Raw genomic sequence first — 72,089 nt, 5'->3', positions numbered from 1 at the left:
ATGCTAATGCCATGTAACACTGCCTTTAGCCTTGATAATCACCTGTTTGGTGAGGAACCAAGTCTGCAGGTTTGTTCAAGTGTGCCATATCCACTGAAGTGACTCATTGATTATTGGATCCTGTATGAAACTGCAGGTGTCTTGTCTGCTACATTTCATCTACTTTTCCAGACTTTTACAGTGTGGTAGAATCAGGTGGTTTAGTGTGCTGCTTGAGGTGCAATAGGATACTTCAGAGTTTGACAAATCAACCACATATAATCCTTTTTCTTTTTTCTGTCATTCCTTAGTTGCTTCAGAATTCATGGAGGTACATTCCCTCTTTGCAGCTAGATGGAAAGGCAGTTTGCTTTTCACTATACGTGTTTTGCTTCTTTTATTTATGAAGCATCTTCAGTGGCCTGTAATACATGTTGTTATACAGGGTATTTGGAAATTCCCATTACATACTTCTAGGACTTGTAGAGGGAAGTGAGTACAGAATATTTTGAATTGCATCCCTTGTCCTGAAAAGTACCATTTCTGTTCTACAATGTGTAATGCAGCCACGTCTGCCGAGGGAAAGATAAAAGTCACATTGTTTCTTTTCCTGGTATGCAATAGGATAATTTTTTAATTTAATCAGATGGCTAAGAGCCCCCCCCCCCCCCCCCCACACTGTCGGGCAGGCATTTGCCGGGTGCCGGTCTTTCAATTTGACACCACTTCAGCGACCTACAGTCGATGAAAATGATAGGATGAGGATGAAGACAGTACAACACCCAGTCCCTGGGTGGAGAAAATTCCCCGACCCAGCCGGGAATCGAACCTGGACCTAGAGGATTGACAATCCGTCACGCTGACCATTCAGCTACCGGGGGCGGACAGCAAGAGGATAGACAGGATGACATGCACTACTTCAGACCATCACCTAACGCCACTTAATGTCTACCTTGCTGCAAGACCTATTCAATACCTGTATGTCTCCGATACAGTAAACATGGTTCGGTACTTTGTTTTCAGAATACACAGACATGCTGCTTGTGTATGGTGAAGCTCGAGGTAATGAAAGAGCTGATAGTCGGCTGCATCATGAATGTTTTCCGCAACGTATCATGCCATCCCACAAACTTTTTACCTAAGCTGAGCAGTGACTCGGAGAAACAGCTACCTTCAACATGAGGAGGCAGTACTGTGATGTTCCACAGCAATGCCGCATGCCCAAATTTGAAAATGATGTACTGCATTGCATTCAAGAGAACCCATCAAGCTACCATCAATCATAACATTATGATACAGAATGGCTAGTCAGTACTTAGATCTGTTGATAGATACATATAAATGCACAAGAAGCTACCACAACTTTCACAACTGTTAGTTACATCCTCAGGGAGGAAGAGGGCTAGGTAGGTCTAGGTTTGGAAAGGCAGGTCATCTGCCTCCCAATCTCAAAATGAGGGGGGCCCATCTGTTGAGAAGACTGGGAGAATTTAAGTTATGGCAAGTCATTCTGACTCACAATTTTATAGTTTTCTCAAGTGACTCAGAGCCATTTGAGTTTTCTCAAGTGAATGTTCCCTTAAATACAGTTGATTTATAGTCATTCAGCATTTGAAGTCACATTTCCTTTCCTTCAAAAACTGTGCCAATATCATTTATTTTTCTTGTTCTCCATCCTTATCCTGAAGCAGAAAAGCTAGAAACTACTGAAACTCAAAAGTATTTTTAAATTTTTGTATCTATCTGCCGTGTTCCAGTTGCTCCTATTTTTATGGCTGGTAGAAAGACTGAAATCTTTTATTATAGTCTGTATTAACAAAAATATCTGGTGAGCCATAAAAATTATAGCTACCTGCTTAATAGCTTGTTGATCCATATGTGGAACAGAAAACATAAGTGAGTCTGCATGGCATGGATTCAACAAGTCCTTGGTAGGTTTCTGGAAGTATGTGCCACCAGATGTCTATGCACAGGTCACACAATTCCTGTAAATTGCAGACCTATGTATACAGGAGCTGGTATTTAGTATTATCCCAGATGTGTTTCTTGAGTTCAGGTCAGGTGGATATGGTGGCCAAGGCATCAACATGAGTTCACTTTTATGCTCCTGAAAATACAGCAGCACAGTTCTGGATGTGTGAGATGGATAGTTATCCTGCTGGAAGATGTTGGAAAGCACCAAGTAATAAGGCATGATGGTCGCCTGCAATGTTGCTTACGTAGTTCACAGCTGTCGTGGTGCCTTCAGTTACTACCATAGATCCTACGGAGGCTCAGGTGAATGGCTGTCATACCATAATATTGCCCCCATTGGTTCACATCTATGGCACAATGCATGTTTTGAGCAGCCATTTGCCTTGATGACAGTGTATCCAGGCATTACCATTAACCAGGTGAAGTAAGTAACCATGATTCATTCAATCAGGTGACATATTTCAATTGATCAGTGGATCAATCTTGATAAACCCATGTCCTCTGCAATCATAATTGATGTCATTGTGTCAAAATAGGATTGAGTAGATATCATATGCTGTAGAATTACATGTTAAACAATGTGCACTGAACAGTGTGCTCTGAAACACTTTTGCCAGCACCAGAATTATACAGTGTCATCAGATATATCACAGATTGCCACTAATCCTGCTTTGCAGAACGAACACACCTCTGTCCTGCATCTTGCAACACCTGGTTGCCTACTGGTGGTCCTTCAGCCAATTTCCATAGATGGTTACAATAGTAGCATGTGAACAGTTAATGAGCTTCATAGTTCCTGAGATGCTCATTCCCAGGCACCAGGCCATAACAATCTGCCATTTGTCAAAGTCTCTTATGTAAGCGGATTTCCTCATTTTCAGTCCATACTAGAAAAAAAAAATCCCTATTCATCTCTGCTCCACTTATATTCTTTTTTTTACTGTGTCACATGCCTGCATTGCTGCCATGTGCTATTCAATTTCATGGTGGGCAGTAGTCTTAATGTCTGGCTCATCACAGTATGTCTATACTTAACATACCAGCTTCAAAACCTCTAACCTGCAAAATTTATTTAACAGTGTCACTTCTTGTCACTATGTTTAACAGTTTGTAGTGCAGTGTATAGGCATGGCAGAGGTCTGTGGAAAATATGTGGACATGGTTTTGGAAGCCTTGTTAATATTTATGACTCAGGGAAAGTTAAGAGGACTAAAAAGCTAGCTACACTACTAAAAAACTAAACTTCTTCTGAACAGTCCTTGGAAGGCCCAACAGTACTGACTGGCCGCTGTGTCATCCTCAGCCCACAGGCATCACTGGATGCAGATATGGAGGGGCATGTGGTCAGCACACCGCTCTCCTGGCCGTATGTCAGTTTACGAGACCGGAGCCACCACTTCTCAATCAAGTAGCTGCTCAGTTTGCCTCATAAGGGCTGAGTGCACCCCACTTGCCATCAGCACTCAGCAGACTGGATGGTCACCCATCCAAGTGCTAGCCCAGCTCGACAGCACTTAACTTCGGTGATCTGATGGGAACTGGTGTTACCACCACATCAAGGCCATTGGCAGCTACACTACTGTTTATGAAAATTACAAAATGCAGCACTGTTATCCAAAATGAAACTTTCTCCACATATTGTATGTAACACATAAAGAAATTGTTAAAAGTACACATCACTAGATCTAGAACAGTATTATATGCCAAAAATCAGTACTAGATGAAGATCACATGCAGTGTGATAACAACATCATATACATAAAATATTATGTAAGAGTGTGCCATACTATGTATATTATTTATGTTTGGAAGACATGCTTAAAAAACATTAAAAACCTTTAATTGTATTACTGAAACATTTATCAGGAGTGTGTTTAATATATATCTTTTCTTGGTTTGTAGACTCGCCAGAAGCAGCCCTCAAGGAAATCAGTTTCTTTTTCATGGATATTGATATAGGAAAATGGTTTGCAGAAGATGAACCACTGTACAAAGCCGGATCTGTTGCATTTAACACAGAGGAATTTATACATACAGTAAAAAATGAAAAACCATCCTGTAATAATAACTACTGCCTCACATCTTACTTACCACCAATGCGGGAATAGGACTAATGATAATATGTATGTAACTTCTGTACAAATCAGTCTCTTATTTACAGTATGTAAAATTTTATGAAAGGATATAGGGATTCTTTGTGATTCTATAGAGATTTTACATACAGCATTTTTAATGCTATGTAAAAAAGTGCATTTGCAGATACATGTAGTTGTTAATATATTTAGACAGAGTTTATACTAGTGTGTGTGTGTGTGTGTGTGTGTGTGTGTGTGTGTGTGATGATAAATAATTTTTTAGAGTGCCAAAGAAAAATACTGATAATATATAGGAAATAAATATATTAAATGAAGAGAAGTACCAATGGAAATCTCCCTTAATATAAAAACAATACATAGTATTGTTTTGGAAGCTTCTAACTGCTTTAACTGTGATAGTTTAAAAAGTGCATTTCACTTTGGAGCGATATATCAGTGCATGAATAGACGTGACCAGTAACTGATAAAATTACAACATCTGGGGCAACAAAAGCCAGAAAACTGGTTTTATGGAATCAGAGGTTCTAGGTGCTACTTCAGACTTGGTGTTTGTCTTACAACTCAAGGTTCCAAATGAATTATTTTCTGCATTGCGTATTTTCTTTCTTGTGTACATTTTTCTTGTCTGATTCTCAATAGGAGAATTCTTCTTTATGCTATCCTCAGATGTTATAATTTCAGAAGATGGTAACTAAATACTTTTTATGCCTATGAACTTAGTCTGTAGCTATATATGATTTTAGCCTTCATGTAATGTAATCAAGAAATATTTGTTATTTCATTGATAAAATATTATATTTGTTACATTTTTATGTTTAAAAATTATAATGACACATGTGAAATGCTGTCTTTTCTTATTTTGTACTTGAGACCTAAAAATGATGATTTGGCTTCCATATACAAGGGTTATTCAGAAAGTAAGGAACGATCAGTCGCGAAGTGGAAAATACAGTGAAAATCAGATGAAGCTTTGTACATATGCATTGGGCACTGTGTCTAGTATGCCCGGCGACAGCATCATGTCCCTCTTTTGAGTTCTGAGCTCACAGTGAGAAAGTAAAGATGGCTAGAATTTAGCGTCTCCTGCCAAGTATGAGGGCCTGGTGAAAGATTTCGCCTGAAGCTATGCAATCCACATAACATAACTGTCATGTGGTTCGTTCTTCACAATAATTCTTGACCACACTCTGCAGGGGCGATGAAGATGCTCCTGCAGCATTTTCCATGGGAAGTATTTGATCACCCACAATACAACCTGTAATGGGCTACCCCTGAGGTTCATCTCTGCTCAAATGAACTGCTGGTTATGAAGACAATATTTTGACACAGACAACGAGCTGCAGTCCAGAATAGAAAATTGTCGAAAGCCAATGGCAGCTGTCTTCTATAACGATGGAATTGAAAAGTTGGTACAATGCTACAACAGATGTCTAAGTCTGAGCAGTGACTGTGTAGAGAAGTAGCTAACCATTGCAAATAAAACAATTTTGATTTCCACTGTGGTTTCCATTTTGTGACCTATTGTTCCTTACTTTCTGAATAGCCCTCATACGAAGGAAAATACATTCTTGATAAATGCTGAGCAAATGATTAAAATGTACATAGTTGAGAGATATTCTCAATGAATAACTTGTAAGTAGTTGTGTTGTACTTTAATACCCGAACACTTGTGTGGGATTAACATTACATTTAAAAATTTGCAGTATTTCAGTGCTCCGTGAGATAATGAATTTAAATGCATATTTTTATCCTTTATATATTTTATCATTAGGTCTAACACTCTTATCCTTCCGTAAGATACTTTCCCAGAAGTTAACCAGCACTTACTTATCCTTACTTCTGCTCGATTTTAGTTGACACCAAGACATCATGTACTGTAGAAAGAATAAAATCTTCCACCTGTATTGTCCTTATTAATCCATTTCCAATGTTCTTCCCGTAATTTCTCTCAGAGTGCTGTGAACTAGTCATTGTTTATGATTATGTTGTTGTTGTTGTTGTCTCTAAAAACAAATTGTCAGTTGGAGTCACAGTATGTCCTGCAATCAGTCTAGGGAAATTTATTGTGGCAAATAATCTAAAGTTGTGCAACAACAGCTATATGTATCATCTGTCAGTGCTGTTTGACAGGAAAACAATAGTAAAGTATCCACAAACAGTGATTCTCGTTACATTTGCATAACTTTATTAAAACTGTCCCTAACTCTTTTAAATGAAATTTAAGATATATTCTGCTGGTGGTCTGAAAACTGCCAGTGGTACTTGCTTGTGTATTTCCTGATCCACTATTGTGGCACACTTTCAAACTGTTGTTCAACACAATATTTATTAACCTGAAGAGCTTGGCACTTTACTTCATTTTCTGCACATACAACCACTCCATTCCTCTTACTGGTCCTCAAGTTGTATTATATTGGCTTATGTCCATCAAGATGAGTCTGTTCAATTCCAGTGATTTCCATGTGATGTTCTGGTATGCACAACACACATCTACTGACTTCAGGCTTTTTCTTAAAGCCTGTTCATTCATAAGCATTTCCCTCTTTAAACATCTTGGGTATGAGAAATGACACACTGAGTTTTGACCAAAAGATTTGACACCATTGTTATAGCTTTTGTAGAATCAAACTCGGTTGAAGTTACAGCTCTTCGCTGACTGAGTAAAAGTAGTGGGAAATAGTTGGTTGGTCTTTTCTAATGTTCAAACCAATGTCAACCTTTTTGTCAATAAAATGTCAGCAAATGAAATACTGTTGTAAAATGTGTTAGTACCTGCTACATGGTTAACAAAAATTTTTTCCCTTCCTTGATATAAAAGAAAGATTTACTGCATAAATTTCAAAGTTTCTAATATAAAATGTTGGATAGCCTACCAAATCAAAGACCTTAATGTCACATTTATTTGTTTTTTTCTACATTTCATTGGGTAGGACAGTCATCTCAAAATTAAATTCTTGTCAATTGCCACATGCATTCCAGGGATGTATGAACAAATACTTACATGTCAACTGTGTGGAAAGTTCCTGTGTATGAATGGACACCAAAATAAAACATTAACCCCCATGTGGTCTATATCTCATATATTATACAAACTGTACATGGGCTTCTGCTATGTTCATAATAATGCCAGCCATTAATTTATTGCTAAAATAAAATAATAGTAGTAGTAGTATTAGTAGTAGTGGTGGTGGTAAGTAACTAAAGCTGTTCTTAGCCTGGTGGTTGATATGAATGCTGCAGTGGCAGATTTACTTACAACTGATACAGATAAAACAATTCGAATGTGGTTGTATGTATATGTTCACAATAGGCTATTTCACTAAAATACGGAGCAAGATCAGGGAGAGCATTTGGTCACTTCCTTGAATGTAGAGCAACACTAGTACTTGTGTTGGGTCAAAACATGGAAGATAGGGAAACAATGATAGCAACAAGAATGAAAGAAAAAAGTGCATTTGGCCTTTATTGACCCAACAATAACAGTTAAGGATCAGCACAGTAATCCAGCATCTGCAAGGTAGCCAAAAAAATAAGTACTTGAACAGGTTTTGCTGAATTTCTCACAATGGAGTATTTTCCAGTAGATATTAAGGGGCTGTGTGATCTTCCCATGTTATGCCTCTAGAAATTTTTACCTCTTGGTATTTGTAGGAAATAACTGATTTTGTTTGTGACTCATTGATATTTTAGTCATAGGATGCTACTTTTACATATTTGGGAAAGTGCAAAATTTTACATTTCTTAACATTTAAGGTGCCACTTTAATACTTTGTTGAGGTCTGACTGAATATTTGTGCAGCTTTTCTTTTGGACAGTACCTCCAGACTGTTGCTTGCATCCTGTGTGATAGTTGCATTTTGGTCCCAGATACTGGAGTTGGCAGTCATGTGTGCATGAGGTGTGCTTGCACGTATGTGTGGTGTGTGTCTCTTTTCTACCGATTCCCGGTGGGGTCAGGGATTTTCACCTGCCTCGAGATGACAGGGTGTTTGTGTTGTCCTCATCATTTCATCATCATTCATGAAAGTGGCAAGACTGGAGTGAGCAAAGGTTGGGAATTTGTAAGGGCGCTGATAACTGCACAGTTGAGTGCCCCACAAACCAAACATCATCATCATCATCATCATCGTCATCTTCTACTGATGAAGGTTGTGGCTGAAAGCTTTATATAAGTGTCTTTTAATTGTGCCTGTCTGCCACTTAACATGTCTTCTGTATGGTAAGGAGCAATCTGTGTTGTTCAAAAACAATAATTCCCTAATTTCTTTGTGTATTTATGGGAAAAAAGGTATATTTTTGAGAATATTTGGATACTTATGAGTGCATGCTGTATACAGTATTAGCAGTAATATACTCGCAAAAAAAAAGTTCACGTCAAATTTCAGTGTATATCTACATGAATTAATGTATATTTTTGAGAATTTCAGAAATTACAAATTTTGTGTGTAACATATTTCATAGTAAATTGGCATTTGTGATTTACAGTACTGTAGTATCCACTCAAACAAATTTATTGTGTTAGAGTTAGTTTTCTCTTTGAAAAGGAGTGTATATTTTCTGCATTTATTGTAAATTAATAGCACTTTCAGATTAGTTGGTGACAATAAGCTCAAAAATGTTTCAGGGGATCAGTAACTTTAATCCCGATTTTTTTCTGTTCTCATAACACAAATCTCTTTTTCAGTGTTAATCACATCTGTTCTCTAAGGTAACAGGAACTACTAGTAACATAACACACCCAGAGATCAAAAGGGAATCAGTAAGCTTTTTTGTAAGCAGCTGGAAATTGCACTGACAACTGTCAAGCAAATTGGAAGCTGCTTTGAATGGGTGTGTTAGGATGGTTGCCAATACTCATGTACCAGAGATACTACATACTTCAGGTACTGTCCTGCCTGTGGATACTGTCTCCTCTGCAAGAAGCACAGGATCTATTGTTACAGGGAGGGACAAGACAAAGGAGGGCTAATAATGTTACATCCATCCTCCTAACCAAGTATGAAGTGCAGTTTTCTGCCAAAACTGAGTCACTGAGACTCACTTCACCTACTGGGAAACATGAAGTGTCTACTGTCAAGGAGAGCAAACACAAAGGTTAGGGGATATTAATCATCGTCAGTTCAAACATGTGATAAATAATGTTACCTCTTAGGAAAATGGCAGCAAAGGATGGGAAGGAACACCTTGTGTACTCACTATGTATGCTTGGAGGATCATTCAACACACTGAAGAGTCTGTTCTGCCAGCCACTGAAGGAACAATGTGTATGCAAATGCAGATTGTGATGCATGTTGCAACAACAATGCCTGTTGTCTGGGCTCTTCAGTCGTACTTGGATCATTCCAGTGACTGGCAGAACAGGTTGCTCACAGAATTTCAGTGAAGGTCATAACCTGCAGCATTTCCCCAGATCTGATTGTGAGCCAATTGAATGTCAGGAACCAGAGACTTTAAGAGGTTTTGTAACAAGTTAGGCTGTGACTTCCTAGACCTGGTCATTGGGTTGGGAACTGTAGGGTCCCCTTAAATGTTTCATGTGTGCACTACACAACAGAGGCTGCTACCCAAGTTGCTGACTTTATATAGATGATTCTGCATCACGTTCACATGACAGCTGTAGGAGACACACAAGTTTTAATATAAGATCCAAAGAAATGACCCTAGCAGGCAAGAGTATTAAAATCCCCACTGAGGCATTCACAACAAACTGCCAGAGTTTGAAGTGCTGAGTAAAGTAGTGCAGCTCACATAGTAGTTACAGAAAGCTGTTTAAAATTTGGCATTGATAACAGTGAGATTTTTGGAGAAAATGTAAGCATATATTGAAAGGATAGGCTAAAGGATAATAGAGGTGGTATATTTGTCACTAGACAAGAAACTCAAAACCATAAATATTGCATGGGCAAGATTCAGGATCAACTGTGGGCATAAATTTATAATTGGATCTTTCTATCAACCACCAAATGGAATGGAAAACAATAGAGAAAACCCTAATCATTCTATCATCATCAGAAGAGACTTTAATCATCCAACAAACAACTGGGATAATTACAGTTTTGTAAGCTTTGGATTTGATAAGGCATCCCATGAAACATTACTAAATAGCTTCTCTTAAAACTACCTAGATAGCTCAGAATATACTGGATCTGATGCTACCCATATGGAGATCTGAGCATGTAAGCACACTGCTTCCGGGATTCAGGTGGGCATGTTGGCCCCCTGCCAAATCCTTCCTGTGGGTTAATGATGAGGGCTGGTATGCTGATCAGCCTGGGTGTGGTTCCTAGACAGTTTCACACATCTGACTAGGTGAATGCTGGACTGGTACCTATGTCACACCCCACTTACTCAATTTGCAAACATTTTGAAAATGTTCACGCACTCTTGCCTGGTTAACACTAGACACAATCAGTGGTACATAAATTCCATCACAAGGGTAAAGGGGTGGCAAGAGGAAGGCCATCCAGCCACCCTCTAATGTTAACAATGCCAAATCTGATAAAACCACTCTATGAAGATATGGGATATAGGAAAAAGAAAAAGAAGATATTGGACCTAATAGCAACAAATATACCTTACCTCTTTGAAGACGATTTATTAGTTTCTCTGCTGCTCTGCAGTTGTATACTGAATTAATAAACATTCACTCCACTTGCTAAAAGGTTCCTTATTTTACTCCATGGCTAATTTCACTTCTTATAATTAAGACATTTTCTGCTGGAATCCAAAAATGGCTTTAATCTAAAATCTGAATCCAGTTGTGGAGTAAAATAAAGAACTGTCCAGCAACTGGATTAGATATTCATTAATTAATAAATTTTTGAGGATTTACACATTGAGATCAGTATCACTGATGATGATACAGTTGTAATAACAATGATTATTGATTAAAAAGGGCAGTTAAAACAAACAGCAAACTACAGAAAGAGGCAGTAGTGTTATATCTCAATAATGAGCATGAATGTTTTAGCTCTGTAGAGCAGCATGTATAAGAATTGTGGTTAAAGTTTAAAAGCATAGCTGAGTGTCTTGATAGAGTCACGAGTAAAACACTTTATGATGGTAAGGACTCACCAAAATACAAACTGCTCTGTAAAGAAACAGTGACTACTGTGTAATAGGTGTAAAACAAAGTATATGGCTGTAGATAAAGAGATAAATACATTTGGCAGTCAAGAGGGGGATGCATGAAGCCTTCAATGACTACCATAGCAGAATATTGCCCAAGATCTTTCACAAAACCTAAAGTTCTGTTAGTGGCACCAAAGTTAAGTGTCCAGTCACTCATGGATGAGACAAAAATGGAAATTGAGGGTAGCAAAGGGAAAGCAGAAATGTTGAACTCTATTTTCAAATGTTCCTTTACAATGTAAAATCCATGGGTACTGCCTCAGTCTAATTCACGCACCACTGCAAAGATAAGTGAAATAGATATTAGTGCCAGTGGCATTGAGAAACAGCTGAAATTAAGATTGAATAAAGCTCCATTATACAGTGGAATATGTATCAGATTATGTACTGAATTTTCTGCTGCACTAGCCCCTAGTTTGACCATAATATACTGCGAATCTCTCTAAAGAAAACCATACTTAGTAGTTAGAAGAAAGTAATGGTCACACCTGTCTACAAAAAGGGTAGCAGAAGTGATTACAAAACTAACTTCCAGTGTCCATGACATTCATTTGTTGCAGAATCTTAGAACATATTCTGAGCTCAAATGGAATGAGGTATCGTGAGCAGAATGACCCCTTCCATGTCAGTCAGCATAGATCCTGAAAACATCGATCATCTGAAATCCAACTCACACTCTTCTCATTACATCCTGGAAGCCAGGAATGCAGCATTTTTTTATTTCCAAAAGCATTTGATTCCATATTACACTTACGCTTATTATCAAAAATATGGTTGTACGGTGTATCAAATGGAATTTGTGACTGGATTAAGGTTTTCTTGGTAGAGAGGACAGAGCGTGTTTTCTAATATCAACAGATGTAGAGGTAACTTCAGATATGCCCCTTGCTGTTTATGCTGTATATTACTCAGACTTTTCACAGATGATGCTGTGATCTGTAATTTTTTTGAGTTATCAGTCTCCTGACTTGTTTGACGCGGCCTGCCATGAATGCACCTGCAGGGCTAACCTCTTCATCCCAGAGTAGAACTTGCACCCTAAATCCTCAGTTCTTTGTTGGATGTATTCAGATGTCCGTTTTCTCCTACATTCCCTCTAGTACTATGCAGGTTATCCCCTGATGCCTTAACATACGAGGGGGGACCCAAAAGAAATTGGACTCCGAGGGTGCTGCCTTTCGTAGACGTACTGCAGGGTTCTCACGCTAGATGGTTTTAGTAGAGACCTTCATGAAACAGCTGTTCAGACGGCGTCAGTATAGAGCTGAACGTGCAAGTGTGGTATTGTGTTTCTCTGACTGTTGGCGGGTTACCTCTGCGAAGTCGTTATGGCAACTTTAAAAGAACAAAGAGTGTGTGTGAAATTATGTTTCCTACTTTAAAAAACTGCAACGGAGACACACCAAATGCTTCAGGAAGCTTTCCAGGAGGACGCTATGAGCCGCACACAGGTTTTCGAGTGGTTTGGGTGCTTCAAACGTGGTGAGATGTGTGTTGAAGACCAAGCTCGTTCCGGACGCCCTTCAACATCGCGAAATGAGGAGAACATTGAAAAGGTCCGCCAAAAGATCAACGAGGATCATCGCCAAACGATCGACCAAATTTCAGCAGGAGTCAGTTGGAGCTCGTGCCAGCGGATTTTGAGTGAGGATTTGCACTTGAGACGTGTTGCTGCTAAATTTGTTCTGCACCTTCTCACACAGGAGCAAAAAACCATCCGCATGAATGTGTGTCAGGACTTGAAAACAGATATTGCACATGATCCAAACTTCTTGAACAAAGTCATTACAGGGGATGAGAGTTAGTGTTATGGATATGACCAAGAAACCAAGCAAGCGTCAAGCCAGTGGAGGACTCCCAACCCTCCCAGACCAAAAAAAAGCAAGGCAAGTGAGGTCAAATGTGAAGACAATGATCATTGTCTTTTTTGATGTTTGTGGAATTGTGATTGGGAATTCATACCCCCTGGCCACACTGCTAACCAGTACTTTTACTTGGATGTTTTAAAGCGTCTGCGAGAGGATGTGAGGAGGAAACGCCTGGAACTTTGGCGATCAGGTGACTGGTTTCTGCATCACGACAACGCTCCAGCACACACGGCCTTACGAGTGATCCACTATTTGGCATCTCAGAGGTGGTCTGTCATTCCCCAAGCTCCGTATTCGCCGGACCTAGCCCCATGCGACTTTTTCCTATTTCCTCGAATGAAAAAAAAAAGCTAAAAGGGGAGCCTTATGACAATGTGGAGGCGGTAAAAACAGCTTCGAAGAGGGCACTGGACAATATCAAACTTCAAGAGATCCAAATATGCCAAATATGCTTCTAGCAGTGGGAAAAGAGACTTGACAAGTGCATCGCATGTAATGGAGAGTATTTTGAAGGTGACTTAAGTAATTTTGTAAAAAGGTTCATCAATAAATTTTTTATGACAACAATTCGGTTTCTTTTGGGTCCCCCCTCGTATGTCCTATCACTCTACCCTTCTTCTTGTCAGTGCTTTCCATGTATTCCTTCCTTCACCGATAATGTGGAGAACCTCCTCATTTCTTATTTTATCAGTCCATCTGATTTTAACATTCTTCTGTAGCACCACATGTCAAACACTAATGAACTACTGCCTGAAAAAAACTGCACAAATATTCAGCCAGGTCTTGATGATAAGATTTTCAAATGGCACAAAAATTCAAAACTTTCTTTAAATGTTCAGAAATGTAAAATTTCGCACATTACAAAAAGAGTTCAAACCTATCCACCCACTATTGCCATCAGTTTTGAAAAATTTCTCAAAATATCTTATGTTTGTATATTCTGGAATAACAATGTTTGTAATAATAGCTGCACTCTCTGTCCAGGAATTCAGTCCTGTCCTGGCTGTATGCTGGTGTTCATAATAAAAATGCTTTCAGTGTTAAGTGTCATACTTCATGACAACCATGCTTTTGGATTTGGACTCAGTTCTGTTTACGACTTGACAGTGAGTCGCAATTGGAATCAGTCAACTCATACAAATACTTTGGGGTAACAATTTGTAGCAATATGAAATGAAACAATCACTGAGACCCAGTTGCAAGTAAAGCAGGTGGCAGACTTCAGTTCATTGGTGGAATACTAGGGAAATGCAATCAGTCTACAAAGGAGACTGCTTACAAAACACTTGTGCCACCCGTTCTAGAATACTGTTTAAGTGTGTGGGATCTGTACCAAATAGGACTACAGGAGACATTGAATGTATACACTTTCTGATCAAAAATATCTGGACACCCCTTTGTAATGCAGAATTGACAATTAGATGTCATGAGAGGTGGATCCACCAGTATAAAAGGAGACAAGAGTACTTTGTTGTCCATACAGGAGCAGTGATAGAAGAAAGGAATGGTCTGAAGAGCTCATTGACTTCAAAACATAGATTAGTCACAGGATGTCACCAGTTCAACCTTTCTACATCTACATCTACATTTATACTCCGCAAGCCACCCAACGGTGTGTGGCGGAGGGCACTTTACGTGCCACTGTCATTACCTCCCTTTCCTGTTCCAGTCGCGTATGGTTCGCGGGAAGAACGACTGTCTGAAAGCCTCTGTGCGCGCTCTAATCTCTCTAATTTTACATTCGTGATCTCCTTGGGAGTTATAAGTAGGGGGAAGCAATATATTCGATACCTCATCCAGAAACGCACCCTCTCGAAACCTGGCGAGCAAGCTACACCGCGATGCAGAGCGCCTCTCTTGCAGAGTCTCTGCCACTTGAGTTTATTAAACATCTCCGTAACGCTATCACGGTTACCAAATAACCCTGTAACAAAACGCGCCGCTCTTCTTTGGATCTTCTCTACCTCCTCCGTCAACCCAATCTGGTACGGATCCCACACTGATGAGCAATACTCAAGTATAGGTCGAACGAGTGTTTTGTAAGCCACCTCCTTTGTTGATGGACTACATTTTCTAAGCACTCTCCCAATGAATCTCAACCTGGTACCCGCCTTACCAAGTCAATTGTTGGTGATTGTGAAGTGGAAATACGGAGGAACATAAACAGCTAAATGAAGACCAGGCAGACCTCATTTACTGACCAATAGAGTCTGTCGAGCATTGTGGAGGGTGGTTGTAAAACATCACATGGAATCATTGGAAGGAACCGTTTGTGAGCTCTAAAATGCTACCAGCAGTCAAGCTAGCTTAGTCGTTGTAAGTAGGAGTGTCTTGACAATGAATGACTGGAAACATCTCATTTGGAGTGATGAAACACACTATATCTTGTGGCAATATGATTGAGGAGTTTGGGTTTGGTGAATGCCTGGTGAACTTTGCTTGAAATGATATGTAGTGCCAACAGTGAATTATGGAGGGGATGGTGTTATGGTATGGAAGTGTTTTTGTGGTTAACGTGGTCCCCTATTTGTGCTTAAGAAAATGCTAAATGCAGAATGATATGAACAAATTGTGCGTGTGTTCTGCATGCAGTACAGGAACATTGTGAAGACTATGATTGTCTGTATCAGCATGACAATGCACTCTGTCATAAAGCAGCATCTGTGAGGTATGGTTTGTGGAGAATAACATTCCTGAAATGAATTGGCCTGCCCAGAGTCCCAACCTGAACCCAGTGGGACACTATTGGGATGAGTTAGAACATCAACTTTGCTTCAGACCCATGTCCAACCTCATGTGGCTTCGACTCTTGAGGAAGAATGGGCTGCCAGTCATTCATTGACGTTGAGGTACCTCATTGGAAGTGTCTCCAGCAAGTTCAAGCCATCATAAAGGTGAAGGATGGACACACTCCACATTAAAGTCCACTAATAGGTGTCCAGAGACTTTGGTCAGATAATGTACCTGTGTGAGCAATAGTTGATTTATGTAGCATGTATGATGTATGCTCAAAGTATTTTCATTAGGGGGAATGCAGTGGGGGAGCCAGTGGGCATTCTAGTGAGATCCTCTCCTGCGAATGCAGAAACTGTAGTAGAAATAAGTTGACAGAGGAACAGGAGCGCAAGATCTGTGCCCTTCAGGTGCAGTTACAATACACAAAGAAGGGACTAGATAGCTTGAGGAGGGTGAAGGGTGCTGGGGAATGGGAAATGGCAGTTGGCAAGAAGGCAGCTAGGAGGAGGAAGTATTCAGACAGTTGTACTGTTGCATATATGCAATAGATTTGACCAACTGTCATTGTTGAGTGGAGAGGAGCCTCTTGTAGCTGTAGACATAGGAAACATGCAGCAGTTAGGAAGCCTAAGTTAGTTGAAAAGTCTAACAGAAAGAAGAAGGCTCTGCTGCTAGGTAGTTTGCATGGTAGAGGTGTGGGCCAGCAGTTGCAGGAAGTGTTGGGGAGTGAGTACCAAGTCACCAGCATTGTGAAGTCTAGTGCAGGGTTGGCTCAGGTAACTGATAGCATAGGGGAGTTATGTAGGAATTTTACAAAAAGAGGATCAGGTAGTGATTGTGGGTGGAGCAGCAAATAGTCTAGATAGGGACGGGGAATGTGATGTAGGTGGTGACCTGGTTAAGATAGCTACTCAAACTGGTGCCACTAATGTGCACTTTATGCAACTGTTTCAGCATTATGATTGGCCTCATCTTAATGCTGCTGTAGGTGTGTTGACATGGGACAGGAGAAGGCACTGACGGCAGAGGGCATGGGCCACATTGCAGTGGTGCCAGTTGAGTCTGTCAAGAGATTGGGTTTCACTAGGCATTGCTGCATCTCAATAGGTATGGGAAGGGGAAGCTGGTAAAGCTTGTAGGTGACAGTTTAGTGGATGATGTCGGGATTACTCATGGAAAAATTCCTATAGTAGTTGGTGTTAGAGCTGCACCTTTTTTAGATTGAAGTTAGCTGCCCTAAAGGAAGTCCCTGTAACAAAGGAATCACCTTCAGAGGAGGTCAGGTATCCAGGCAGAGAAGGAATTAGCATATTTCATCAGAATATAAGAGGTATCAGAGATAAAGTTAGTGAACTGCTTCTAGATATTGACTCTGGCATTATTGCTATATCGGTGCACCACTTAAATAATTTGACAATTCAGCGGCTTACTTTACCAGGATACAGATTAGCTGGCTGTTGTTGTTTACAGGTCCCTTAACTCTGGCTTCAGACCATTTCTGCTCAAGCTAGAGAGGGTTCATGGTTCACTTTATAGGAAAGACCAAAAATTAGTTATATGTGGTTGGTGACTTCAATATTAATTTTGTATATGACTGTGCAAGAAAAAGGATGTTGGTAGATTTCTTAAACTCATATGATCTGATGCAGACTGGTTTTTCCAACCAGGGTGCAGGGGAATAGTAGCACAGCCATAGATAATATTTTTATTCATTCTTCATTACAAAATGGCATTCAGGAACTAAAAAATTATGAGGCATGTGGCGAAGACCACATATTTGCAGAAATCTGGAAGAATGCTGGAAAACCTGCAGTCATAAATCTCCACCAACATCTAATTGAAATATGAATCAGAGAAAATTCCAGAGCACTAGACCTCCATTATTTAAAAAAGGAGATAGAATCCACCCAGATAATTACAGAGGAATAACCCTTCTGGACAGCACATACAAAATTTTCTCTCGCATAATTTACAATAGGATCAAAAACATTCCGGAACCACAACTTGGAGAACATCAAGGAGGATTTCGACCATACAGAAGCTGCTCAGACTAAATTCTTAGCCCAAAACTAATAATGGGGTATTACAAGTATAGAAACAAACAGTTATTCATCTCAGTCACAGATTTTAAAAAAGCATATAGACCCACATTTCTAAAAATCCTTAGAGCATATAGCCTCCATCCCAAACTGGTAAGACTCATTCAGCTAATTTTAACTAACACAAATTCAAAGGTGAAGTTTAAAGGAGAAATGTCAAAAGCTTTCACAATAGAAACAGGAGTCAGACAAGGTGATGGATTGTTCCCTTTGCTTTTAAATGTGGCCTTTGATTACCTCATGACAATCTGGCAAAAAGAAAATCCGCGTAAAATCAAAATTGGAGGAAAACCAGCAATAAGAGCAAACTGCCTTGAGTTTGCTGACGATTTAGCTCTCTTAGCCCTTGATGTGGAAGAAGTTCGTGCTCAGATCACAAGTCTCCAGAAAATTGCTTCAAAAATATGATTACAAATATCCTTTGAGAAAACTGAAATCATGCCTGTGAAACCTCTTTGCATAGATAAAATCTTCATAAACGATCAAGCAATTAACATAGTTCTACAATTTAAATATCTTGGAGAAATTATGTTGCACAACTTGGGTGAGAAAACAACACAGATAAATAGAACAACAAAATGAAAAAAGCACAATTTCTAACCTGGTCAACATATAATAAGAAATGCCTGTCAATAGACAATAAGATCCAACATAACAAAACTGTAACACTCTCAGAAGCAACTTAGGCTTGTGAAACTCTGTTCCAAATTAAAAATGAAAGAAGAACCGATCAACTCCTCAAGACTGAACGAAGAATTATAAGAACACGCATCAATAAAAAATACCAGATTGATGGAGTCCGGAGAATCCTCCATAATGAAAGTGTCTATTGTGAGATTGACCCAATCACCAGCACAATGAAGAAAAAAAGAATCTCATATTTCTTTTATGTCTTATGACTGCCTGACAACAGCATTTTAAAACTAGTTATGAGAAGTCTCGGACAGAAGACAAGAGGACGGTGAGTCAAAGAAATTCAGCAAGATCTTGAAGCAGTTGGACTTACACAGAGAACAAAAACAAAATTAACACTCTCCTTAATAATCATAAATTTTCAGCATAAATGACGCACCGAAGACTGGTAGAGATTTCAGACGAGTTAAGAAAATTGCGTTAGGAACAATTGAAAAGGTACTGGACTGAGTGCAAGAAGTAAGTAGTCCAATTTTCAAAGAGAAAGTGAACATGGAGTGTCTCAAGTGGTCCAGTGTGGCCAATCCAGTTAATAAAAAATGGGATTCTGTTAGTAAAAGGGTGAATGGCCTTTCAGACCATAATGCACAAATTTTAACACTAAAAGACTTTTGCACTCAAACAGATGTCACATATAATTACAAACTATGTAGGAAAGCTAATCGAATGGCAATAGAGTTTTTTTAAACCTCATTAAGGAACATGAGCGGCAGGACATTTACAGTGCCGATAACACATATGACAAATACAATGCTTTCCTTAACACATTTCTCATGCTCTTTGAGAGTTGCTTTCCATCAGAACATTCTAAACGAGGTACTAGCAGTAAAAGGCAGTCTGGGTGGCTGACTAGTGGAATAAGAATATCATGTAGAGCAAAGTGGGAATTATATCAAAATGTTAGAAGTAGTCACAATCAAGCTGCAGTAGCCCACTACAAACAGTACTGTAAGGTGCTTAAAATGTTATTAGGAAGGCAAAGAGTATGTGGTATACAAATAGAACAGCTAATTCACAGGATAAAATTAAAACCATATGATCAGTTGTGGAGGAAGTGTCTGGTCAGCAGCACAAGGTCAATGATATAAAGTCACTTCATAGTAAAAATATTTCTGTAACTAATAAGTCAGATGTATGTACAGTATTTAACAGTCATTTTCTGAGTATTGCTGGTGAATTAAATAAAAACTTAGTTTCTACAGTGAATCATATAACTTCCATGGTAAATGCTTTTCCGAGACTGATGTCTGAAATACTACTCTGTGTTGCTGGCAAGGGGGAGACTGAGACAACAATTAAATCACTGAAGACTCTTTTGGATGTTATGGAGTTCCTAGCAGAATATTAAAGTACCGTGCTGCACATCTTAGCCTTGTACTTAGCCATATTTGTAAGTTTTCCTTTAAGAATGGTCAGTTTCCTGAACGATTAAACTACTCAGTAGTAAAGCTGCTTTATAAAAAGAGAGAAAGGGATTGTTGACAATTTCAGACCTATTTCTATGCCATCAGTGTTTGTTAAAGTTATTGAAAAGGCTGTGTATGTAAGAATAATTGATCATTTTATATCACATAATTTGCTATCAAATGTACAGTTGGGCTTTAGAATTCGTTTAACAACTGAAAATACTATATTCTCTTTTCTCTGTGAGGTACTGGATGGATTAAACAAAAGGTTTTGAATGCTAGGCATGTTTTTTATTTAACTAAGGCATTTGATTGTGTTGAACACAAAATATTGCTCCAGAACTTGGACCATTATAAAATACAGGGAGCATCTCACAATTGGTTCACCTGTTACTTTAACAGCAGATAGCAAAAGGTCATAAATTCACAGTGTTGAGAATGGCTGTGATGTGGGGTCTGAGTGGGGTACGGTCAAATGGGGGTGCTCCTGTTCCTTATTTATATGAATGATCTGCCCTCTAGTGTTACAGGTAATTCTAAAATATTCGTGTTTGCTGATGACACTAACTTGGTATGGTAGCTAGAGTCTCACAGTTTACTAACGACTGCACAGTGTGGATTTTGAGCGCACACACACACACACACACACACACACACACACACACACACACACACACATATCCATCCCAAGTGCGAATGTATACCTATCCTTTTTTCCCCCAAGGTAAGTCTTTCCGCTCCCGGGATTGGAATGACTCCTTACCCCTACCCTTAAAACCCACATCCTTTCGTCTTTCCCTCTCCTTCCCTCTTTCCTAATGAGGCAACAGTTTGTTGCGAAAGCTTGAATTTTGTTTGTATGTTTGTGTTTGTTTGTGTGTCTATCGACCTGCCAGCACTTTCGTTTGGTAAGTCACATCATCTTTGTTTTTAGATATATTTTTCCCACGTGGAATGTTTCCCTATAGAGGGAAACATTCCACGTAGGAAAAATATATCTAAAAACAAAGATGATGTGACTTACCAAATGAAAGTGCTGGCAGGTCGACAGACACGAAAAACAAACACAAACATACACACAGAATTCAAGCTTTCGCAACAAACTGTTGCCTCATCAGGAAAGAGGGAAGGAGAGGGAAAGACGAAAGGATGTGGGTTTTAAGGGAGAGGGTAAGGAGTCATTCCAATCCCGGGAGCGGAAAGACTTACCTTAGGGGGAAAAAAGGACAGGTATACACTCGCACACACACACACATATCCATCCACACATATACAGACACAAGCAGACATATTTAAAGACAGAGAGTTTGGGCAGAGATGTCAGTCGAGGCAGAAGTGCAGAGGCAAAGATGTTGAATGACATGTGAGGTATGAGTGGCGGCAACTTGAAATTAGTGGAGATTGAGGCCTGGTGGGTAACGGGAAGAGAGGATATAGTGAAGAGCAAGTTCCCATCTCCGGAGTTCGGCTCTGAGCACTATGGGACTTAACATCTATGGTCATCAGTACCCAGAACTTAGAACTACTTAAACCTAAGGACAGCACACAACACCCAGTCATCACGAGGCAGAGAAAATCCCTGACCCCGCCGGGAATCGAACCCGGGAACCCGGGCGTGGGAAGCGAGAACGCTACCGCACGACCACGAGCTGCCGACCGGAGTTCGGATAGGTTGGTGTTAGTGGGAAGTATCCAGATAACCCGGACGGTGTAACACTGTGCCAAGATGTGCTGGCCGTGCACCAAGGCATGTTTAGCCACAGGGTGATCCTCATTACCAACAAACACTGTCTGCCTGTGTCCATTCATGCGAATGGACAGTTTGTTGCTGGTCATTCCCACATAGAATGCGTCACAGTGTAGGCAGGTCAGTTGGTAGATCACGTGGGTGCTTTCACACGTGGCTCTGCCTTTGATCGTGTACACCCTCCGGGTTACAGGACTGGAGTAGGTGGCGGTGGGAGGGTGCATGGAACAGGTTTTACACCGGGGGTGGTTACAAGGGTAGGAGCCAGAGGGTAGGGAAGGTGGTTTGGGGATTTCATAGGGATGAACTAAGAGGTTATGAAGGTTAGGTGGACGGCGGAAAGACACTCTTGGTGGAGTGGGGAGGATTTCATGAAGGATGGATCTCATTTCAGGGCAGGATTTGAGGAAGTCGTATCCCTGCTGGAGAGCCACATTCAGAATCTGATCCAGTCCCAGAAAGTATCCTGTCACAAGTGGGGCACTTTTGTGGTTCTTCTGTGGGAGGTTCTGGGTTTGAGAGGATGAGGAAGTGGCTCTGGTTATTTGCTTCTGTACCAGGTCGGGAGGGTAGTTGCGGGATGCGAAAGCTGTTGTCAGGTTGTTGGTGTAATGCTTCAGGGATTCCGGACTGGAGCAGATTCGTTTGCCACGAAGACCTAGGCTGTAGGGAAGGGACCGTTTGATGTGGAATGGGTGGCAGCTGTCGTAATGGAGGTACTGTTGCTTGTTGGTGGGTTTGATGTGGACGGACGTGTGAAGCTGGCCATTGGACAGGTGGAGGTCAACATCAAGGAAAGTGGCATGGGATTTGGAGTAGGACCAGGTGAATCTGATGGAACCAAAGGAGTTGAGGTTGGAGAGGAAATTCTGGAGTTCTTCTTCACTGTGAGTCCAGATCATGAAGATGTCATCAATAAATCTGTACCAAACTTTGGGTTGGCAGGCCGGGGTAACCAAGAAGGCTTCCTCTAAGCGACCCATGAATAGGTTGGCGTACGAAGGGGCCATCCTGGTACCCATGGCTGTTCCCTTTAATTGTTGGTATGTCTGGTCTTCAAAAGTGAAGAAGTTGTGGGTTTGCCCAATATGGGGCAAATCCCTATTCTCTGTTACCTCTTGGAGTCCACTTTCACACTTGCTCCAGTGGCTTAACTTCACTCTATGTGCAATCTTCCTGGTAGGTGTGAACCCTTCACCACCTTGGCTTCGTAAAGCGGCCCTTGTTAACCTTGGCCTTCATTCACTTCCTAAGGACATTACCCCAGCCTCTCTCTATGGCCTTCAGTTTCATGGCCTTTGCATGGAACTTGGCGATACTACCTTTCTGTACACTGATGACTCTCAGACTGACTGTGATTATCATTACGACAGCTGCCACCCATTCCACATCAAACGGTCCCTTCCCTACAGCCTAGGTCTTCGTGGCAAACGAATCTGCTCCAGTCCGGAATCCCTGAAGCATTACACCAACAACCTGACAACAGCTTTCGCATCCCGAAAGAGGTTTTAGGTAGGGTGGCAGGTGATCGGCGTGAAAGGAAGTGCTCCCTCGCAACGAGGCCCTGGACGTGCGGGATATTTGTGTATAAGGAAGTGGCATCAATGGTTACAAGGATGGTTTCTGGGGGTAACAGATTGGGTAAGGACTCCAGGCGTTCGAGAAAGTGGTTGGTGTCTTTGATGAAGGATGGGAGACTGCATGTAATGGGTTGAAGGTGTTGATCTACGTAGGCAGAGATACGTTCTGTGGGGGCTTGGTAACCAGCTACAATGGGGTGGCCGGGATGATTGGGTTTGTGAATTTTAGGAAGAAGGTAGGGGTGCGGGGTGTCGGTGGGGTCAGGAGGTTGATGGAGTCAGGTGAAAGGTTTTGTAGGGGTCCTAAGGTTCTGAGGGTTCCTTGAAGCTCCGCCTGGACATCAGGAATGGGATTACCTTGGAAAACTTTGTATGTGGTGGTGTCTGAAAGCTGACGCAGTCCCTCAGCCACATACTCCTGACGATCAAGTACCACGGTCATGGAACCCTTGTCCGCCGGAAGAATGACGATGGACCGGTCAGCCTTCAGATCACGGATAGCGTGGGCTTCAGCAGTGGTGATGTTGGGAGTAGGATTAAGGTTTTAGGGTTTTTTAAGAAGGATTGAGAGGCAAGGCTGGAAACGTGTCCCTCAGTGTCCTACGTGTCCTCAGTGGGTGCAGATCAAACCACCCTCCTCCGTTTGTACTGGTCCCTTGTCCATTCGAAACTAGACTAGCTTTGTTTGTGTGTCTGCACGTCCGTCCCTCTTATGCCATCTCAACGCTATCCACCATCATGGCATCCATTTTTTTTTTTTTTTTTTTACACTAGCCTGGTTGAGAGTGTATGCTGAAGCTGCTGAAATACCACTGGGACTTTCTCCTCAGCTGGTATGCATGCTGTTTATCTGCCATGCGTGGCAACCTGCCCAATATGGGGCAAATCCCTATTCTCTGTTACCTCTTGGAGTCCACTTTCACACTTGCTCCAGTGGCTTAACTTCACTCTATGTGCAATCTTCCTGGTAGGTGTGAACCCTTCACCACCTTGGCTTCGTAAAGCGGCCCTTGTTAACCTTGGCCTTCATTCACTTCCTAAGGACATTACCCCAGCCTCTCTCTATGGCCTTCAGTTTCATGGCCTTTGCATGGAACTTGGCGATACTACCTTTCTGTACACTGATGACTCTCAGACTGACTGTGATTATCATTGGCGCCAATGTTTTTGATATCAGCTTCTGGCACACTGTTCAGTATTTACAGCCGAGCTCTTCGCCCTTTATCAGGCCATGTAGCACATCCACCAACACAGACTTTTCAATTGTGCCCTCTGCTCAGACAGTCCCAGCATCCTTGAAAGTCTGTGAGCACTGTACACTGCCAGTGCAACGGGCCCAGGAAAACTGTCACTTGCTTACTTCTGGTACAGCCAGAGTGATGTTTATGTTGGTTCCTGGTCCTGTCAGTCTGTCAGGAAATGAGGCTGCTGCCAAGGCTGCAGTCCTCTTACCTCAGCCCACAAGTTCCTATATTCCCTCCAATGATCTCTGCTTTGCCGTCTGTCAGAAGGTGGTGTCACTTTGGCATCACCATTGGTTCTTTCTTCATGGGAATAAGCTCTGGGTTATTAAGCATCTCCCAGTGGTGTGGACAACCTCCTCTCGCCCTCCCACAGGGAGGTCATTTTTACTAGGTTTCGTATTGGGCACTGCCTTTTTAGCCATCGTCATCTGTTAAGTGGTGCTCCCCCACCACTTTGTACACATTGTACCCAAGTTTTAACTGTCTGCCACTTCTGACAGAATGTACATTTTTTAACCACTTACGTTCCCACTTGGGTTTGCCATCTGAGTTATCGGCTGCTTTAGCAAATGATGCGTGGGCTGTCGACTGTGTTTTACTTTTTATCCTCATAGAAATATGGTGAAGGCCATTTAATTTTTAGTTCTAGACCTCAGTTTCTGTATAGTGTCTTTTTTAGACCTTTCTTCATGTCTCTATTGTTAGCTGTATTCTCTTAAGTCAATTGGGATTGATGTATAGCCATTTTTTAATTTTTCTCTGTTGTTGTGTTCTATAGTTTTGACTTGGGCAAGTATGACCCCAGGGTTTGAAAAGTTCCAGATGGCTGGTATCAGCGAAAATGCACTCTTCTGTTTTGACATACAGATTATGGAATCACACTAAGGCTTATGCCTACGTAAGTGTTACAACCACAGAACAAATGGCTTACAACAAATGCAGCACAAAGGAATGTTATTGAATGCTGTTTTGGACATGTGAAACAGTGTTATCCATTTCTCCAAAAACAATTTGATTAACAACAGAGAAAATTATTGTATCACATCTGAGTCTGCATAAAGAATTAGATGGTGGTCCATGAAAATGAACACTGGACAAAAGGACCCATGTCCATACTGGAATAGAACTGGTGACATCTGTAGCAATTAGCAGAGGCCAGCATTAGGAAGTCTGCTCATCACTTCGGGGCAGGTTTTTTTTTTTTTGGTTTGTAATAATTTAGTGTGATATACTTCTTTATAATAAAAATGTAAAAAAAATGTTGACAATTACAAATATTACAATATACATGCATTAATCTTCAGTCTGCTTAAATTTGTCCATTCCCGTGAACTTTGTTGTTCTCATCTCACACAACAACACTTGCAGCTGTTTGGGCGTGACCAGTGTTTGTACTGCAGGCAATGAGCCTGGTCATTGTTTCAGTCTTATACTCACTGAGATTTTTCTTTCCACCACTTCTGCTAGCTCCCTCAGCAGTCACCTTAGGCATCAAGCATGGCTCCACCTTATGGAGAAACATGTCAGGATTATGGTTTTTGTAAATATCAATTTTGCTGGCCCCCTGAAGAATCTACAAATTTACATATTTCTGATTATGTCAGTGAACTGTTCATTCCATACTCTCTTGTTTGATACTCTTGCCACACATGAACTATTTGTGGTTACAACAAACCCAAGAATGCTTTCTCCCACTCTTTTATGTCGCAGATACAATATGGTGGCCTGCTCTTATTTTGACCACATCAGTAGCTTTCTTCCCTTTCAATTTTGCCAGCTGCATTTTGATTAAAATCTTGTTGTGACATTTGAAAGTTTGCTGCTTTTTCAGTCAGATTTTTAAGACGAAAAATTTGCAGCACAGTGCAAATCCATCCTGGAGTGAAACATTGGACTGCAAGCTTTGCCACCTGAACACACAGGTCACAGTAGTGAGCAGAGTCACATTTCTGATTTCAGTTGAACTGCAAGTTGTGATATATATATATATATATATATATATATATATATATATATATATATATATATATATATATATATATATATATATATATATATATATACCTTCTTCCTAAAATCCACAAACCCAATCATCTCGGCCGCCCCATTGTAGCTGGTTATCAAGCCCCCACAGAACGTATCTCTGCCTACGTAGATCAACACCTTCAACCCATTACATGCAGTCTCCCATCCTTCATCAAAGACACCAACCACTTTCTCGAACGCCTGGAATCCTTACCCAATCTGTTACCCCCGGAAACCATCCTTGTAACCATTGATGCCACTTCCTTATACACAAATATTCCGCACGTCCAGGGCCTCGCTGCGATGGAGCACTTCCTTTCACGCCGATCACCTGCCACCCTACCTAAAACCTCTTTCCTCATCACCTTAGCCAGCTTCATCCTGACCCACAACTTCTTCACTTTTGAAGGCCAGACATACCAACAATTAAAGGGAACAGCCATGGGTACCAGGGTGGCCCCCTTGTACACCAACCTATTCATGGGTTTGGTACAGATTTATTGATGACATCTTCACGATCTGGACTCACAGTGAAGAAGAACTCCAGAATTTCCTCTCCAACCTCAACTCCTTTGGTTCCATCAGATTCACCTGGTCCTACTCCAAATCCCATGCCACTTTCCTTGACGTTGACCTCCACCTGTCCAATGGCCACCTTCACACGTCCATCCACATCAAACCCACCAACAAGCAACAGTACCTCCATTATGACAGATGCCACCCATTCCACATCAAACGGTCCCTTCCCTACTGCCTAGGTCTTCGTGGCAAACGAATCTGCTCCAGTCCGGAATCCCTGAACCATTACACCCACAACCTGACAACAGCTTTCGCATCTCGCAACTACCCTCCCGACCTGGTACAGAAGCAAATAACCAGAGCCACTTCCTCATCCCCTTGAACCCAGAATCCCCCACAGAAGAACCACAAAAGTGCCCCACTTGTGACAGGATACTTTCCGGGACTGGACCAGACTCTGAATGTGGCTCTCCAGCAGGGATACGACTTCCTCAAATCCTGCCCTGAAATGAGATCCATCCTTCATGAAATCCTCCCCACTCCACCAAGAGTGTCTTTCTGCCATCCACCTAACCTTCGTAACCTCTTAGTTCATCCCTATGAAATCCCCAAACCACCTTCCCTACCCTCTGGCTCCAACCCTTGTGACCGCCCCCGGTGTAAAACCTGTCCCTTGCACCCTCCCACCACCACCTACTCCAGTCCTGTAACCCGGAAGGTGTACACAATCAAAGGCAGAGCCATGTGTGAAAGCACCCACGTGATTTACCAACTGACCTGCCTACACTGTGATGCATTCTATGTGGGAATGACCAGCAACAAACTGTCCATTCGCATGAATGGACACAGGCAGACAGTGTTTGTTGGTAATGAGGATCACCCTGTGGCTAAACATGCCTTGGTGCACGGCCAGCACATCTTGGCACAGTGTTACACCGTCTGGTTTATCTGGATACTTCCCACTAACACCAACCTATCTGAACTCCGGAGATGGGAATTTGCTCTTCAATATATCCTCTCTTCCCATTACCCACCAGGCCTCAATCTCCGCTAATTTCAAGTTGCCGCCACTCATACCTCACCTGTCATTCAACAACATCTTTGCCTCTGCACTTCCGCCTCGACTGACATCTCTGCCCAAACTCTTTGTCTTCAAATATGTCTGCTTGTGCCTGTATATGTGTGGATGGATATGTGTGTGTGTGTGTGTGTGCGCGAGTGTATACCCGTTCTTTTTTCCCCCTAAGGTAAGTCTTTCCGCTCCCGGGGATTGGAATGACTCCTTACCCTCTCCCTTAAAACCCACATCCTTTCGTCTTTCCCTCTCCTTCCCTCTTTCCTGATGAGGCAACAGTTTGTTGCGAAAGCTTGAATTTTGTGTGTGTGTTTGTGTTTGTTTGTGTGTCTATCGACCTGCCAGCGCTTTCGTTCGGTAAGTCACATCATCTTTGTTTTTAGATATATTTTTCCCATGTGGAATGTTTCCCTCTCTCTCTCTCTCTCTCTCTCTCTCTATATATATATATATATATATATATATATATATATATATATATATATATATATATATTTTTTTTTTTTTTTTTTTTGAGAGGCCAATGTCATAATACTCAGTCTAATGGACAAGGACCAACAAGAAGTTCGCAAACTTACATCACCTATGCCTCAACTGCCCGTTTCTGACCCAGTAATATGCTTTGAGAATGGGAAAAGTTACCCCAAAATATAACCATATGGCATAAGCGAATGAAAATAAGCAGACTACTTTTGTGTCGAACTATCACTTCAGATACCATTCGAATGGTAAAAATCACAACATTAAGTCTTTGTACAGGATTCTGAATGTGGGCTTTACACAACAGTTTATTATCTATCAGGACACCTAGGAATTTGAACTGTTTAGTTGCAGTAATAATATGCCCAGTCTGTGAAATTAAAATGTCAGGTTTTGTTGAATTGTGTGTCAGAAAATGTAAAAACTGAGTCTTGCTGTGACTTAGTATTAGTTTATTTTCTACAAGCCATGAACTTCACTATTTGAAACACAGCCAATGTTGCACACATCCTCTAAATCCATACTGTGCAGTCGTTAGTAAACTGTGAGACTCTAGCCACCATACCAGTCAGGCATTAATCTTACATTCCATCACCTTGCAAACATAGCTAGTGAGAGAGACAGGGTGGTAGCTAGAAGGTTTTTGTCCTTACTGGGCTTAGGTATGGCTATAACACTGACTTCACACCAATGTCTGAAAAACGTGCCCTCTGCCCAGATGCTGTTGTACGTATTTAGCAGAAAGTGCTTGCCCACAAGAGAAAGGTGCTGCAACATCTTAATGTGGGCACTTCTGGCCCTGGAGCGGAGGATCAGGATGAATTGAGAGCATGATCTAGCTCCCTCATAGTAAAGGTGGCACTCACTATTCTAAGGAGAGAAGGGTATCGCCCAAGCCTCCTCTGCTCGTTTCCGATGGAGGAAGGCAGGGTGATAGTGAGAAGAGCTCAAATTTTCCGTAAAATGGCTGCCCAAAGTGTTGGAGATAGAAATAGGGTCCACGATGGCATCGTCTGCTACTGTCAGGCCAGAAATTGGCAAATGGATCTTGGTCCCAGAGAGCCATCAGAGGTTGGCCCAGACAACAGAGGAAGGGGTGCAAGTGTTAGAACTAGTGAATGAAATCCAGCTAGCTTCTCTGTTATCCCAAAGAACGCAACAACACTTTGCACGCATCTGTTTATTATGAATGCAGTTTGCCATCCTAGGATGATGGCTAAAAACGCGGAGAGCATGTCTCCGTGCACAAACTGAATCATGGCATGCCTCAGTCCACCGAGGGACTGGGACATGGTGTGCTAAAGAGGAAGTGTGAAGAATGAAATGTTCTGCAGCAGTAAGGATAACGTCTGTGAGATATTCCAGCTGGTCATCAAACTGAGGAAATCTTGTGCTTCGAAGGTCGCCAGGGAGGAGTAAAGCTGCCAGTCAGCATTAGTAGGCTGCCATTTGGATGTGCATGCAGGTGGGGTAGGCGTCCGCAAATGGATAGCACATGGGAAATAGTTGCTTGAGTAGGTGCCAGAAAGAGTTGACTACTCAAGACAATGGGCAAGCTGGGCAGTGCAGAAGGATAGGTCCAAATGGCAATAGGTGTGCAAGGAATCGGAATGGAATGCGGGTGGTCCAGTGTTAAGGCAGAAGAGGTTGAGTTGATTCAGACGATCAGCCAAGAGGGCACCTCTCTGACAGGCTCTGGTAGAATCCCAAAGGGGATGATGGGCATTAAAGTCACTGAGTAGCAGAAATGAGGGAGATAGCTGCCCAATAAGCTGAAGGATGTCTGTCCTGCTGACATCAAATCACGGAGGGACATAAATGGTACAGAGGGAAGAAGTCAAGCGAGGAAAGTAAAGGGGAACTGCAATAGCTCAATGAAGGGTAGTCATGGAGATGGGTTGACTATGAAAGTCATCCTGTGTGAGCAACATGTTGCCCCCATGAGATGGAATGCTGACCTGTGGGGGTAGGTCAAAATGAACCGGGAAGAAACGTGAAAGCTCAAAGTGGTCATGAGCACACAATTTTGTTTCCTGAAGGCAGAGTACAAGGGGACGCTGCAATGCTAAAAGCAGCTGTAAATACTGTTTATGGACCGAAGGCCGTGATTGTTCTATTGGACGAGAATCATGATGAGGAAGAAGTGAAGGGGTGTCACCTCATTAGCTGTTGAGTGACAGCCTGCGACAACTTGCTGCTACAGGGCACAGAAGCAGTAGGATCCTGCTCTGTGATGTCCACAGGAGCATTGGCTTGCTTGTGCTGTTAGTCTGTGGAGTCCAACACAGAAAAATGGTTGGAGGTGCACACTGGTGACAAGCAGGCCGTCTGGGCTAATGTATCATGTGGCGACACCGTAGAAGAGGTTCTTTGAGTTAGTGAAGGAGAAGACCATTTGCATTTGTTGGACTTCTTCGAGCTTTTCCGGTTAGCAGAGGGAAGCTCAGATGTTGGTTGGCTGGAGGAATGTAGGAAGTCTTCACAGGAGTACTACTCCTTTCCTTTCTGGCCCATCAGTTGTGGAGCTGGTGGCTTCGACCCTTGAGGCAAGAATTTGATGGCTTGTTGCACAGCTGGATGAGGGGATGGAAATGTTAGCTTGACACTGGGTGATTTCACACCCTCAGAGCTGAATTTAAGGTCACATGTCCGTGTGGCCATGTCCTTCATGGAGTGAGAGGTGGTAAGAACAGAACAATAATTGCCAGACGGGAGAAAGCAGAGTTTGTGACTAGCCAATAACTTGTGAGTGACTGGGGGTAAGGCACTTTTTCCTTTACCCAGATCTCCTGGACAGCCTGCTCGTCAAGATACGTGGTACAATCTTGAGAGGCAGCAGCATGGCCACCATTGCAGTTAATAGAGCAGGGAGGAGGGTGGACAGTTGCCCTTGTGCGCATCCCTACCACAGGTTACACATTTGGCTGGGTGTCTACAAGACGTTCTAGTGTGGTTGAAACGATGACACTGGTAGCAGTGCATCGCTTATGGAATGTACGGTCGGACTACGATAATTTCATAGCCTACTTTGATCTTGGAAGGAAGCACCACTCTATCAAAGGTGAGAAAAAGTGTGTGGGTGGGCACTATGGAGGAATCTACCTCTTACTATCACCCAATCGATGGCAATGACAACCTGATCATAGAGGTATGACTGGATTTTGGCCTCGGTCAGACTGTTGAGCAGCCTAGTGTAAATAACACCATGGAAAGAATTCCAAGTTCTATGGCCTTGACACGAACAGGATAGCCATGGAGAAGTGAGACAGCAAGCAGTTGTTGTGCTTGAGAATCAGAAATAGCTTCCAAAGCAAAGTGCCATTCCATAAATGAGAGCAGGATTTCAAATGGCCGGCAATTGCATCAACACCTTTCTGAATAAGAAATGGAGTTACTGTAGTGAAAAACTGACGATCTGCATTATGTGAAACCACAAGGAATCATGGTGCAGCTGGAAGTGTCTTTGAATCATAAGCCTCATTACATTTACGTCTTGTTGACGTTGATTGTGAAGACGATTGGCTCATAGTGAGAAAATCCTCCATGATTGCGTGTCTCCGATGGTGCACTTCTTCCAAATGGGGGCCCCCTTCACAAGGGGGCACACCCACCTTAGGTGATTGTTCACACCTCAGGTCACACCTGACAAAGGGACCAACTGGCAATTTGGAAAGGTAGCAGCTCAGGCAGTCACCCCTCCCTGGGCCTGGCCTGTACCAGGGGGTATGAGCAAACTCTGCTGACCCAGGGCTGGGAATTACACATTACTCAGTTACCTGTTATGTGTCAGAAGCGTTGGCCAGCTGTCAGGAGCACACAGGGAGGAAGAAGGAAAAGGAGGAACCTCAAACACCTTAGTGGAGGAAAAAGAATAGCACGAGGATAGGGATATGCAGCACGGAAGGGAAAAGGTGCTGCAAAGGCTGGGGCTCTGTGGTAGCCAAGCACGAACCCGCCAGAGTGTGGAGCCCCCTTGGTCTCTGTTGTTTCTAGGTCAATCATGCTTATGGGGAAACTTTATATGATCTGATCTAGTTCAATCCAGTCCAATGCTGCTTTGCTTGTGTTTGACACCACACTCTGATAAACATAGACGTCTCCTACTTGTCATAAAACCAATTTAATCTTCTGTTATGCACTTTGGATTCTCCATCGTAATATGTGGAAATCACAGCGTTATAAGTAATATGTGGCTACCTCATTTATAAAAGGAAATCACGGAGTCATTTTAGACTTTCCTTTGAGGATCTATGGTGTTATATGTAATTTTGTGTTCCACAGTCTATGTATTACAGAACAAATTCCTTGTCAGGGAAACAACATTACTGAATCTGCCATGATGTATAGCTCCTCTTATCTCTATGATAGGATACAAACTGAAGGGACTAATAATTGTGATCTTACTTCAAATTTTGTTTTATTAATACCAAACAAGTTACATCGCAACTTGTGGAAGGGCCATGTTGCTAATGTAGTTGCAGCCCATGTGACACTTTAAACACACGTTTCTGGGTATGTAACTGTTATGGCTCAGAAAATGGGAGTTTCAAATCATAGCTAACTTTTATTGAAATGTGACACGTGTTAATGGTTGGTTGGCATGTAGATGAAAGTTATCAGTCCCACTTAAATGTCAATGTGTTAATTTTTAAAAAATGCTCCCAATGAGTGACTGCACACTTACATGTCCATTTTTACGCGATTTGCAATTTTTCTATTTCTTGTACCTCTGCCCACAACTGGTAGGATTGACATGGTTAACTTACATAGAGAACCATGGACCTTGCCGTTGGTGGGGAAACTTGTGTGCCTCAGCAATACAGATAGCTGTATCGTACGCGCAACCACAACGGAGGGGTATCTGTTGAGAGGCCTGACAAATGTGTGGTTCCTGAACAGGGGCAGCTGCCTTTTCAATAGTGGCAGGGTCAACAGTCTGGATGATTGACTGATCTGAACAACACTAACCAAAACGGCCTTTCTGTGCTGGTACTGCGAACGGCTGAAAGCAAGGGGAAACTACAGCCGTAATTTTTCCCGAGGGCATGCAGCTTCACTGTATGGTTAAATGATGATGGCATCCTCTTGGGTGAAATATTCTGAAGGTAAAAAAGTCCCCCATTCGGATCTCCGAGTGGGGACTACTCAGGAGGACATTGTTATCAGGAGAAAGAAAACTGGCATTCTACAGATCGGAGTGTGGAATGTCAGATCCCTTAATCAGGCAGGTAGTGAAAGGTGGCTACACTGAGCCACAGCGCCCGTTTACGAGACTTCGTAATCGGACAGACAACTACTAAAAAAAATTAAAAGTATTTGCATTTCATATTTATATAATTAAGCCCCCATGCAGTAGGTTAGAAAATTTGAAAAGGGAAATGGATAGCTTGAAGTTAGATATAGTGGGAATTAGTGAAGTTCGGTGGCAGGAGGAACAAGACTTTTGGTCAGGTGAATACAGGGTTATAAATACAAAATCAAATCGGGGTAATGCAGGAGTAGGTTTAATAACGAATAAAAAAATAGGAGTGCGCGTAAGCTACCACAAACAGCATAGTGAACGCATTATTGTGGACAAGATAGACACGAAGCCCATGCCTACCACAGTAGTACAAGTTTATATGCCAATTAGCTCCGCAGATGACGAAGAGAAATTATTCAGATAGTGAAGGGAGACGAAAATTTAATAGTCATGGGTGACTGGAATTCGATAGTAGGAAAAGGAAGAGAAGAAAACGTAGTAGGTGAATATGGAATGGGGGTAAGAAATGAAAGAGGAAGCCGCCTTGTAGAATTTTGCACAGAGCATAACTTAATCATAGCTAACACTTGGTGCAAGAATCATAAAATAAGGTTGTATACATGGAAGAATCCCAGGGATACTAAAAGGTATCAGATAGATTATAATGGTGAGACAGAGATTTAGGAACCAGGTTTTAAATTGTAAGACATGTCCAGGGGCAGATGTGGACTCTGACCACAATCTATTGGTTATGAACTGAAGAAACTGCAAAAAGGTGGGAATTTAAGGAGATGGGATCTGGATAAACTGACAGAACCAGAGGTTGTAGAGAGTTTCTGGGAGAACATTAGGGAATGATTGACAGGAATGGGGGAAAGAAATACATTAGAAGAAGAAGAAGAAGAAGAATAAGAATAAGAAGAATGGGTAGCTTTGAGGGATGAAATAGTGAAGGCAGCAGAGAATCAAGTAGGTAAAAAGACAAGGGCTAGTAGAAATCCTTGGGTGACAGAAGAAATATTGAATTTAATTGACGAAAGGAGAAAATATAAAAATGCAGCAAATGAAGCAGGCAAAAAGGAATACAAATGTCTCAAAAATGAGATCGACAGGAAGTGCAATATGGCTAAGCAGGGATGGCAAGAGGACAAATGTAAGGATGTAGAGGTATATCTCACTAGGGGTAAGATAGATGCTGCCTACAGGAAAATTAGAGAGACTTTTGGAGAAAAGAGAACCACTTTTATGAATACCAAGAGCTCAGATGGAAACCCAGTTCTATGCAAAGAAAAAGCAGAAAGGTGGAAGAAGTATATAGTAGAGATGGGGGATCCGCTCTTGAACTAATTCATAGAGTTCAATCTTTCAAAGGAGTGAACAATCAGTGATTCAGAAAAAAGAACGGTAGCTCCAAACGTTTCCCAGGCAGAGAGAGAGAGAGAGAGAGAGAGAGAGAGAGAGAGAGAGAGACGGAGCATATCAGCAGCGCCTCTGCTGGTCAGAGCACAGTGCACGCCACACAACACAGCCAGCGCCGGCCTCTGCCCTGCTTCTACCTTGGCTGCCTGCATTGTGCAGTGCCCCATTGGATTTTGTGTTTCACATATGCCGGGCCGTCTCTGTGCGTCGTCTGCCGTGTGCACTGTGCAGTGTCTGGCGCAGCTTAACTTCGCATCGCACTCTGTCGGCGATCGTTTCAGTCGCACGTCCTGCCCTCTGGGCAGTTGATGCCAGCAACAGGACAGAGAGCCACCTAGCGGATAACATAGGAACTACTTGCAAAAACCTGCTCGCAAGGGAGCGGACGATTTGTCTCGGAGCGGGTGAGCTCCCCCCACCCTCGGAACTCGCCCGCTCAACGCTCACCCCACCGTCTCGACTCTAGCCAGAGCGTCGAGCAAAGCGACTCTGGTGTCACTCTGGTCTCTGCGGTCTCAGCTCACGCAGTAATACAGCTCGCGGCTCGACCTGCTCGACTCAGCGCCTCTGCATCGGAGTTTGTCCCCACTGGATATTGTTCTTCATAGTAATACCGCTATGTATATTACATTATTATGTTATGTATACATCAATTGTTTTTATTTTATTTTTATTTGTTTAAACTGATTAGATTAGGTTCCTGATGACTACTCTTACTATAGGATTTTTATTATGGACACTCGAATTTACGCTTTAATTACGAGCGAACCGATAAACGTATCGCAAAATGTGATACACCAATATTTTCCTTGTTTTATTCTGCGTAAGGCTATATGCAGCACTTTCGTTTTACAGTCAAATTTATATTTTTTTTTCTTATTCTGGTACAGATTTTGCGATTTTAGGCGTCTTTGAAAGGAAAGATATATGGCTTGCGATGTATTTGTATGAGGTTAATGAAATTTTAATACATTATAGCCAAATATATTGTTAATGTAAATCTCAAGTTACAACATTTTCCGATCACCCAAAAAACCACGCTAGTGCAAAATAAATCAATAATCAAAAACTTTGTCATATCGTGGAAATTTCAATAAACAATACAAAATTCTTACTCATTATCTATGTTACTTCAAAATAGGATCAAATAAGATCAAAATACAGGTATAGTACTGGAATAAACCAAGTTTAAAGGGCAATGTGCCTTTCATTTATTTTCTTTTGTAAATGAGTGGTGAGTCATGAAAAACAGCTAATTCATTTCAGGGAGTGAACAGTTCTGATCCAATCTCTGAAAAGAACAGTTTTGCCCATCTCTAGTATATAGAGGGTCTGTACAAGGGTGATGTACGTGAGGGCAATATTATGGAAATGGAAGAGGATGTAGATGCAGATGTAGATGAAGATGAAGTGGGAGATATTATACTGCGTGAAGTGTTTGACAGAGCACACCTAAGCCGAGACAAGGCCCCAGGAGTAGACAACATTCCATTAGAACAACTGATAGCCTTGGGAGGGCCTGCCCTGACAAAACACCATCTGGTGAGCAAGATGTATGAGTCAGGTCAAATACCCTCAGACTTCAAGAAGAATATAACAACTCCAATCCCAAAGAAAGCAGGTGCTGACAAATGTGAAAATTACCAAACTATCAGTTTAATAAGCCATGGCTGCAGAATATGAACACGAATTCTTTATAGACGAATGGAAAAACTGGTAGAAGCCAACCTCGGGGAAAATCAGTTTGGATTCCGTAGAAATGTTGGAACACGTGAGGCAATACTGACCCTATGACTTATCATAGAAAATAGATTAAGGAAAGGCAAACCTACGTTTCTAGCACTTGTAGACTTAGAGAAAGCTTTTGACAATGTTGACTAGAATACTCTTTTTCAAACTCTGAAGGTGGCAGGGGTAAAAATACAGGGAGCGAAAGGCTATTTACAATTTGTACAGAAACCAGATGGCAGTTATATGAGTCGTGGGGCATGAAAGGGAAGCAGAGGTTGGGAAGGGAGTGAGACAGGGTTGTAGCCTATCCCCGATGTTATTCCATCTGTATATTGAGCAAGCAGTAAAGGAAACAAAAGAAAAATTTGGAGTAGGAATTAAAATCCACGGAGAAGAAATAAAAACTTTGAGGTTCGCCGATAACATTGTAATTCTGTCAGAGACAGCACAGGATCTGGAAGAGCAGCTGAACGCAATGGACAGTGTCTTGAAAGGAGTATATAAAACGAGGATAATGGAATGTAGTCGAATTAAATCCGGTGATGCTGTGGGAATTAGATTAGGAAATGAGACGCTTAAAGTAGTAAATTAGTTTTGCAATTTGGGGAGCAAAATAACTGATGATGGTCAAAGTAGAGAGGATATACAATATAGACTGGCAATGGCAAGGAAAGCGTTTCTGAGGAAGAGAAATTTGTTAACATCGAGTATAGATTTAAGTGTGAGGCCATATATGGCCATATATGGAAGTGATGCGTGGACGATAAATAGTTTGGACAAGAGAATAGAAGCTTTCAAAATGTGGTGCTACAGAAGAATGCAGAAGATTAGATGGGTGTATCACATAACTAATGAGGAGGTATTGAATAGAATTAGGGAAAAAGAGAAATTTGTGGCACAACTAGACTAGAAGAAGGGATCGGTTGGTAGGACATGTTCTGAGGCATCAAGGGATCACCAATTTAGTATTGGAGGGCAGCCTGGAGGGTAAAAATCATAGAGGGAGACCAAGAGATGAATACACTAAGCAGATTCAGAAGGATGTATGTTGCAGTAGGCACTGTGAGATTAAGGAGCTTGCACAGGCTAGAGTAGCATGAAGAGCTGCATCAAACCAGACTCTGGACTGAAGACCACAACAACAGCTCTTCCTGTCACCAGTCTTAATCCCCAGGAGGGAATGTGTGTGAACCTTAACTATATGAGTGAGTCATGTGAAAGTGTTTAATAATAATAATAATAATAATAATAATAATAATAATAATAATAATAAACTTCAAAAGAACAAGCTTAATTGAGGATGATTAACATACTGTGTACATAGCCCTGATCTAGTTGGGGCAGGAAAATAATACTGTGTACATAGCCCTGATCTAGTTGGGGCAGGAAAATATGTCATGTGAACAGCTGACAAAACTGGTTTGAGGTCAATGTAAGTGTCTGCAACCACCTTTTATGCTAACCAATTTCACTTCATGAATGTTGTCCGATTCTGTTAATCTGTATGATTCACTACAGCATCTGAACATTGCAAAACTCACCACTTACTGTGCCACTTTAAGGTGGTGAACAGGTTCCTCCTCAGCTGCACATGCAGCCCAAAGAAAGCAGAAATTGTTGGAAAAATTAATCCAGTGAAAAATATTTTTATTCCATGTTAGCAAAATGTGACAGTCCCTACCATCACCAAAATTGCAAGAGATTGAAAGTAGCAGATCCAGTAACTGGAACCTGTGCTGTGTGCAGCTGATCTATTTAGCCCCAAATACAGCATCTGTAAGTGTAAAAGTCTCACGTTGACAGTACTGCACACGAGATTCCGTTATTCGAGAAATTTTGCAGAACATATTCCAACTATCCTTTGTGGCTTTTTTTGTGTCAGTTTTGAATCTGAATTGATTTTTTAAAAGTGGAGTTTGAAGAGACTGTCAACTTCTGGAAGGTCTTCATGTGAATCTATGAAGTAGAAGAATTATGGCTCACTGTAGTATTTGGTTAACTATGAACCTGATTCTTCAAGAAACGCTCAATGTAACAAAAAGTTTTAGCAGTGAAAGAATACAACATCCACAGCAAAAGTTTTTTTCGGAAAAGTTTATTTTGTTACACAATTACAAAACTATAATAACTTTAAATAAAACTTTCATACAATGTAGAAATACTGTTACTGTAACAAAGCAAATTAAAAGTGGTATAAACTGATTTTTCTCAGCAGTAATATTCAATAAATGTTAAGTACACTTTAAAACAGACTACCATGCTAGATGGTGTTTCTTATACACAACCTGTTTAAAACAAGTTCATTGCGAAATTACTGTGAAGTATAGAACTTGAAAATTATTTTCATTTTTTGTAAAATTAAGAATGATGTTCAGAAAGAAACAAAATTAGTCTGAAAATGAATCTAATACTCTCCCACAATGACGTAAGTTCCCTTATTTGAACACTTTTGTAGCAAAAAATGATTCAAATCAATAAAAATACATTAATTTGGTTTTGATATTCTGATAATTAATAAAAATAACAATGATTTTCCACAAATGAATCCATAAATAGCTTGTGTGAAAACAGTATAAAATTATACCATAAAACATTTGTTATTGCACTTCATGTCTTCATATGTCAAAAGCATCCTCCTTGGCATGGCAAAATAAGACATGTACACAGAATGAGACATCGTCAAACTATTTATGTGAAGAAGTATCATTCTCATGAAGATATAGTCAAGTCATAAATAAACTAAAAGTAAGTACAAATCAACATGAAACTAAAAACTGGACGGTGAAATGTAGTGAGATAGATCATGAACACACTAAAATGAAATGCTCTGCACTAATAATCAGTCTTAGTAATGTAGTCATATTCATAAAACAATGAGAGAAACAAACCAGTAAATAAGAATGCAATGTACAATTCTATTGCCAAACAAGAATGACAAATATACAAACTGGTTTATTTCATTTATCTTTTGAAATACAAATCACAGTTTGAGATATAGGCCACATTTTTAATTGCAGGTTAGCCAAGAGGAAGAATTAATCCTGAATCACTGGTAAAATGTTCTTCAAAGATAAAATAGCATCCGTAGCAAATTATTACCCCCAAATTACAGTATGAATTGGGACATCATCAAGGCATAACCACTGAGGCTCACTAACTTTCAATTGATGTCTGCTAACACTTCCCCTATCAACACCAAATATACACTACTGTTGAATTGAACCAGTCAATCAAACTGTGCTGAACAGTAAAACCTGAAAGTATTTTGAATTAAGTTACGACTTGTTTAAATACATGGAAATTAACTGAACAGGGAGAATTAAGACTTCCGTGCCAAATTTCAGAGGCATGCAGTCCCTACTATTTTGTCAACCTGAAAAATCTAGGTTTGTTGAAATTTCGAGCTTAATGAGATTCTTTGGTATCTAAGGACAAAACTCCGTGAACTGCAACTATTTTTTTATTACCTTACAACAATCATGAATAAGTGCATCGCCTGCAATGAAGAATATGGAATCAATTGCACTGTGACAGTGTATTTTCGTAAGTAGCCAAATCAAATTTTTCTGTACATGATTACAACAGTACTGACATTTTAATTTAGCACCTACAATTTATCAGTGTGCTCTGACTAGTTCCTATATACATTTACTGTGATAAAATATTCAATTTTTTGTAACAATAGCAGACGCTATCTTAATTCATTACTTGAATCACGTTCAGAATTAAAAATGGCGATCTAGGAAAAAAAGAACAGCAATAACTGAATCCACATCCTGTCTCTAACAAAAATATACAACTGACGAATCTATATACTTTACAAATCTGATTGTTGTTACCGCATATAAAATCTAAATGCGTACATGGCAAGGTAAGGTAACACAGAAAGCAAAGAATTGTGTGTGTAGCTATACTGTCACATTGTGATATAACAGACAATACAAAGCTTAACAAACCACTCAAAGACTAACACACAATGACTATCAGAAATGGAAACTAGAAACAGAAGTTCATTTATTAACTAAAGACTTCATACAAGATAGAATTTACAGATCAAACTGCTTTCTTTTCCTATGTGCTTTATAAAATAAACTAATACTTGAAAAAGCAAGCAGTCAATTAAGCTCAGTCCAACATTTTTTTTCTAAAAACAATATTTCACACAAAGGCAGCGAAATTCTAAGACACATCAATTAAAACCACAAATTTCATCCACATAACTAAAATGCCAAGCAGTCACTCAGTTGCTGTAGATGAACCAAGAGAGAGGTCTGATGGGTACGGTGTCATGTTGTAATAAACACTTGCAAACGAAGATCGCAGTGATGGCGTTACATCTTCACCTGAGGCAAGAGGTGCCAGCCGACGACCACCGAAGCAGCTGGAAGTGGAAGAAATCTTCCTCATCTTGGTGGTGATCATTGACTGAATGTTTCCTCCAGCAGCAACACTATCACTGCTGGCAGTAAAAAAAGTTTGCACACTTTTTGTGAACTCTGAAGATTAATATAATTAATCTTTATCCAAGTTACATAAAAGATTTTTTCCCTTCTAGAAATTAAATAGCTATTAGTACAAACATTTAATACTATGTAGGAACAATACTGTGTAATAAATTGAAACTTCATGAAGCTGCAACACTACACTTATCCACAAGCACTATAAAGAATAACTATAGTATTTGCAGGGGAAAAGCTCTTCATATAATGAAGCAATAAAAAGATATTTGTATGGCTACATTGCTTCATTATATAAAGAATTATTCCCCTACTAGGCTAAGTTTCCAGGTTGGTACAGATGTGGTACTGATACAAAATGTTTTATCGCAGGTTCTCACAAGGGAACCTCCCCATCGCACCCCCCCTCAGATTTAGTTGTATGTTGGCACAGTGGATAGGCCTTGAAAAACTGAACACAGATCAATCGAGAAAACAGGAAGAAGTTGTGTGGAAAAAAAAAAAAAAAAAAAAAAAAAAAAAAATACAAACTGAGTAGTCCATGGGCAAGATAGGTAACATCAAGGACTGTGTGGGCTCAGGAGCGCCGTGGTCCCATGGTTAGCGTGAGCAGCTGCAGAACGAGAGGTCCTTGGTTCAGGTCTTCCCTCAAGTGAGAAGTTTAATTTTTTATTTTCAGACAATTATTATCTGTCCGTCCGATGCGAGGTAACTGCGCCGTAGTATGGGGATGCTACACCTAAACAAACATCGAAACATCTAAATCGGGCAAGGTAGAAGAATCTTTTTAACCATTCGCCAAGTGTACAAGTTAGGTGGGTCGACAACATATTCCTGTCATGTGATGCACATGCCGTCACCAGTGTCGTATAGAACATATCAGACGTGTTTTCCTGTGGAGGAATATGTTGACCTATGACCTTGCAATCAAATGTTTTCCGTTCCCATTGGAGAGGCAAATCCTTTCGTCTACTAATCGCACGGTTTTGCGGTGCGGTCGCAAAACACAGACAGTGAACTTATCACAGTGAACAGAGACGTCAATGAACGAACGGACAGATCATAAGTTTGCGAAAATAGAGAAAAATAAATTTTTCACTCGAGGGAAGACTTGAACCACAGACTTTTCGTTCCGCAGCTGCTCACGCTAACCACGGGACCACGACGCTCCTGAGCTCACACTATCCTTGATGTTGCATATCTTGCGCATGGACTACTCGGCTTGTATATTTTGCTTATTTTTTTTCATAGTTCCACACAACTTCTTCCTGTTTTCTCGATTGATCTGTGTTCAGTTTTTCAAGGCTTATCCACTGTGCCAACTTATAACTAAATCTGAGGGGGGTGCGATGGGGAGGTTCCCTTGTCAGTGTGAGTGATTATTCGTTGTACTTTCAATTGAAACAAGTTTTTTCCATTTTCTGCATAAATGTAAACAACTTGGTTGAACATCTGGAAGCACACCTTTAAAATTGTGCTTTTTATGTATAGTTTTGTTCACACAAGCTTTTAAAGTATTCTTGTTTATGTTTCAATCAAATGGATTAACTGGAATACTGTGTTGTCTAAATGATCCTTGCCTTCTGATACAAAGTTCTTTGGTAGCTAGAAAGATATTTTTTGGTTATGGACTGTTGAAACTCAGGTTTTTTTTTATTTTTTAGTGTGCAAGTCATTTAAGTGAGAGTTGAGGCACCTATCAAGTACAAAGCCCCATTTATTCAAGTACTTTTGTTCATTATAAATAAGAAGACAGCCATTTCTAAAAATGTAAATGGAGACATAGCAGGGGTACTTGACACATGGTTACAGCTTCTGAGCTCACATTTACGTCTGTGACATGTATCCTCCAAATAAATTTCAATCACCTTAATTAAATCTGCAATCAAGAAAATCTTCGACATACAGAACAAAACAGAGAGTGGAAACTTGTCAAAAATCTCAGTAACAGAAAGTCTACTGAAGTAGTTGATAGTTTTTGGGCCAGTTCATTCAACTTCGGAAGCTGATAAATGGACGTCTAACTCTTGATGTGACCCTACTTCTGTAAGATTAACCAGGTGAAGGATGTCTTAAAACAGCAACAGAAATGACCTAATACTGTGTTTGACAATGGTGATTAAAAATATTCCCATAGTCGTGTTGAGAGGGTGGGAGAATGTGTATGGCATATTTTACATGAAGAATTAACTATGGGAAAGTTCGCAAATGATGCAGTTGTGAAAGGAGAACAAAAGTAATGTGCACAAATAGGTACAATGACTCAGAGTGGAGTGAATGGACAATTGGCAGCAATAATAACAGTAGAACACCTACAATTATTGTTCGAGAGTGACCTGAAAGTGGAATAACACACACACACACACACACACACACACACACACACACACACACACACACACACACACACAGACAGACACAGACTGGTCTGAGCTGCCAGAAATGGCAGTCATGTGTGTGTGCGCGCACACGCACACACTTCTTAAGAAGGCTTTGGCTGGAAGCTAAATGCGTAACAGGCTTTTCATTGTGCCTGTCTCCATGTGTCATCTTAACGTTGAGTGGGAATCTACCATTTTCCAAATATTGTTTATATTCCAACCTGGAGTTTTCAGTATGTATCAAGGTCTGTTGACCGTTTCATGTTTTTGACTTTATGTAGAGCAAAGTCATACCTCGATAAGATCTCCTCCTCCTCAATACACGTTCTGCCCATTCCAGCCTTTTAATCTTAATGTACCTGACAATGTGTGTTTCAATATAAAGATTACATAATTCATAGTTGAATCTCCTCCTTCAGACACCATTTTCTTCCACTCGTGCACGAATTTGTCTCAGATCTTTAAGTTCCCTTTCATCAAATTTTGTTCGAGTCCACGTTCCAGCACTGGCCTTACTAAAACTTGATAAATCATCACTTTTGTTTTGTGATCAGCAATATAGGTTTCAGATATTTTCTGTTGTCATGATAGCACTTGTTAGGTGACAATATTTGTTTTTGTATTTCAGAACTGATGTTGCTCTTAATGTTTACTTCTCACCCAAAGTTAAGTGAAACTATGCACAATATCAAACTTATATGAATGAAGTTCTATGGATGGGGTTTATTTAGATAACATTTCTTAGTTAAGTCATATACATAGTTTTCTCTCCGTTTATCTGTAAATTCATCTTGCTAGCAGCTCTTCCAAGACTTGCTTTCTTGCAGTTATATAATCTGCATATGCCAGCACCTGAACTGTTTTATGCAGGACAGTCCTTGTTTGGTGCCGCCGCCTCTTATAACCTTCACCAAGGCCACGTTAAACAGAAGGCAGGATACTCCATCTCCCTGTTTTCCTCCACTTTTTTTGTGATCACATATTCCGTATTTTAATTTGACTCCAGGTGTTTTCTGTAGCAGCTTTTACTATGGCAATCAATTTATTAAGAATTGAAAACTCTTCCATTGCTACATACAGCTCCCTTCTGTCAATACAGTCTTAGGCTGATCTGAAGTCTATATGGATGCAATGTGTTTCGATTCCAAATTCTTTGCATTTTTCCTAGTATTTGCCATATTGTGAAGATCAGATCAACAGTAGATCTTCCCTGATGAAACCCATGCTGAGTCACCAAAAGCATTTTCAACATAGGTCATAAACCTGTGAGAAACGATGTTTGAGACTATTTTACATGCTGTACGTAATAGACAAGTTTCCGTATAGTCAGAACACTACATAGTACCACCTTTCTTTTGTACTGGGTGTATGATACCAATGTTCCAATCATCAGCGATACTTTTCTCTATCCAAATCTTAATTCTAAGCACACAGAAATGTTTGACAAATTTCTTTCCTCCATTTTATGAGTTCTGCTTTTTTAGATCCATTCCAGAGGCCTTAATGTTCTTCAGCTTCTTGATGGCTGCCTCACTTCCTCAGCAGTTGGTTCCTCTGTATCTGAGTTCTGTGTATTTACAGAGGGTAAGATTCCTTGGTTCTCAAGCTGTACCATCATTCAGCAGTTAATCAAGGTGTTGAGCCCATTTTCTCTATCTTGCTTTATCGCTATTCAAAACTGAACCATCTGTTTTTCTACCCCAATTCATCCTTGGCTGGAAATCCTTCTGGCTCTTACTTAACTTCGGATAAAAAGCTACTACTTTATCCATCTCTTTCAGCTGTTCAAGTTTTTTGTTTCATGTTTGCTCTTCTATGCAGCCACTTTTCTTCTCCTCTTGCTCTTCGTTTACTTGATGCATTCTCCCATAGGCTTCACTTTTAATTCCTGTTACTAGTGTATACTCTTCATCAAACTAGCCATTGTGTATGGCCTAATCTACTATTCTCAGACCTTCATTAGCAGCATTTGTAAGGGTACTTCTAAGGTTCTTCCATATTTCCTCGATACTGTTATTTAAGAGTGTCAGGTCTTCATTGAGTATATCGGATAATCTTTGAGCAGATCTGGCTCCTTGATCTTACCAATATGCAATTTTCTTGCACAAGACCGATTTACCTTCCTTTGTTTAGATGTTTGACTTCTGACTGTTGCTATTACAAAGTAATGATCAGAGTTAACATTAGCACTCTTACAACTTCTAACATCCATTAGACTGGACAGATATCTTACCTATAAGGATATGGTCAATTTGGTTAGAAGTAAATCTGTCTTGAGATTTTCACATCATTTTATGTATATCTTTATGTTTAAAAGCTGCACTGCCCACTACCCTATTTCTTGAAGTAGGTGTAAGAGTCCGATCCCACTTCATTAGAGTTATCATGCAGGCTGTATTTTCCAATACAAGAGTGATATTAATCTTTACTTATTTTAGCATTAATATCTGCAAAAATTATCTTTCAGTCTCCCCTTGAACATTCATTCAGTGTATGCTTATCTAACTTGTCATAAAAAGCTTCTTTTTCTTAACTCTTCTCTTCAGTTGGAGAACACAAGACTCTAGCTGAAAAATTTTCCTCAGATTCCAAGTCAGGACAATATGTGCGATTTAGTCTGGAAGTCTGTAATAAGATGGTTTTCCTCTTACTTACAATAAAATCAGCACCAAACATGTGATATTTCTCTTGGCAGCTATAAAGAACATCATATGATCTTTATCACTCCTTCACTTAACCGTTTCAACACTAAGAGCTGTAATATTCAGTCAGTATTCATCCAACTGATCAAGTAATTTCTGTAAAGCTCCAGCTTGATAGGTGGGTAGAACATTCCATGAACCCAGTCTCAAGTTCTTTAGACATCTGTCTGTTACAGACAGGTCAAGCTGGCTATTTCTTCATAATATTTTTCCATTTTAAAGTGCTGTGAACTTGCTTTTTCGCCCTTGCATGACTTAACCGTATACAATGAGTGTACATGTTGTTCAGGGGCCATGACATGGATGTGCATGCACTGGACTTTGTAGGGATACAGGCGTTTCCTATGTTGTTAGTACATTTCTACCAGCAGAAAATATACCCACAGTGCCATATATTACTCATTTGACCCTTGGAGTGTTGAAGTGCTTGTATTTATATTATGGGAAAGAGCACTTTGCAGTGTAATAGTGTTTTGATACAACTGATGCTTGTTAAAAATTCTTTTCTTCATTTCGATTATTTGTGTGTTGTGTGACTCAGTACCTATTCCATCTGTTATTTACTCTGCCTAGCACTGACTAGAGCCTTGCATGTGGCTGCCACAACTGGACAATCTTCAGTGAAAAAGCATGTGAGGAGGATAAACTGAGAGAACTATTAAAGTTTTATCATGTTTGTGAAAATCAAAGGCATGTGCCAACAACAGGTGGTAGGATACCTACAGCTAAGTGGAGGGAGCAGCGTTGCAGACCACACAGCTGGTACATAGTAGAATTTTAGAATAGTAGGCTGAATAAATTAACACTTTCATATGATTTGAATATTCGAAGGAATGCAAGTTTATAAGAAATGAAATTTTAGTTTTAGCCAAGAAGTGCTAAGAGAACAGATGATTGGAGCAGTCACATTTTTTCAGCATGAATAATGGATCACAATTCAAAGTGAACTGTATCAGGACTGTACTTTGTGTTTTTATTCAAACTGTTGAAGATTGAACTATTACGAAACTACTCGTTATTGCTGAAATGAGCGGGAAGGCAATAAATTCAATTTCGAATAACAATGGCAAACATTTGTTCTGTTTTGTTTTAGGGTGCAACAACAACTAAGGTCATACACGGCCATGTCAGAACCGTAGAACACTAAGATGAAAAGGAGTTAAAAGCAACTATTTGCTGAGCCCAATCGATGGAAGGAAAGACAACTAGAAAACAGACTCTCTTTGAGAAAGGGCCACAAAATATGCCACAGATATAACAGAGGTCCTCACCTACAGGTTAAATATCCTTCACCATACTGCTATGATGGATAAAAAGTAAAACACAGTCAACACCTCACGTGTAGTTCACTAAAATGGCTGAAAACTCATATGGCAAACATACGCCTCACAGAGAGAGGTGGTCAGCCAAGCCGCAAGGAGATGTTTGATTTCTTTAATTCCCAGAGCTTGTTTCCATGAAGGGAAGACCAATGGTGATGTCAAAGTGACATCACCTGTTGATAAATGGCAACACAGATCATTGGAGGGAACGGAAGAATCAGCGGGCTGAGGTTTGAGGACGGCAGCTTTGGCATTAGCTTCAGCGGCCTCCTTTACCAGGGACTCTCAAACATACTGTGACTGCATAAAGAGTAAGCAAGTGACAGCGTTCCCACTAAGGGATGGACATGTACAGCAAACAAGGGCGTCTCTGAAGGGCACAGAGGGTGAGCAGATAAAAATTGAAAAGCCCGCATCTTCAGACATACTGCATGGCTTGATACAGGGCGAAGAGATCTTTTGTAAATACTGAGCAGTGTTCCAGAAGCTAAACCAAAAATTGTAGGTGTCAATGACAAAAGCACACCCAACACCACAATCAGTCTTAGAGTCATCATTGTACACAAAGGTACTACTGCGAAGGTCATGAAACTTACAGTGTACAGTGATAGAGCGAGGCTGGAGTAGTGTCCTTAGAAGCAAGCCAAGGTGAACACGGGCCACTACACAAAGCCAAGGTGGTTAACACCCATCGAGAAAGTGAATGAAGGCCAAGGTGAACATCAGCCGCTGCATGAAGCCAAGATGGTTTACACCCATTGGTAAAGTGGCAGATAGTGTGAAGTTAAGCTGCTGGAGCAAGAACCGAGAGGAAACTCCAGGAGGTAACAGAAGAGGGACACACCCCATACTGGCAAAGGAGGACACACAGGATGTGTGGCCAGGCACAGCAGTTAAATGGCATGCCTATCTGCTGAGGAGAAAGTCGCATCAGTATGGCAGTGGGATTTCAGCAGCTTCTACAAATGGACTCTTAACCAGGCTAGTGTAAAAGGTGCCAGTGACCAAACGGATGCCATGATGGTGGATTGTATTGAGACGGCGTATGATGGATGGAGGTGCAGATGCATAAACGAAACACACACAGTCTAGTTTCAAAAGGACAAGGAATTGATACAAAAGGAGAAGGGTGGTCCTATCGCTCCACAGGAAGTACCACTGAGGACACACAGGGCATTGAGGGACCAGGTATAGTAGACGGACAGATAAGAAAAGTGGGAGGACAAAGTTTGCTATCAAGAATGAGCCCCAGGAATTTCACAGTTTCACCAAATGGAAGAGCAATGGGCCCAAGATTTCAGTATGGTGGAAGCAACCCATTGTGGCAACAGAAATTCACACAAATGGTTTTGTCAATGTAAATGCGAAAGCCATTGTGATTCTTCATGAGTAAAGATAATTGAGACCATGCTGAAGATGCCCCTCAAGTAGAGAAGTCTATGGAGAACTGCAGTACATGGCAAATCCTCAACGAAATGGGAGCCAGAGATGACTGGTGGGAGACAGACTACAATAGGGTTAATGGTGATTTCAAAGAGGATGACACTCAGGATGTTACCCTGAGGCACACCTTTTTCCTGGATAAAGGTGTCCATAACTCATAACGCACACAACTTGAAAACTGTTGTCTTAAAAATTCCTTAAGGAAACAGGACAGGTGGCATCTGAAGACCCCAGGTGTAGAGTGCATGGAGGATACCAGTCCTCCAGCAGGTGTCTTATGGTTTCTTCAAATCAAAAAACATAGCCAAAGTCTGGCATTTACACACAAAACCATTAATGACATGATGCAAATCTTCATGTTTTGGCGGCGCAAAGACTGTTCCATTAAGTTTCGGGTGTGCAGCCGCAAGAATTCTCCTTCTTCTAATATTTTGGCTGTATAACGTTCAGCCATCTTCAGAGTGAGCCGCAAGACTGCCACTCCAGTGCTCGCTTCGTCCCTTTATACTCGTGTACTGTGCAACTTTGCATGCGGCCATAGCTGCAAATGCGCCAGAGACGTTGGTTGGCGGCAGAGACGTGCACAACGCGCGAGTTACATCTATGACTCCACAGTCGATCTGTGTTGGCATGTCGACATATCATTGTGAGCTGCACTGTGACGACATCTTTGCAAGTTTATTACATCAAGTGCCAGATTCCATGATTTATCAAGGTTGAAACCACTATCTCTATTAATTAAATTCAACATCAAGCGAATCTCAATTGCCTCCTTCACTATTGAGCCCCAAAAAGATGATGTAGTTGCAAGAATTTCGATGCTGTCATACAACATACTGTGACCAGTGCCAATACAATGCTCTGCCTCTGCCAACTTGTTAGGTTGTAAAAGTCGTGTATACCTCCGGTGTTCTGTACATGTTTCTGGGACAGTACGAGTTGTTTGTCCAATGTAAGAAAGGCCACATTCACATGGAATTTTGTAAACTCCAGATTTACGGAGCAGCAAATCATCTTTGACAGAGCCCACGAGTGCCGCTGTCTTGGGTGGAGGATGAAAAATCACTTTTACTTTGTGTCTGCTGAGAATCTGCCCTATTTTTGATGAGAGGTTACCTACATATGGCAGGAAGACCATCGATTTAAAGGTTTCTTCGTCTTCTTCTGCTTTCTTTGTGGCCTCTTTCGGTTTCATTGTCAGTGCCTTCTGTATTTGCTGTGGAGAGTACCCATTGTCTTCAAACACTCTTTGTAAGTGGGTAAGTTCATCTTGCAGACTGCTTTTGTCGGAAATAATATGCGCTCTATGGGTCAAAGTTCAGAGAACACTCATCGTCTGGGCAGGATGGTGGCTCGATAGTGAAGGAGGCAGTTGAGATTCGCTTGACATCAAATTTAATTAATAGAGTGGTTTCAACCTTGATAAATCATGGAATCTGGCACTTGATGTAATAAACTTGCAAAGATGTCGTCACAGTGCAGCTCACAATGATATGTCGACATGCCAACACAGATCGACTGTGGAGTCATAGATGTAACTCGCGCGTTGTGCACGTCTCTGCCGCCAACCAACGTCTCTGGCGCATTTGCAGCTATGGCCGCATGCAAAGTTGCACAGTACACGAGTATAAAGGGACGAAGCGAGCACTGGAGTGGCAGTCTTGCAGCTCACTCTGAAGATGGCTTTACGTTATACAGCCGAAATATTAGAAGAAGGAGAATTCTTGCATCTGCACACCCGAAACTTAATGGAACATTCATGACATGGGTTGACAAAGTGACAAGACTCAACTGCAGCATGGCGTACCTGAAATCTACATTGTGCAGTGGTTAGTAAATTGTGAGACTCTAGCCACCATACCAGCTGGGGATGAATTGCACATTCCATCTCTTTGCAAACACAGCTGGTGAGAGAAATGGGACAGTAGCTAGAAGGAAGGTGTTAGTCCTTACCAGGCTTAGGTATGGGTATGACTGTGGCTTGACGTCAACTTTGAGGAAACATGCCCTCTGCCCAGATGTAATTGCACAAATGAAGGAGAAAGTGCTTGCCTGCAAGAGAAAAGGGCTGCAACATCTGAATGGGAACAATGTCTGGCTCTGGGATGGAGGATCAGGTTGAAGTGAGAACGTGATCTAGTTCCCTCATAGTAGAAGAGGCATTTTAGCACTCACGACTGAGAAGAGAAAAGTATCGGCTGGGCTTCCTGCCCTCATTTCCGATGGAAGAAGGTAGGGTGATAGTGGGTGCAGCTCGAAATCTCCACAAAATAACGGCCCAAGTGTTGGAGGTAGCAATAGGGTCCGTGATGACTTCATCTGCTACCAACGGGCCGAAATTAGGGAATGGACCTCTGTCCCAGAGAGCTGGAGCTGTCTGAGGTTAGTCCATGTCTGATGGTAGAGTGAGTGGAACTGTTAAGAGAACTAGTAAGGGAACTAACATTGTGGACACAACTGTTTATATCTAATACAGTTTGCCGTCACAGGAAGACTTAAAATCATGGAGAGCATGTTACAGCGTGCGAATTGTGTTGTGGCATCCCTCAGTCCATCAAGAGACTGGGACACTGAGGTAAATATGAAGTGCGAGAAATAGAACATTCTGCGGCAGTAAGGATAACATTGGTAAAATATTCTACCTGGTCATCACAACAGGGGAAAAATTATTTGTCAAATGTCACCAGGTAGAAGTAAAGCTCCAGTCAGACCTTAGAAAGCTGCTACTTGGATTTGCACGTAGGTGGGGTAGGAGACAACAAACAGATAGCACACAGGAAATGGTTACTCGAATGTCAGAAATGATCATTCGAGACGCCGAGCAAGTTGGGCAATACAGAATGAGAGGCCCAAATGGGAAAGCCAAATGCCCACCCTTAGAAGGTACAATAACTGCCCCCCCCTCCCCCACGAATAAAACAAAACTAAATCTGCTGTTAAGGCATAGTCACCCAACACCAAAAGTAGGGTGCTGGGAAGGTTAAAAGCCCACCGCAGAGTGGCTAAAATTGAGCAGTCCAGCAAGATGTGGACGACAGTCATAAGGGAGCCACAGACACCGAGGTGGGTCCTCACGACGGATGAGGTAACCATGTGTTAGCTACATATAGCCAATGCGGAGCCAGCAAAGGACAACAGATTTCTTGCGACTGGCTTGTATGGATGACAGCACACATTCGTCATCTTCTTGATAGCATGTAGCTTATTTGGTGTACTCAGGGTGCGCCATTCTCCAGTTCGCAAAAACTTTGTGGTGGAAGAAGTTCGCAAATCGGTCTCTGGCAGGCCAATCTCCAGAGATGGCTTACTGCTGGCCTGTTTGGCCAGGCGGTTAGTAAGTAAGTTAAAGAACCCGGTATCCTGACATGTCCTGGGGTCCAAATGAAGGTCACTGAGCATCCACTGTTGCAGAGGGCATAAATAGAATCCTAGATTAACAGTACCAAAGAATGTCTCTAGGGAAGCACTGATTGAGAGCTTGTAGGTTGCTCAAGGAGTCACTACAAATGATGAAGGACTCACCGGAGCAGGAGCGGATATGATCAAGAGTGTGATAGATGGCAACCAACTCTGCAGTGAAAACTGCTGCATCCATCAAGCAAGGAGCGTTGTTCAGTATGGCCAACATGAGTTTAAGTGAAGTCAAGAAGACCGTCGACCAGTGATCCATTTCTAAGCCCTGAAACTTGCCGAGAAGAGAGAGAAAATGCCGGTGGAGAGCCTCAGGTGGGACTGAGCCTTTGGGGTCTTGCAATAGGTCCAGCCGAAGCAGTGGCCAAGGTATCGATCATGGAGGTGTACGGAAGTGGGCCTGCAGGAAAAGTGGTAAGGGGAAAGCGTCGAGTTCATGAAGTAGTGACCACACAAGGATGGCAAAGGGATTCCCAGTTCTGGGCCACCTTTGTGGAAGATGGATTGCAGTGTTGGGGAAAATGAGATAATTTGGAGGGCAAGGTGAACTATGTATGTGGGCAGTATAATTTGTGAGCAATAGTTGCTGCCGGAGCTGCAATGGAAGAACACCAGCTTCCACAAGGAGGCTGTTTACGAGGCCCGATCGGAAGGCTCCTGTCGCAAGGTGAACACAATGGTGGATAGGGTCTAGTAGACTCAGTTCAGAGAGTGCTGCTGAACCATACACCATGCTCCCATAATCAACATGGGAATGCACGAGGGCTTGGTACAACTGCAGCAGTTTAAGACAATCAGCACCCCAGTCGATGTGGTTCAGGCATTGAATAAGATTATGGGGCCACCAGCACTTGTCCTTAAGCTGACAAAGATGGGGAAGCCAACTTAATCGGGTGTTGAAGACCAGTCCCAGAAAGTGGGACGTCTTCACTGCATCTAGTAGTTGGTCATCTAGGTGAAGTTCTGGATGGGGATGGGCAGTACGATGATGACAGAAGTGCATGACAAGTATTGGCAGCCGAAAACTGAAAGCCATGACCAAGGGCCCATGACTACACCTTCCATATAGCCCCCTGCAGGCGGCGTTCAGCTGCAACAGTAGAAGAGGAGCAGAAGGAAATACAAAAATAGTCAGCCTGTAGGAGGGGAGATTTTGACAATCCTACTGCTAACACAAGACTACTGACAGCAATTAAGAAGAGTGTGACAGGACAGAGCCCTGCAGGACCCATTCTCTTGTATATGGGATGCACTGTGGGAAGCACCGATGCGAACTCTGAAAGTACGGTGCAACAAAAAGTTCTGTATAAAATTGGGAGCAGGCCCTGGAGACCGCACTAACGCAGAGTAGCGAGGATGTGGTGTCACCAAGTGGTATTGTAGGCATTCGTGAGGTTGAAAAAGACGGCAATAAGGTGTTGTCACCGGGGAAAGGTCAACTGAATGGCAGACTCCAGGTACACTAAGTTGTCGATGGTGGAGCATTCTTGGCGAAAACCACCCTGGGACAGAGGATGTGGTGTCACCAAGTGGTATTGTAGGCATTCGTGAGGTTGAAAAAGACGGCAATAAGGTGTTGTCACCGGGGAAAGGTCAACTGAATGGCAGACTCCAGGTACACTAAGTTGTCGATGGTGGAGCATTCTTGGCGAAAACCACCCTGGGACAGAGCTAGAAGGCCCGAACACTCAAGAAGCCAACACAACCGTTGGCTCACCATACGTTTCAGCAGCTTGCACAGAACGTTTGTGAGGCTGAGGGATGATAGCTATCAACATCTAGTGGGTTCTTCCCGGGCTTTAGCACTCTAATGATGGTACTTTGCTGCCATTGTGATGGTAATTCGCCATCGGTCCAGATGCGGGTGAAGATGGTAAGGAGGCGGCGGTGGGAATCTGCTGACAGATTTTTCAGCATTTGCAATGTATGCGCTCTGGGCCAGGGGATGTGTCAGGATAGTCGGCAAGGGCACTAAGAAATTCCCACTGACTGAAGGGAGCATTATAAGGCTCGGATTGGCGTGGAGTGAAAGATAAGTGTTGTCGTTCCACCCTCTGAGGAGACGAAAGGTGGGGGTGGTAATTCTGAGGCCTAAGAGATGCAAGCATATTGCTCAGCTACAGGCTCTGCAATTATGTCTGGATCGGCCAATACAGCTCCATTTGTGGAAATTCCAGGTACACCTGCAGGGTTCTGATAGTTGTCAAGTTGTGGAGCTTGGTCCAAACTTGGGAGGGAGAGGTTCATCTTCCAACGGTGGTGACAGTGTTCCCAACACTCCTGCTTCCTTCATTTGATGAAGGAGACGAACCTGGGTGTGGAGCCGTTCGAAGGCAATAAGGTTCTCCAGGGAGAGGTGGTGCTTATGATGTTGGACGGCCCACCTACGGTCTCTAATCGCCGCAGAGATATCTGGCAACCCCCAAGGCACTGACTTCCACCGGGGGCAACCAGAGGAACAAGGGATTGCCCATTCAGTTGAGGCAACAATAGTATTAGTGAAGACATGGATCACTTTATTGATGGTGGCATGCAAAGGATACTTAATGTTGGTAGTGGATGTGAAGGCATCCCAGTCAGCGTTGGGAAGAACCCACCTGGGCAAGTGTCGAGAGGAGGGACACTGGCGTAGGGGGGCAGGACCACAAAAGTCATCATGTTCTCTCCAGTGGACAGTTGGGAGAAGGCCAGGGCTGCAAACCGAGAGATCAATGGCTGAAAATGTGCCATGTGCCACACTGAAATGTGTGGGGGCACCTGTATTTAGGAGGCAAATGTCGAGTTGTGTTAGTAGGTCCTTAACATCTTTGCCATGGCCAGTAACCTTGGCTCCATCCCACAAAAGGTTATGGGCATTAAGGAGAAAAGGTGGGGGGAGTTGCGAAATGCGTGCAGCCAAAACAGGGGTAGTGCTTCACCATCTGGAGGGAGGTAAATGTTACAGATGGTGATTTCCTGTGTTGTCCCTCACCGTGACAGCCACAGCTTCTAAAGGTGTTTGAAGGGACACAGGTTCACTACAGGCAAAGGTAAGGATGAAGATGAAATGGTTCCACTGGAGGATGACGCTTTCTGTCGTCTGGGTTGGCATGGAGAGAGCAAGAAGGCAAATTGGGCCTCATCACCCCCTGTCGCCACTGGTTGAGTGTTGGCATCCAGTACCATTGCATCCAAGGCATTGACGAGATCTAGGTCCTCGGGGGACGTCAGAATCTCCACCTCGTCCTTGGACATAGGGCTATGAGGGAATGCTGGAATGGATGGCACTGGAGGCTCCCGTTTCTTAGCAGACTACTATTTTGAAGTTTTGCCCTCTAGCTGCTTCTTAGGGGCTTGCTGGGAGGGCTTCTCAGAAGTAGCCTCAGGGACAGAAGAAGACCCTGAAGTCCATCAACCAGCAACCAGTGGCTCTTTCAGTCCGCTGGACTACTAGGGGGGTGGGGGACAACTATGGAAGGTAGAGTCCCAAGGGACCCCTTCCGCTTGAGAGTATCCGGAGGAGGCCATTGCTCCTCTGGCTGGTGGGAGAGGACCGATGTCCCTGGCATTTTGGGGGGACAAGTACAATTTCCCTTGTGAGAATCCCTATCACAGGTTACACATTTAGCTGTATGTCAACTGGCCATCTGACTGCGGTTGTAACGATGATACTGGTAGCAGCGCATTGTGTTCGTAATGTGCGATTGGACTGAACTTTCACAGCCTGCTCTCATCTTTGAAGGAAGTACTACTCTCTTGAACGAGAGAAGAAGAGTGCATGTAGGCACTAAGGATGCATTTACCTTTTTCATCATCCAATAGACTGCAATGACGCCCTGATCAGAGAGGTAAGTTTGGATTTCTGCCTTGGTCAGACCATTGAGCAGCCTAGTATAAATAACACCTCACAAAGCATTTTCATCTGATGGTCCTCGACACAAACAGGATAGCCACGGAGGACTGAAGCTACAAGCAGTTGTTGTGCTTGAGAATCTTACACTGAAGCTGGCACAGTTGTTAGATCAGTTACTGCTGCTACAATGGTGGATTATCAAGATTTAACTGAGTTTGAATGTGGTGTTTTAGTATGCACACAAGCTATGGGACACATCATATCCAAGGCAGCGATGAAGTGGGGATTTTCCTGTACGACCATTCAACAAATGTACTGAAAATTTCAGGAATCTGGTAAAACATCAAATCTCCAACAGCACTGTGGCCGGAAAAAGATCCTGCATGGTGAGACCAACAACAACTGTAAATAATCTTTCAATGTGACATAAGTGCAATCCTTTTACAAATTGCTGCAGATTTCAATGCTGGGCTATCAACAAGTGTCAGTTTGTGAACCATTCAACGAAACATTAATATGGGCTTTTGGAGCCGAAGGTCCACTCATGTACCCTTGATAATTGCACGACAAAGCTTTACACCTCACCTGGGCCTGTCAACATTGACATTGGACTGTTTATGACTGGAAACATGATGCCTTGTCTGACGAGTCTCTTTTCAAATTTTATCAAGAAGACACCTCATGAATCCAGGGACCCCACATGTGAGGAGACTGTTCAAGCTGGTGGAGGCTTTAATGGTGTGGAGCTTGTGCAGTTGGAGTGACAAGTGACCCTGATACATGCAGATACAACTGACAGGTGACAAGTACTTAAGCATCCTGTCTGATTACTTGCATCCACATTCATGACCATTGTGCATTCCAACGGACTTTGGCAATTCCAGCAGGACAATGCGACAACCCACAAACCCAGTATTGCTACCGAGTGGTTCCAGGAACACTCTTCTCAGTTTAAACACTTTCGCTTGCCACCAAACTCCCCAGACATTAACATTAGTGAACATACCTAGGATGCCTTGCAATGTGCCATTTCCAAGAGGTCTCCACCCCCCTCATACTCTTATGAATTTATGGATAGTCCTGCCGAACGCATGCTGTGAATTCCCTCCAGCACTACTTTAGACATCATGCCACATCGTGTTGTGGCACTTTTGCATGCTCATGGGGAACCTACACAATACTAGGCATGTGTGCCAGTTTCTTTGGCACTTCAGTGTAAGTAGTCTCCAAAAGAGAAGTGCCATTGCGTGGACGAGAACAGGACTTCACCGGGCTGGCAACTGCATCAGCACCTTTCTGAATAATAATTGGATTAACTGTAGCAAAGGACTGACCTCCTTCAATATGCGAAACCATGAGGACATGATATGCAGCTGGGAGTGTCTTTGAATCATTAGCCTCATTCGTTTACGTTTAGCACATACAGACTGAGAAGATATGATGTTTGACTCATTGCTAGTAAATTACCCATGACTGCCAGTGTCTCTGATTGCTTACTCCTTCCAACTGGAGGAGACTTAAAGAATAAGACAGAACTGAAGCACTTTCAGGTAGAAGTGGAGAAATCTTAGTGAATACAGGTTTCAAGTCAGGAAGGCTGTATGAACATTAAAAGTGGTAGCCTTAGTGTGATATCTTTATTCTCATGGACTCTTCAAGCAGTCAAGTCAAGTAGCACTAATGTGTCAAACAGTTTTGATGTTTATTAACAGCTGGAGTGCTTCAGCGTATGCAATTAAATTGTGAAAAAAGAGCAAGTTGCAGTGTAATGAACAGTGTTTAAATAAAATTTCGGTGATGAATTCTTTATTTCAACCCGATTTTAAGTGTGTTGTGCGAGTTAACCTATCTGCTCAATATTTACTCCTCCTGGCACCCATTAGAGACTTACATGTCCTCTGACTCTTAGAAATTAGGACAATCCTCTTTCTTTACATGCATGTTTAACGTTTTATGCCTTAGTGGCAATAAACTTACTCATGTCTTAATACCTTCTTTGTTTCATTTGTTTATTGACTTAGAAGTGATATATTGTTCTGAGACATGAATTTTAACATACTGATCTTATACATAATGAAATATCCATATACATTCTAGAACATACCTCTCATTTTAATACATTAGGCTTCTTCAACATGACTACGTGGCCTCAGCACAATTCGTGGATCAGGTTCCAGCATACGTTCACTTTCCTCAACGCTGAAACAAATGAAGCATGCAGCAAGCTTGTTAGCAGCATTGTTAATAGCACACACATTAAAAAACTGTTAGCACAGCTCTGTTAAATATATCAGTGATGAGCAACAAATGCTACAATATGTATCATTTAATGTCTAAGCTCATCCTGGAAGTGTCCAACTCATAGTTAATGAAAATAGTACAGCAAACTACTTGCAGAGAAAAATCTTATTTGCTATACATACCATGCTTACAAAAGAAAAGAAAGGGCAGGTATCTCGTGGTGGAATCTAATTAAAAATTCACCAAGTATAAAATTCTCCAGATACAGATTTTAGTACTAATCATTCCATTCCCAAATGCAAATATTTCACTCTTGCAACACAGAATGTAATACCTAAGCTATGTAACGCTCGTGTGTAAGAAATAAAGCAATTTATCTTTGGAAACCAAAATATTAGAATATATCAATACAAAAAGTTACTAAAGTGTCTTAATAAGCATGCCCTACAGAACTAGAAACAACGTAGACCACACAATTTAACAAATGGACAAAAAATTCTTGCACTGTTATTCAGATAAATGAGGGGTTTTATTAAGGATTTGCAGAGGCATGTTTTTGATAAGTGAGACACTGCCCACATAGGTGTGTCAACTCCTCCCATGTCTCCCCCCCCCCCCCCCCCCCATGCATTACCTCCACATCCCTCCCTCTGTCCACTTCCTTCTCTCCCTCACTTTGAGGCTAAAAACACTTGCCTGTATCTCTGATCCTATTGGAGTTATGTTTTATAAGCCCCCCAGTGCTGATAATCTTAAGGCCTGTTGCTTCCGTGCCACATTTGGTTGAATCAATCCAGGTGATCTCTCTTTCACGCACGCACGCACGCACAAACCACGTACCGTACGTGTCTGCAGTCTCAGAGAGCTGAAACTACACTGTGTAGTTTCAGCTCTCGAGACTGCAGACGTGTGTGTGTGTGTGTGTGTGTGTGTGTGTGTGTGTGTGTGTGTGTGTGTGGGCGCGCGCGCTGCTGACAAAGGCCTTAATGGCCAAATGCTTTAATTGTGTGAATCTTTTTGTTGTGCCTATCGTGACTCAGCATCTCCGCCATATGGGAGTAGCAAATTTCCTTCTCTGATATTATTAGATACCAACCTAATATCGGCTTTATCCCTTTTTGCATTTAAGACAAAGAAAGGCAAATCTATTCTCAACCCTTTAAAAAAACTAAGAACAAGCTACAATCAGCAATGACCATTTGAAAGAAACCATCCCAGAACTTGTCTAAGTATTAGGAAGTGACGGAGAAATCTGCCTAGGAGTCATGAACCCCTCCCTCAAATGAGAATCTAGTGCCTTGCGAACTGCATCACTCTGCACCTTTGACATGGGTGCATATAATCCTTAATTGCTTCAATAGGTTGTTACATTATTCCTCACAAACAGTTCCAATTAATTCAGACAAGTAATCGCGACTTCCAGGTCATCAGCTAAGCTGTAGATTCAATTGTACTCATAAAACTGAATAGACTCAGCTGGAAACCCAGAAAACCTGAGACACAATGAACCAAATTTGTTGTTATTAGAGACCACATTGGTTTCATGGTATCGAAATGCAGACGTTTTAGCGACCAGTAAAAAACCATAGCATTCTCAGTTAATAAATAATGGGACAGTTCTGCTCCTGTTATCAATGAATGAATGAATAAATGAATAAGGGTTAATGGGAGTCAACAATACATTTGTCAGTCCCTCAATTTGCAGAATGATGTAAGGGCTGTCATGTCAGTGGGAGAAGAGTGCACCAGTAGCCCCAACCATTCTCTCCCCCCCCCCCCCCCCCCCACTCCAGAACAACTAGTTGAAAAGACATCCTCCACACCCTTTCCACATTGACAGGAAAGATGTGAAACATCTTAAGGGTAAAACTAGTGTGGGGGAGGTAGAGAACTAGTTCAAAGAGAAAACGGGTCTTTTTGAGAAGGACTTCTGCGCACATTAAGCCTTGGTCCTCTTTCTACACACTGAATAACCAACAGAAAATTATAATGAAGATATAAAATGAACAATAAATATAAAACAACATCCAAGAATTTATTAATGATCACACAAAATGTAATAGGGTGGACATCTCAGACAAATAGGTTTACCCAATTGTATCAATCACTACATGCAATTTTTGTACACGAGACTGAAACCTTGTCATAGTTACTGTTTTCTTACACTTTAATTGCAATACTCGTGTCACCTGTTAGGGATATGTTGCAGGGATTGAACCACATATTCCTAATATGATATAGTCTAAAAAGTCTGTTCAACTAGGTTATTAACCACTGTAAGTGCTCCACACTGACACCTGTGCTGGTCTTCGTGTAGGAGCTTTGAATGTGCAATAAATAAGAATGTGACAGGGAACAAATGACTCTCCAGGAAAAGTGACAGTACGATTTCCTATATTTACTGGCATTTTTTTTATTTTTCTGAGTTTGTTAGCATCAGTGCATCATTCTTCCTCCAATTTACAAAAAACGTGGTGTCTTAGATACTTCCTTCTGAGGGCCTTTCTCATTCATGTTACTTCCTAGAATGGAGACACGACTCTGTACACAGAGGAAGACAATTGTGGCTCCAGTTCTGTGAAGGTTGTAGAGGAACTTTGATATCTTACTAGGTAATGTTTCGGAAAATTTCTTATTGCCTGGAGACTGCTGAATGAGTCAATGCAACCAAAGGCTTCTTGGATAGAGCAGGTTTTTGATATAGCTAAGCTGTAAGTAGAGTTATTTATTCTACGGCATAAATGCAACTTTTGCACAGTAAAGATTGGGAGTTCAAAATAATTATTACATACATATGCAAATCCAATTTTTTTTCCTCATCTTTGGATTCACCGGTGTTGACCTGGCCAAAGGATTCAGGTCTGGCTAGAACTGACTGTAATAAATACGTAGAGGAGTCAACTTTAATGCTGTGCTTGACATTCAGTTGCTCAGTAGTGGATTGAATGTACTATGGTATGACTCCTTCCAGTCTGACTAGAAGTGTAGGTAAGATGTCGTTTAAATTCAGAGAAATACTATGAAAGAAATTGAGATACATACCAAATAAATTAACAGATGTTACTGATCCCTCTGGCATACAAAACAGGTCAGGGCACTGTTGCAGAAGCAATGAAAAATGCAGGCCGAATTTAAAAGAATGCAAAACTCCCCGAAGATGGGCAAAGTTTACAAAAGCTTGGAATTTAGTGCAAAATTCAATATGAGATGCTTTCAATAGTTCCCACAACTAACCTCTTGTCTCAAAATCTGCCGGAAAACCAAAAGAGATTCTGGTCACATGTAAAGTATACCAGCAGCAAGACGCAATCATGACCTCACAATGGTGATGTGACCGATAACAATACCACTTCAGCAGAATTTCTACACAGTTTTCCAAAATTCCTTCAGCAAAAAAGACTAATTCACATCAAGAACTGGAAAGTAGATATCAATTAGTGAAGCAGTTTACATCACTTAATGGGAAGGACCCTGGTCCAGATTTTATACCAGTCAGGCTCCTTTCAGTATGTGCTGTCTCATACAACCGATAACTTGCTGAAAGAGCCACACATGAAGACTGGAAAGTTGCACTGGTCACATCAACAACCAAGAAAGGAAATAGGATTAATCCACTCAATTACAGACCAATATTGATGATTGGTATTTGCATTGGAAGTCTTGAACATATAGTGCACTCAAATATTAAGAATTACCTCAAAGAAAGCTATTTATTGACAAACAGCTACCACAGATTCAGAAAATGTTTTTGTAAAACACAACCAGCTCTTCCTTCTCATGAAGTAATGAGTGCTATCTACAGATGACAAACTTATTCCATAATGTTAGATATCAAGAAGGATTTTGACACCATTCCTCACAAGCAACTCCTAATCCAATTGTGTACATATGAGTATAGTCACGGTTGTGCAACTGTATGCGTGATTTCCCGTCAGAAAGATCACATGTTGTGGTAATTGATGGAAAGTCATTGAGTAAAACAGTGATAGTTAACTAAATGATCTCGCGGAATAAGGAAGATGGCATTCAGCAGCAATCAGGTGCATGGGCAACGGCAGTTGGACTATACGAAACTTGTGATGAATTAATTCTTATCTGTGACCTGGAAAAAGAGAGAGAGAAATATCCTTGGACTTGTGCTGTCAGGATTGTAACAGCCAAAAAAATGTTGACAGCTTTAGATATATTTTAAGAGTAACAGGAAAAAAAAGAAATTAAAAAGTCAGGGAGTGCGGTAAGCCGTATCATTTCCAAGAAGTGTACGGAATGGAATACGGATGTCCCACTGAAGACCAAGGAATTTAAGAATTCCTCTATGTGCTTATCCTGGCCTATTCTTCTGAAAACTGGACAATGAATACATGGATGTGAAACAAAATTACACAGAAACAGTCTGAGTAACAAGGATGGACAGAATAAAAAAATGAAGGTGGTGCAGGAACCATCTTTGCTTGATTTGATAAAACCAGCAATGGTACAGAATGGAATCTTAAATTTATTATTCAAAATGATATTTAATGGGACTAACACATAAGGCAACTGTGGGAATGCAGAAGAAGACTTATTGGAGGAGTTCTAATTAAATGTCTCACCCATGAAGGAACCCAAGACTAATGGAGTACTCAACAGTAGTACCGACAGCAAAAATTGAATGAATTCAGTGACATACTGTAAGGACCATTACAGGTTAGTATAACCAATACTGATGCTTAGTAGAGATGGTTAGAACTTAAAATGTTAACTCTAGAAGTTACACAGCATTCTAGGGAAACTCTTTTGTGTAAATTTAGAAAAGATCAGGCAACAATCTGCAACCTATAATAAATATCATGGACAGGGATAGTAACAGTAGGAAGGGGTGTGGGGGGAAGACTGACATGAAATGTTTCCAAGCCCACACACAGTCAGTAACTCCTCACTCAACATGCCAATGTAGTAACAAAATCACTGATACTAGTACTACACATGCAAAAAAGTTGGCACTAGGCGCGATGGCTGATGGGAGCGACCGTAAAGGCATTTCCCATTTACAGCCGCTCCCATCATCCACAGTGTCGAGTGTCAACGTTCTTTGCGCAAACAATATCCTGAACAACGTAATGTACAAAGGCTTCCATAGTATACTTTAATAACTTTTCGCCTGTAGTAGAAATATTGTTTTGTGTTCAGAACATTAATTACTTACTTCACATAAAGTGCAATTAACATATGTTTAAGGCATGACAGTCCTGGACCTCTTCAATAAATGCAAATGGAAACATTTCTTATAAATTTTTTTATTTATTTTATTTAGTTTTTGTGAGATGTGTCACTTTTCAATCAATGTAATAATTCCTAATGTATATAGAACCTTCTGTGGGGCAGTATGCTGGTAGTACCATTTGCATCATTACAGACATCACTGATGCAGTATGTTAACTAATTGCAACTAGCTGCAACTAGTTTATCAGGTCTTTCTATATCATATCTACATCTACATCCATACTCCGCAAGCCACCTGGTGGTGTGTTGTGGAGGGTACTTTCAGTACCTTTATACCTCTCCCTTCTATTCCAGTCTCCTACTGTTTGTGGAAAGAAAGATTGTCGATATGCCTCTGTGTGGGCTCTAATCTCTCCGATTTTATCCTCATGGTCTCTAAGAGAGACATACGTCAACAAAAGCCCGTACCGAGCTACTGAGCGTCTCTCCTGCAGTCTTCCACTAGAGTTTATCTATCACCTCCGTAACACTTTCGCGATTACTAAATGATCATGTAATGAAGCGTGCTGCTCTCCATTGGATCTTCTCTATTTCTTCTATCAACCCTATCTGGTACAGATCCCAGACTGGTGAGCAATATTCAAGCAGTGTGCAAACTAAGTGTACTGTAACCTACTTCCTTTGTTTTCGGACTGCATTTCCTTAGGATTCTTCCAATGAATCTCAGTCTGGCATCTGCTTTACACCAGAACTGCCCTAATGAAAGTGACAAGAAACTATGGGTGGGCATCAAGGTACAATATTAATCTGAAATCTTGAGAAAAGTCCACGCCTACTTTGTAGTTTCGGGCCGTATATTTCAATAGAATCATAATGCTGTATTTGATTTTAAAACCCAAATAATCAATACAATTAAGTCACCTGTATGTTTAAGTCTTTCTACTGCAATTTTGAACCACGAATTTGGACTGGAAAGACATAACCTAACATTTTCCTATATTTCAATATTTTCGAAAGGCCTGTGTGAATGTTGCAGCAATTTGTGGTACTGATGAAATTTCTGGTACATTGGCAAAATTTCTGCAGTAATATTACTTCTTCTTTTCTACATGCATTATCAACCACTACATTTTTTAGACATTGACCATGCATTATTTTCTCACGGTAGCTCATCTGAATGTGCTCTAGCTCATGCAAATGAAAACTTGGACCTGTATTGTACAAGATAACCACAAAACGTAGAAGAAAATAACATGAAATATACTTCTACTTACCACTCTTTGTTGTCACTACCCATGAGTTTGCGTGTCTCCTCCTCCTCAGACACTGCTGGTGGCTGATACGAAATCTCTGACACAGGAGCATACTGTGCAGTCACAAGAAGATCAGTTGATGGATTCAATGTCAGCACCTACAGTAGTCACAAAGTTAGTATGTGGAATTGTCGACTGTACAGGAATTAATAGGAAGGCATGCAATGCAAAATGTAAAAATGCAAGACACACCAATTGGGATAAACACTGTGTGAGAATTAGGTAATACACTGTCATTTCTGTTTCTTGCAGTGCTCAGTGGGTAATTGAGAAAAAAGGAGGCACTTTAAGTTTTCATTTCTATTACACTGAAATCATGAAGCAATGAAACAACTGACATGACACAGTGACAGCTAATATATATTACAAATAATGTGACATGTGATTTCTTTTGGTATTATATTCACTTTGTGCAGAGCATTGGTCTTACCACATGGTTAGATCTAAGAAAGGTAGAAAAACGTGCGAGCTCACACACGCACTTCATCCAAAAAAGTAATATAAAATGCCATTTCGAACTATATATTATGTTTTAGAAATACTTAGCTAAGAGAGAAGACAGCATGTGCCGAAACATGGCTTGGTGGCAAGAGAAAAAACAATTTTGTTTTGTAGAAGGTAAATTCCTAAAAACTAAGCTTTATTTTGGGGATAGTCTTAAATAATAATTTACTATGCCACATTTTAGAAACATCGCTTTCACTTATAAACTAATTATTATGTTCAATCAACATCCATATTGCATTATTTGGTAAGCAGGCAGTAGAACATCAGATAACCCAACCTTACGATAAATGAAGCTTACATCTTCACTTTTTTGTTAGAGTTGTGCTACTGTTTGCGCAAGAAAGGAGATACCATCTCTGGAAAGTTAACAGAATGGGTGGCTACAAGCAAGAAGCAACTTCTTACATTCCCGCCTAGGAGTAACTTAAGTATACAATAACAGAGTATCTCGACAAAAAATAGTCAGTTTTTGGGCACTATTTTTAATTTATGTTCCAAAATATATTAAGAATGAATTGCTAATTGATGTCTCGTTAAGAAAAGTGATATGCTGACACTGTAAAAAATGTGATAAGGAGAAAAAAATATTACTTAAAAGTCACAAAGAGAGACAGGTTGGCTAGCTTTCAGATCAATGGACCCATTTTTCAATGATGGAAGAGGGAACTGGTTGGACATGGGAGGCAAAGCCACTCAGTTCCTAAGCAGCAAATAGGTTCCAAAAGCTGAGTGCTGTATCCCATTTTTGTGAATTTCTTTTAGCAGTAATTGAATTGTTTCTCCTGTTGTTATGCACTAGTGAGTAAGTTTTATGAAATGAATTTTTCTTTTCTAGCAAAGTCTTCATTACTATACTATATGAAAACTCTGGCTTGCAAAAGTTCTTTCATTTTAAAAAATTCTTTCAAACACGGGGAGAGAAAAAAAACAATTGTTTGCATACAAAGTACATTAGGCATCTTAATGTATGTAATACTCCACAAACAGGAAAATATTTCACGTACGTCTGTACAGAAGGAACAATAGGGGCACACAGTACATTTCCGTACAAATAAAGCAAAGAAATTTAATCAAAATCTGTTTCAAAATCAGATTTCATGCTATTCTATTTCGGTCAATCATTCTAATGATATTCAAAAACCAAACATGCAGATAATTCATTTTTTTAAAATAATTACAAAATTGAAGAATGTCTACATTTTCTCTCATTTATAATGGGCCCTAAATGATAACTTTGAGAAACTGAATAGATCATCATTTGGACTAGGGAGATGAGCATACCTGATTTTCAGGAATTCACAAGCTACGATAACCTACCAGATCTGTTAACGTCCCACCCTAATAACTGCTCAGAAGCACAGGAACTACGTCTACAGCCAACCATTAGCACCTAATTACATCCTGTAGACCCTTAATTACACTTTATGATAGTCAACAGATATAATTTTTCAACGCAACTTATTTCTGTTAGTATTTCTGACAGAATGTCGTCTACTCTCAGGACCTTTTTTCAGCTTAGGTATTTCAGTGCTCTACAAATTTCTTTGTGCACAGTATCATATCTCTTAACCATATATATCCTCTTCTATGTCTATAATGCATTCAAGTTCATCTCCCTTGTATAGACCTCTATATGCTCTTTTCACCTTTTCTTAGGATTGGTTTTCCATCTGAGCTCTTGATATTCATACAGCTGCTTCTCTTTTCTCCAAATGCCTTTTTTTAAATTTAAGATGGTATGTATCTTTCTCCTAGTTAAACAATCATTTAAATCCATACATTTGCCCAGTAACAGTTTTGCACTTTCAGTCTAACTAATTTTAAATGTCTGTATTATCTTTACTATTTTTATCAATGTAAAACCTGGATGAATAGCACATCTAAGAACAGCAACATTTCAACATTCAAATATAACAGTTCAGTGAATTCAGCATGTGGGCTCTTTCTAGGCAAGTACCACGAAAAGCAGTACTGATTATAGAAGCAAAAAAATAGTTGCATTACTTTTTAACAATGGCTGTCTCTGTGATAACACTCCCCTCTGCTTTTTACATTATTTTGAGTGCAGGTACTGTCATTCCATCAGTTTTATCAAGCTTGCAGTTTTAACACGTAGTAAGTCTCCTGGTTTGTTTTACCTAAATTAACCTGCTGCCACAGTTAGTTTCTCTCAAATTTCAGTTTCATGGAATTTACTTAAAGGGTATGTCTTATCTTGACAACAAACTTCCAAACCCTTCAAAATATATACTAAATGAATGATACTTCCAGAAGGAAAATGTACACTGCTTATATGCACACTCTTTCATGCATCAATGGGATTTGTAACATGAGAGTGGAAGGGCTAGGTATTTTGCAACTGCTAACAAAATAATTTATTCTATACTTAACTTCTATCTCTAATGCCCACAATCTAGTAACCAAGACACCATACCATATAGCAGTATCAGTTTCACATTTTTAAATTACCACAATTTATTGTGATAGTTTGCAAATTGTTTTTGTTGCAGTAATTACCAAGGTTGAAACTTCTTTTTATAAAATTCCCCACAGCCATCACATAATTTGTATTATAAATTCCTTGAGATCTACAAAAATATAAGAGCACTATTATAGAAATGCACTAGCATAGAAATTTTCAGGGTTATACCACTGCAGTTATCACAAATATTTGAAAATCTCACGACTACATGCTACTTAAATCATAAAATTAACTAGTACTGTTCATGTATCAAAGAGTAATGGCTAAACTATTAGCAATGATGCCATTTCACTCCTACGTAACTTTCGCAGCCCATGCAATAGTTTGCTTAAGAGCAAAATTTACATTTCTAATATGGCAAGCCTACGCAGAAAAAGCCTAGAGAGACCTAGCTATAGTAGAAAGAGAAGTCTGTAATTTATCAAAAACCGGTACCTACCATAAAATACTCCACAGTTAGCATAAAATGCACAAAAACAGCTTATAATATACAGTATACTCTCAATTTCCGATTTGAAAAACATAAAAGATTAAGGAACAAAATTTCCTTTCTACAGAAGTGTAAATGTGTTCTCTTACAAACGAAACAGAGAAAATCTTTACACTACAACAACAAACAAACCTTCTTAGCCTGTCTTAACATAAGTACGTACAAATGGGTTCAAGAAAATCGCACAGAACCATTCAGTTAGCTATTACAGCTGTAACTAATATGGACTTAAACCAAAACACTGTATTAACTTCATAAACTTAATAGTCTTTAACATTTAAGACATGGCTTCACTTAGAGGCTAGCCAAGAACAAAATGTAACTTAAAATATGAATTTATATTTCTCTGTGGGCTAGATAACATCATCTGAGTTTGAATAATGTCGGTTTTAAAATACAATCAGTAACGGGAATGTAATTCCCACACAAGAGCCAACAGAGGTGACACAGCAGCAATTGCTGGGATAATGTACAGCAAATAAATTACATGTAGGCCTATGTGAATATGTTGGTAGCGACCCACAGCATACTCTCAAACAGATTTACTATTTAACAACAACTTTAGTTTGGCTGTGAAGCCATCTCTCGATGCAGTATTCCTAACAGTAAAATTTTACACTAGAGAGTGTTTCAAATTATGATTGAATACTCAGCACAGAACAATGTGGTAGTCAATATTTTTCCAAGAAGTACGTGTCCTCACCTGGCCGTTGCTTGCCTGGTTGTCCAGCTGTCTGGCCAGTCTCTGTTCCTTCGAGTCGAAGCAGAAGCAACTCTTCCTCCTCCTGATTGTGCGTACGTAAAAGGCTATAAGTACAAAACCAATAACAATGAGAATTGCACCAGCAACTGCAATCACTAAATCACTTGTAGAACCACTTTCATCCGCTTCGTGCTGACGGGTGTCTGAATAATCGACAGCTCCTTCAATGAGCATAATAAGCCCAGCTGCTAAAGCAAACAATCCGAGGACAAGGGTTACCCACTGCAGGCATTTCGTTCTGTTAATGCCATTACTAACAGTCTGAGACAAATAACTGACGCGCGTCCAGTCCCTCTGTTGCTCGTATGTTTCAGTAGTAGGCTGGTAGACGGGCCCGCTGGCAGGCATGGTGAAAATTTGCTGTCGCACTTGTTTACAAACTACGAAAAATGGTTAAGAAACTAATACGGTACGAGAGGGCAGAATTCAGATTCCAGAAGACACATTAAAACTCTACTTCCATTTAATGAAACACCGTACGTAACAGAACTACACCACGGTCTTCTGTTCTCACCACGAACGCAAACACTACTGCCAGGACACCATTATAGCTTCCGTGTTGCTATCAAGGCCATGTCCACATGAGTCACGTGGTGGGGGCAAACGACTTGGTAGTCAAGTTGACGATTAGCCCTCGAATTTCAAAGAGAAAACACATTAAGAATAAATAGATATGATGCAAAATAAATAAAGCAAATTATTTTCATTTCTTGTAAGTCTAGAAGTTACAATTATACATTTTATGGCATATATTTTCATAACAGCAGTACAGCCTTTTTTGACAGCAATGACAGGTGGACACCAAACTGTTTACGTGTTTAGCGTTTTCTGAATTGTTCGAAGAAGCTGATGCTGATAAAAATTATACTAGCTGAGCAATATTTTTCCCCCAAAATGAAATTGCTTCATAAAGGCATAAATGACATCTTTGGTTCATACTGTGTAAAAGCCCACTCAACAGTAACTCTAATTGCTTGGTTGTAAGTGCGTATATGAATAAAATGGTGGCCGTATTGTTACAAAAACGAAGTGCACGTGGCAATAAGATAAAAAAATCTCGCAGCAAGAGACCACATTTTTGCTGTTTGTTATTTGTCAACGATAACTGGGGTTTCGATTATTTTAAAAACTGATTACTTCGTGATAGCGCTTTTATTAAACGCATCAAAACAAACACTAACGAATGACAAGCAGCAGAAATGTACATTAGTTATGGTGTGATTGTTTGCACGTGGCAATAAGATAAAAAAATCTCGCAGCAAGAGACCACATTTTTGCTGTTTGTTATTTGTCAACGATAACTGGGGTTTCGATTATTTTAAAAACTGATTACTTCGTGATAGCGCTTTTATTAAACGCATCAAAACAAACACTAACGAATGACAAGCAGCAGAAATGTACATTAGTTATGGTGTGATTGTTTTTCCGCTGTTTCTATCATGCACCTGACCTGCGTGTTTCACAGGAAGAAAAAAAATCGAGGATGTCTATCCAGTATCGATCACGCACATAAAAAGACCTTATGTTAAACAAGGATATAGAATCTAGAAGAACAACTTTCGCAATTAAAGCTTAGAAAAATCATCCAATATAATAGTTAAAAAATAATATATACCTTAGGAGACTTTCTTAGACACATCTACACCTATACTCGGCAAACTACTACGAAGTACATGGGAGATGGTGCTCGCTCTTATACGCAGTGTTGAGATTTCTACCAGTTCCATTCGGATATGGATGTTTGGTGCTTACAGGCGCTCAAAGACAAGGTTATCAGCGTCGGATATGGAGTGCGCGCTGTAATTGACCTATCGTGTCTTCGCGATCCTTACAGGAGCGATGCGTTGAGCCTGAGGTACATTCCTGGATCAACATTGGTTCCATAAATGTTGAAAACAGGCTTTCACGGGAGATCGCCTATCTTCAAGTGTCTGCCAGTAAACGTTTTATCGTAATTTCGTGGCACTCTCCTGTGGATCAAGCAAAGCTATGACCATTCGTTGCCTGTCTTTGTACGTGTCCGGTATATACTATTTGGTATGGTTGCTACTCTCTTGTGCAACATTCTACGACGATTCGCACGAGTATTTTGTAGCAATTGCCTTTGTAGACCTATTCCATATTCAAATCAGTTAACGGGTCTGCCACCTTATTTACTGATCACTGAACCCTTGTGATCAAAATATTTCCTTGTGATTAAAGTATTCCATGGATCCCACGGGGAATGACCTCTGGATGTGCCAAAAATCAAAGATCTTCTTTTTTCGTAATTTACTAACGGTAAGTGAAATGACTGAACACTGTTAAAGGCAGTTGAAATATAGCTTTAATTCTAAACATAAAATAATATAAAACATTGAATTCAAGAGATTATGTAAAGATATTCTTCGGTGGAGTAGAAGAAGTTGTCCAGAAAGTTGGTTAATTTAGTCTTAACTTCCACTTCATATCACTATATGACATTTAATGTGCTCTTGCAGGTTGTTGAATACACGTGTA

The 72,089-nt window shown here is 40.9% G+C and overlaps 2 protein-coding genes across 7 annotated transcripts in view; one reads left to right on the top strand and one right to left on the bottom strand.

Annotated features, from left to right (window-relative positions):
• LOC126236848 (nucleoside diphosphate kinase 6) overlaps window positions 1–6,760 on the top strand; it is a 20,223-nt gene extending 13,463 nt beyond the window's left edge. For both annotated transcript variants that reach the window (XM_049946457.1, XM_049946458.1), the window contains exon 4: window positions 3,856–6,760. In XM_049946457.1, the coding sequence (XP_049802414.1) occupies window positions 3,856–4,061 (206 nt within the window). In that variant the 3' untranslated portion in view covers window positions 4,062–6,760. The remainder of the gene's footprint in view (window positions 1–3,855) is intronic.
• A 32,419-nt stretch (window positions 6,761–39,179) lies between these two features.
• On the bottom strand, window positions 39,180–70,156 carry LOC126236847 (uncharacterized). 5 transcript variants are annotated; one of them, XM_049946455.1, is made up of 4 exons: window positions 69,531–70,156; window positions 65,310–65,446; window positions 58,697–58,791; window positions 41,365–41,500 (listed from the first exon to the last, which is right to left on the bottom strand). In XM_049946455.1, exons 1-3 carry the CDS (start codon window positions 69,936–69,938, stop codon window positions 58,713–58,715), a joined length of 624 nt encoding a protein of 207 aa, XP_049802412.1. In that variant the 5' UTR covers window positions 69,939–70,156; the 3' UTR covers window positions 41,365–41,500; window positions 58,697–58,712. The 5 variants fall into 5 exon arrangements, with proteins under 5 accessions (XP_049802410.1, XP_049802408.1, XP_049802412.1 ...); XM_049946454.1 differs by having other exon boundaries at window positions 41,368–41,503; XM_049946456.1 differs by having other exon boundaries at window positions 41,368–41,503; window positions 65,310–65,401.
• Between the last annotated feature and the right edge of the window lie 1,933 nt (window positions 70,157–72,089).

Source organism: Schistocerca nitens, chromosome 2 (genome assembly GCF_023898315.1).
Source record: "Schistocerca nitens isolate TAMUIC-IGC-003100 chromosome 2, iqSchNite1.1, whole genome shotgun sequence".
NCBI lineage: Eukaryota > Metazoa > Arthropoda > Insecta > Orthoptera > Acrididae > Schistocerca > Schistocerca nitens.
The sequence above is the reverse complement of the archived record's forward strand: the minus strand, read 5'-3'. Positions and strand labels throughout refer to the sequence as shown.

Excerpts from the sequence above, each read along its gene's own strand:
- LOC126236847 (XM_049946451.1), bottom strand. The coding sequence starts at position 69,938 with ATGCCTGCCAGCGGGCCCGTCTACCAGCCTACTACTGAAACATACGAG. Across the intron at positions 65,447-69,530 it reads ACCAGGCAAGCAACGGCCAG|GTGCTGACATTGAATCCATC; the intron begins GTGAGGACACGT and ends TGACTACTGTAG. Across the intron at positions 41,504-65,309 it reads GGTAGTGACAACAAAGAGTG|CAGTGATAGTGTTGCTGCTG; the intron begins GTAAGTAGAAGT and ends TTTTACTGCCAG.